Source organism: Aotus nancymaae, unplaced genomic scaffold (assembly GCF_030222135.1).
Source record: "Aotus nancymaae isolate 86718 unplaced genomic scaffold, 86718_ANA_hifiasm-v0.15.2.pri h1tg000064l_1, whole genome shotgun sequence".
Taxonomy (NCBI): Eukaryota; Metazoa; Chordata; class Mammalia; order Primates; family Aotidae; genus Aotus; species Aotus nancymaae.
In genome coordinates this window covers 24376716-24447690 of record NW_026988479.1, presented here as the reverse complement: position 1 = coordinate 24447690, position 70975 = coordinate 24376716, and the positions used below count along the sequence as shown (strand labels likewise).

The 70975-nt window shown below is 50.1% G+C and overlaps 1 long non-coding RNA gene and 1 pseudogene across 2 annotated transcripts; both read right to left on the bottom strand.

Annotated features, from left to right (window-relative positions):
• LOC105715401 (large ribosomal subunit protein eL27-like) overlaps nt 1-6614 on the bottom strand; it is a 13564-nt pseudogene extending 6950 nt beyond the window's left edge.
• Nucleotides 6615-43154: 36540 nt separating this feature from the next.
• LOC105718136 (uncharacterized) lies at nt 43155-61743 on the bottom strand. 2 transcript variants are annotated; one of them, XR_010338788.1, is made up of 4 exons: nt 61556-61743; nt 47238-47563; nt 44410-44626; nt 43155-44006 (listed from the first exon to the last, which is right to left on the bottom strand). It is a non-coding gene; the product is annotated as an uncharacterized LOC105718136 (long non-coding RNA). The 2 variants fall into 2 exon arrangements; XR_010338787.1 differs by lacking the exon at nt 43155-44006 and having other exon boundaries at nt 44056-44626.
• Between the last annotated feature and the right edge of the window lie 9232 nt (nt 61744-70975).

Genomic DNA, 70975 nt, shown 5'->3' with positions numbered 1-70975 from the left:
CCCTAGGAACCCCCTGGACTAAGCTCCTTGAAGCCAAGGCCCCCAGTGTGGAGAGCAGGCATGTAGTGGGCTCTCTGGATGCAGCCGTAGAATGAAAGAAAAGGCAAGGGCCGGGCGTGGTGGCTCATGTATCTCTGTAATTCAGCACTTCGGGAAGCCGAGGTGGGTGGATTACTTGAGGTCAGGAGTTTGAGACCAGCTTGGCCAACATTGCAAAAACCCATCTCTACTAAGTATATAAAAAATTAGCCGGGCGGCATGGTGGGTCACACCTGTAATCCCAGCTATTCAGGAGATTGAGGCAGGAGAATTGCTTGGAGGCAGAGGTTGCACCAATGCGCACTCCAGCCTGGGTGACAAAGTGAGTGAGACCCGGTCTCAAAAATAAATAAATAAATACAAATAAAAAAGAAGCCTCTAGCTCAGCTCCTTGCTTTACGGGATGGAGAACAGCCCTGAGTGGGAGTTTGATGTGTAGGAGCCACACAGCAGGAGCTGAGAGCTGGGCCACACATAAAGGGACTCCCTCCACTTCAGCCTTCCCCCTGTGAGTGGATATCACCCTGCCAGCACCCCAGAGAAAGTGCCATGCTGCAGGGAAAGACTGCTTTGTCCTGCCAGAGCATGGTTCCCAGAACCTGTGGCAGTCCCAGTAGCCCTTCCCCCACAGCCGTTGGCTCCCTCCTGGGTTCCTGGGTGTGGGAAGGAGGTGAGGTCAGCAGTTCCAGCAGCCAGGAGAGGAGGATGCCGCCCTGCCTGAGATGACTTCACTGTCTCCGCCTCATCTTTCCCACTCTGGCTCAGAAGTCAGGAGCTTCTTGTGAACCTTGCAGGGCAACTTTTGCTTCCTTGGAAAACCTCCAGAAGCACTACAAGGACACAGGGTCCATTCCACATGCTGCACTCAGCAAAGGTTTCTTACTCCGTGCCCAGAGAGGCTTGGGCTGCTGTTCGTCTGCTTCCAGCCTCTCCTGGTGCTTCCACAGTGGAGGGCATAAGCCCTCCCTCCCTCTTCTCTCCAGCGCTCTGGCGGGTCGAGGTCCATGCTACTCACAGAATGGGAAAAGCAAGGGTGGAGATCCGGACCCAGTGCAGCAAGCGAGCCTGGGAACTCTCCTGTCCCCTCCACCACAGCCCTCTTGTGATCTTTGCCTAGCATGCAGCGGTGGCTGGTAATTGCTTGCAATGTTTCCCAGCCATGCAGTGGGACTGTGAAAACCCCATCTCAGTCGAGCAAGGCCCCGACTGGGACAAGGCCCTGTCCCCTCTAGCCCTCTATCACTCCCCACACCCCATCTCGGTGGCTTTCCCTCTGTCACCTCTGTCATCTGCGTGCCTTCCTCACTCAGACTGAGGCTGGTCCCAGGGCATTTGCACTTGCAGTCAGCCTAGGCTTTCCTTCCCAGCTTTTCTGAAATGCCTGTTTCTCTGTGAGCCCCTCCTAGACCACTTCAAATGTGAAGATGCAAACTATCCTTCTCGCCTCACTCATTTCCCTGTTCTATCTTTCTCCAACTCACATACTGTATGCTTTTCTTCTTATTTTAAAGTAGCAGTAGTCTCAGTCTCACTAGGATGACAGCAACACGAGAGCAGATGTTTTGTTGGTCTGTTTGCTCAACACAATGCCTGGTACACAGCAGGCTCTCTACAAATGTCTTTGAATATTGAAAGAATAGATGAGTGAATGCATAAATAAGACAGTGACGAAAGCTATTTTGCCTTCCTGAGCAAGGGAAGTTCCCTCCCAGCTGTGGAAATCCTGAAAAGTGTAACAGATGGACTCTTGTAGGAGAGAGTGGACCAAACCATGGGTCAGGATCTTGGATGTTAAAATTACCAGGGATGGCCAGCGGGCGTGGTGGCTCACACCTGTAATCCCAGCACTTTGGGAGGCCGAGGTGGGTGGATTGTTTGAGGCTAGGAGATCGAGACCATCCTGGCCAACATGGTGAAACCCTTTCTCTACGAAAAACACAAAATTAGCCTAGTGTGGTGGCACATGCCTGTAATCCCAGCTACTTGGGAAGCTGAGGCAGGAGAATCGCTTGAACTGGGGAGGTAGAAGTTGCAGTGAGCTGAGGTCATGCCACTGCACTCCAGTATGGGTGACAGAGCGAGACTCTATCAAAATAAAAACAAAAACCTACAAAAACCGACCAACCAACAAACAAAACCTACCAGACATGATCACCACCTCACTCCTTACTCCAAACGTACTTCAGCTTTTTTTTTTTTTGAGAAGTCTCACTTTGTTGCCCAGGCTGGAGTGCAGTGGCAGGATCTTGGCTCACTGCAATCTCCACCCCCAGGCTCAAGCAATTTTCCTGCCTCAGCCTCCCATGTAGCTGGGATATAGGTGCCTGCCACTGTGCCCAGCTAATTTTTGTATTTTTAGTAGAGACGGGATTTTGCCATCTTGGCCAGGCTGGTCTTGAACTCTTGACCTCATGATCTACCCACCTCAGCCTCCCCAAGTGCTGGGATTACAAGCGTGAGCAACTGCGCCTGGCCCCCCCCCTTTTTTTTTTTTGAGACAGAGTCTCGTTCTGCTGCCCAGGCTGGAGTGCAGTGGCGAGATCTCGGTCACTGCAACCTTCGCCTCCTGGGTTCAAGTGATTCTCCTGCCTCAGTCTCCCAAGTAGCTGGGATTACAGGCATGTACCACCACTCTCAACTAATTTTTTGTATTTTTGGTAGAGAAGGGGTTTCACTATGTTGGCCAGGTTGGTCTCAAACTCCTGAGCTCCAAGTGATCCGCCTGCCTTGGCCTCCTCTTCATATCTTGAGTGTGTAGTTGTATGATCTGGACCAGTTCTTTCATTTGGCCTAACAGAGGACACGGTAAGCCCTCTTCCTCTACTTGCTCTTAGGTCTCTTGCTTTATTTACATGGACACACAAGCTAGAGAGACACTTGGTTGCTCTGCTTCACCCTTGGGGCCTCATAACAGCTCACAGCAGAGCAGCATCTTGTGCAAGTGCTGTGGTCCTAGAATCAGGCCTGTGTTCAAATTGCTCATCTGCCACTTCTTGACTAGGTGACCTTCAGCAAGTCACTAAACTTTCATCTCTTTTCTCTGTCTATAAAATTCAGATTTAATTATACTATGGACCACATGGCATTGCTGCAAAGATTTAATAAAATGAGCCACATCCAGCCTGGGTAACATAGTGAGACCCTGTCTCTAAAAATACAAAAATTAGGCCGGGTGCGGTGGCTCACACCTGTAATCCCAGCAATTTGCGAGGCCAAGGTGGGTGGATCACAAGGTCAGGAGATCGAGACCAGCCTGACCAACATGGTAAAATCCCATCTCTACTAAAAATACAAAACTTAGCCAGGCCTGCAGTGAGCCGAGATTGCACCACTGTGCTCCAGCCTGGGTGACAGAGCGGGACTCCATCTTGAAAAAAAAATACAATTAGCCAGACAGGATGGTACACACCTATAGTCCCAGCTGCTTGGGAGACTGAAGTGAGGAGAGCTTGAGCCCCGGAATAATTTGAGACTGCAGCGAGCTATGATCGCGCCATTGCCTTCCAGACTGAGTGACAGAGCAAGACCCTGTCTTAAAAAAAAAAAATGGGGGGGTGGGGAGTTGGGGAGAGATAGCATGGGGAGAAACGCCACATATAGGTGAAGAGGAGGAAGGCAGCAAATTACACTGCCACGTATGCACCTATGCAACAATCTTGCATGTTCTTCACATGTACCCGAAAACCTAAAATGCAATAAAAAAAAATGAGCCGTAAGTCTGGTACTCAGGCATAGAAGATACTTCAAAAAGCTAATTATTATTATGGCTTAGATGACCAGACATTATTCCAAAACTGGAGTTCAGGATCTTTGCCCAACAGGCTGATGGCCATTTCCCCACAAAACTCTACCAGGCTCCCTGCTCAAGCCTCTATTTTTTGCAGCTTTCAAAACACTTTTACAAAAGGGCACAGGGGAACAACTGAAATCCAGAAGAATTGTAGGGAAGCACACATATATCAGGATCATTTTACAAGCTCCATAATTGAAGCTTTGTATCATCATCGGGTCAGATTCATGATCAAGCCTTTCATTCAGGACTTTGAACTTGAGCTTCACAAAGTGCTGAGCGAGGAAGCAGCTTAAGTGCGGAAGGCAAGCAGGAATTTGAGATTCAATCTGGTCTCCCAGATAAGAAGACTGCGCCACCTCACACCCACGCACGGAGGTCTGTTGCCTCCCAGCTAGAGAGCTGCCATCCCCACCAACGCGACCACTCACAAGACACAGCCCCCTGAGGGGAGCATCCCGACATCGCCCCATGACTCAGCCTCCTGGGAGTACCAGCCTAGCATGATGATGTGGTGCATGAAGTGCCTGCGTCAAGGAGAGCCTTGGGAGCACATCAGTCACCCCACTTACCACCAGCAATGACTGTCACTTCCCCTACAAGCTTCACTAAGGATTTACAACAGCAGCAATAGGATCTGACACAGGTGGACAGCTGTGTGCTTTCTTAGTCACGCACCAAGTGGGACTCAGAGCCTCTTCAGGAAGCACTGCTGTCTTTGTTATCTGACGTGAGAGCTTAGATCCATCAGTGAGTGTGCTGAGTCCCTTCCAACCTGATCTCCCTCCCACGCCCCCAAGTTCCTTCTTACTGTGAAATTCTGGAGCCACTGCTCATCACATTTCAGGGATTTGTGGGGCACTTGCACTACCCTGGGGTGGCCACCCCCTAGGACCTCATAGGCAGCCACTGTGCGGGGAAATAATAACAATATGATAATAAAGACCATTCAATGAGTGATGACTCTGTGCCCGGCACAGCATGCGTTAACTCACTTCATCCATTCAGCAATTCTGTGAGGCGGTGTTATGGCTTGAACATCTCCCTGCCTTAAAAGATGCAGAAGTCAGCTAGGCGTGGTTGCTCATGCCTATAATCCCAGCACGTTGGGAGACCGAGGTGGGTGGATCATGAGGTCAGGAGTTCAAGACCAGCCTGACCAAGATGGTGAAACCCGTCTCTACTAAAAATACAAAATATTAGCCAGGCGTAGTGGCGTGCGCCTGTAATCCCAGCTACTCAGGAGGCTGAGGCAGAGAATTGCTTGAACCTGGAAGACAGAGTTTGCAGTTAGCCAAGATCACACCACTGCATTCTAGTCTGGGTGACAGTAAAACTCTATCTCAAAAAAAAAAAAAAAGGTGCAGAAGTCCTAACCCCCAGTACTTGTGAATGTAACCTTATTTTGGAAATAGGGCCTTGCAGATGATTAAGTTAAGTTGAGGTTTTTAGGGCCCTGATGCAATACGACTGTTGTCCTTATAAAAAGAGAAATTTGGACACAGAGGCACACACACAGGGGAGAACCATGTGAATGTGAAAGCAGAGGTCTGGGTAACACATTTATAAGTCAAGGAACATCAAAGACTGAGAGAAAAGCACCAGAAGCTAGGAGAGGTCTCCAGCAGACTTCCCTCACAGCCTTAGAAAGACTCAGCCCTGTGAGGCCTGGTGGCTCACGCCTGTAATCCCATCACTTTGGGAGGCTGAGGCGGGCAGATCACCAGGTCAGGAGTTCAAGACTACCCTGATCAACATGGTAAAACTCTGTATCTACTAAAAATACAAAAATTAGCCGGACACAGTGGCGCACACCTGTAATCCCAGCTACTCAGGAGGCTGAGGCAGGAGAATTGCTTGAACCTGGGAGGCAAAGGTTGCAGTAAGCCAAGATCGCGCCACTGCACTCCAGCCTGGGTGACAGAACAAAACAAAACAAAAAAAAGAAAGACCTAGCCCCACCAATACCTTGATCTGGATCTGCCAGCCTCCAGAAATGAGAGGCAATCTATTTCTGTAGTTGAAGCCACCGAGTTTGTGTGGCTTTGCTATGATAGACCTAGCAAACTATTACAGGTGGCTGTTATTATTACCCACAGTTTACAGGCAAGGAAGCTGAAGCTTGACTCTGTCCTGGCTGTAAAGAGTCCAGTGATGGAGATGCTGAAGCAGACGGGAAGTTCAGGAGGGGCTGTTTGTTGCACCAGCTCCTGTTTGGCTGTGGACTTTTTTTTTCTTTTTATACACACGAGGTCTCACCATGTTGCCCAGGCTGGTCCTAAACTCCTGGGCTCAAGTGATCCTCCTGCCTCTGCCTGGCTGTGGGCTCTTACTCCCACTGCAGCAACAGGCAGTTCTGCAGTCTGAAGCTCAGCCTGGTGGCTTCTCCCTGCCCCCCTTTAGTCCTTGAAGGCCCAAAAAAGGAAGGATTGAGTCAGTGGTTGGGGAAAGAAGCCATAAACAGACACAGGCCAAAGGCTGCTGAGCAGATTGCTGGGATGAAGGGCAGGGACTTACTCCCAGGGGTGAGGGTCTGGCTGGAAGATGGCGGCAGCACCAGATGGGCTTGTGCTGGGAGGGCCTGCAAGTGGTACCCTCCTTCCCTCTTGGGCTCTCTCAACCTCAGAGTCCTGAATGGGCCTCTGTTTGGAGGTGGGGACCCTGCCAGGGGCACAGCCAGGACAGGAAAGCGTAGCCATCGGTGGAGGGTGTGGAGATGGTGGATGGAGAGCAAGGGCTCTGGACTCAGGTGCACCTGGGTTCCAATCCTGTTTTCTTTACTCATCGGCTTGCTGAATTTGGTTTGACCTCCCTTGGCCTCAGTCTCCCCATATGTAAAATGTGTGGTACTGGCATAAAAACAGACACGCAGCCTGGCACCATGGTTCACACCTGTAATCCCAGCACTTTGGGAGGCTGAGGTGGGAGGATCTCTCGAGCCCAGAAGTTTGAGACCAGCCTAGGCAACATAGTAAGAACTTGTCTCTTCCAAAAATAAATTAGCCAGGTATGATGGTGCATACCCATGGCCCCAGCTACTCGGGAGGCTGAGGAGCGTGAATCACTTGAGCTCAGGAGTTTGAGACCAGGCTGGGCAACATGGTGAAACCCCATCTCTACCAAAAATACAAAAAAAAAAATTAAAAAAAGAAAAGAAAAAAAAATAGACAGATGTGGTGGCCTGGGCCTGTGACCCCAGCTACTTGGGAGGCTGAGGTAGGAGGATCACTTGAGCCCAGGAGGTGGAGGTTGCAGTGAGCTGAGATCACACCACTGCATTCCAGCCTGGGTGACAGGAGTTGAGGCCCCATCTCAAAAACAAAAACAGACATGTAAGGTGGGGCACAGTGGCTCACTCCTGTAATCCTAGCACTGTGGGAGGCCGAGGTAGATGGATCACTTGAGCCCAGGAATTTGAGACCAGCCTGAGCAACATGGTGAAACCCTGTCTCTACTGAAAATACGAAAAATTAGCCGGGGGTGGTGGTACATGCCTGTGGTCCCAGCTACTTGGGAGGCTGAGGATGGAGGATTGCTTGAACCCAGTAGGTAAAGGTTGCAGTGAGCAGAGATCATACCACTGTGCTCCAGGCTGGGTGACAGAGTGAGACTCTGTCTCAAAAAAGTTAAAAAAAAAAAAAATCCAAAACAACAACAACAAAAAACCGGGCACATAGACCAGTGGAATAGAATAAAGACCCAGAAATAAATTCACACATTTACAGCCAATTCATTTTCCAGACGGGTGCCAAGATCATATGCTGGGGAAGGAATAGTCTATTCAACAAATGGTGCTGGGAAAACTAGCTATCCACATGCAGAAGAATGAAACTAGACCCTTCTCGCTCACCATACACAAAAAATCAAATCAAAATGGTTTAAAGACTGAAATGTAAGATCTGAAACTATGAAAGTACTAGAAGAAAGCCTTGGAGAAAGGCTTCAGGACATTGGTCTGAGCAAAGATTTTTTGAATCAGACCTCAAACACATGGGCAACAAAAGGGAAAATAGGCACACGGGATTATATCTTTTTTTTTTTTTTTTGAGACGGAGTTTCGCTCTTGTTACCCAGGCTGGAGTGCAATGGCACAATCTCGGCTCACTGCAACCTCGGCCTCTGGGTTCAGGCAATTCTCCTGCCTCAGCCTCCTGAGTAGCTGGGATTACAGGCACGCGCCACCATGCCCAGCTAATTTTTTGTATTTTTAGTAGAGACGGGGTTTCACCATGTTGACCAGGATGGTCTCGATCTCTTGACCTCGTGATCCACCCGCCTCGGCCTCCCAAAGTGCTGGGATTACAGGCGTGAGCCACAGCGCCCGGCCTTGGGATTATATCAAGCTAAACATTTTCTCACAGCAAAGGAAACCATCAAAGTAAAGTGACACCTATGGGATAGGAGAAAATATCTACAAACTGTGCACCTAACAAGGGGTTGATAAGCAGAATAGATAAAGAGCTCAGACAACTTAATAGCACAAAAACATACAATCTGATTAAAAAATGGGCAAAACATCTGGATAGACATTTCTCAAAAGAAGACATGCAAATGACCAACAGGTATAAGAAAAAATGCTCAACAACACTAGGGAAATGCAAATCAAAACCACGAAATATCATCTCACCCCACTTAAAATGGCCTTTATCAAAAAGAAAATAACAAGCCAGTGGCAGAGGCTCACGCTTGTAATCCCAGCACTTTGGGAGACCGAGGCGGGTGGTTCACTTGAGCTCAGGAGTTTGAGACCAGCCTGGCCAACATGGTGAAACCCCGTCTCTATGAGATACAAAAATTAGTCAAGAAGGTGGTGGGTGCCTATAATCCCAGCTACTGGGAGGCTGAGGCACAAGAATTGCTTCAACGTGGGAGGTGGAGGCTACAGTGAGCTGAGATTGTGCCACTGCACTCCAGCCTGGGCGACAGAGATTCTGTCTCAAAAAAAAAAAAAAAGAAAGAAAGAAAGAAAGAAAATAACAGAAGCTAGAGGATGTGGAGAAAGGGGAAGTGCTTGTCCACTGTTGGTGGGAATGTAAATTATTATTATTACTTTGAGACAGAATCTCGATTTGTCACCCAGGCTGGAGTGTGGTGGCACGATCTCGGCTCACTGCAATCTCTGCTTCCCGGGTTCCAGAGATTCTCCTGCCTCAGCCTCCCAAGTAGTTGGGATTACAGGCATGCACCACATCCCTGGCTAATTTTTGTATTTTTAGTAGAGGAAGTTTCACCATGTTGGCCAGGGTGGTCTTGAACTCCTGACCTCAGGTGATCCGCCCACCTTGGCCTCCCAAAGTGCTGGGATTACAGGCATGAGCCACGGTGCCCGGCAGGGAAATCAGTATATTGAGGAGATACCAGCACTCTGTATTTATTGCAGTACTATTCACATTAGTCAAAATGTGGAATCAACTTGAGTGCCAATCAGTGGATAAACAGATAAAGAAAATTTGGTGTATACATATGATGGAATATTATTCAGTCACAAAAAATAAGAAAATCCTGTCATTTGCAGCAACATGGATGGAACTGGAGGACATTATGTTAAGGGAGCACAATGCCAGGCACAGAAAGACAAATAATTGCATGCTGTCACCCATATGTGGGAGCTAAAAAAGCTGATCTCATGAAGGTAGAGAGTGGAATGGTGATTACCAGAGACACTGGGAAGGAAGAGTTGGAGGAAAGGGAGATACATAGAGGCTGGTTAATGGGTACAAAAATACAATTAGAAGGAGTAAGCTCTAGTGTTCGTCGGTACAGTAGAGCCACTATAGTTAACAAGAATTTGGCTGGAAGTGGTGGCTCATGCCTGTAATCCCAGCACTTTGGGAGGCCAATGCGGGCAGACCACTTGAGGTCAGGAGTTTGAGACCAGCCTGGCCAACACGGTGAGACTCATCTCTACTAAAAATATAAAAATTAGCTGGGCATGGTGGCAGATGCCTATAGTCCCAGCTACTTGGGAAGCTGAGGCAGGAGAATCACTTGAACTAGGGAGGCAGAGGTTGCAGTGAGCCAAGATTATGCCACTGAACTCTAGCCTGAGCGACAGAGCAAGATCCTGTCTCAAAAAAAAAATTATTCATGTATAATTAGAGGCAAATATATATTTATTTTTTTATTTTGTCAAGATGGAGTCTCGCTCTGTCACCCAGGCTGGAGTACAGTGGTCTGATCTTGGTTCACTGCAACCTCTGCCTTCCAGGTTCAAGTGATTCTCCTGCCTCAGCCTCCTGAGTAGCTGGGATTACAGGCATGTGCCACCATGCCTGCCTAATTTTTGTATATTTAGTAGAGATGAGGTTTCACCATGTTGGCCAGGCTGGTCTTGAACTTCTGACCTCAGGTGATCCACCGCCTTGGCCTCCCAAAGTGCTGGGATTACAGGTGTGAGCCACCCCACCCCCGCAGACCAATGGCTATCTTTCTTCATTTGGTCTTTTCCTTTCTTGCATAGCAAAAGCCCATCTCTATTAAAAACACACAAAAATTAGGCACACATGATGGCATGTGCCTGTGATCACAGCTACCCAGGAGGTTGAGATGGGAGGATCACCTGAGCCCTGGGAGGTCGAGGCTGTAGTCAGCTGTGATCATACTCCACTCTGGGTGACAGGGTGACTTCAGAGTGAGATTCTGTCTCAAAAAAAAAAAAAAGAAGAAGAAGAAGAAGAAGAAGAAGAAAAATGGAAAAATCTGGTAGTACCAGGCCTGTGTTTGCTCATGGAAAAATTCAGCAAGAGCCAAGGGCCCTTGGCCTGACTTAGCCCTGTGCTCTTTCTCAGCGTGCCTCCTTATCTCTAGTCCCTGTCCCTCATTTCTGTTATCTGCCCCCTTCCAGAGGTGGGTGAATTTTTTTTTACTCCTATGTAGCCTGTATGTCAAAATAAGTCAAATAATTCAAGGAAGCTCTGCTCACTATGTCCTGTTCTTGTTACTTGACAAGACTCTTGAACCCATCAAGGCTCTGAGAAGTGCTACCTGCTCGCCCTCCCTCCCTTCCTTCCTTCCCTCCCTCCTTCCTTCCTTTCCTCCCTCCTTCCTTCCCTCACTCCTTCCTTCTTTCCTTCCCTCCCTCCTTCCTCCCTCCTTCTCTTTCACCTTTCATTCTTTCTTTCCTTCCTTCCTTTCCTCCTTCCCTTCTTTCTTCCTTTTTTCCTCCCTCTCTCCTTTTCTCTCTCTTTCTCTCTCCCTCCCTCCCTCCCTCCCTCCCTTCCTTCCTTCCACCCCTCACCCCCTAACTCTCTCTTTCTTTCTTAAATGGGGTCTTATTCTGTCACCCAGGCTGGAGTACAGCGGTGTGATCACAGCTCACTGGAGCCTTGAACTCCTAGATGATCCTCCTGAGTTGGCCTCTTGCCTCATTCTTCTGAATAGCTGGGACTACTGGTGCATGCCAACATGCCCAGCTCCCTGCTGTTTCTTAAAGCATAGTGGTCACCATTCGCTACAGTGGGTGCCTCCCCAGGGCTGATGCTTTGGTATCCTCTCAAAGCACTGATGGGATCTCAGTTAGGTGAGTGCAGAGTCCTTCTGCGATGTGGGGGAAGCTGCCTGTTTGACTCACAGAAGAGACAGAGATAAAAGGAGATCAAGTGACCAACCTCAAACCCTAAGCCAATGAGTCAGCATTTAACCCCGAGCCTTGTCCCTGGCTCAGGGTCCCATCATCATATCCTGAGGGTTATACAGAGTTAGAACCTCTCCCCCAGGACACTGACCACTGTTGCAGGTCCCTCCCTGGCTGTGTGTTCTACTCAGGTGGGGAATGGTGACTCACACCAAGGCCATGCCAGCGCCCGAAACAACCTAGAGATCATCCCCTCCGTCCATATCCAGAGTAACTATTCCAGTAAGAAAAAAAAACAGAGAGATCATCCCCTCCACCTTCCTTGTCAGCTGGAGTAGCTTGGCAGCAGCTTCTGGAAGGCGCTGTTGAGAGTCATTCTGCATCTCTGCTCAGTGACGGGGATGGCGTACTACTGTCGGCTGGGGATGCTGGCTGTGGGCTGGGAAGCAAGGAGTCGGGGCCTGTGCTTGGAATTGACATCCTGGATCTAGTCTGTGGGTCAGAGGCCCCTCATGGGAGTGAGGGGAGATCACGAGAGAGAACTGGGTTCTACAGTTTTCATAAAGGGAGCTGAAGCATGAAGGAGACAGTCAAGGCATGACCCTCAGGCTGCACACTGGCCAAGCCAGCCTCAGTGTGCCTGCCACTCCCACAGCCCGCTTCTCAGAGGCTGCCAGGCTGGTGCCACAGAACCCACCCCCCACCCCACCTCCAGCTACAGCTGACTGGATGTGGGTGGGAACCCAATCTACAGGCTGATTCACCAGGCTTTGAGGCAACCTGGTGGGAAATGAACTGGACAAGTAGATCCTCTTGTGGGGAATGTCAATTCAAGGCAAAGAGTGGAACCGTTGGCAGCAAGAACTGAAGCTGTAAGACGGAAATGGAGGGAGTGAGGAGAGAAGCTGAGTGGGGTAGACACACCCTGGAGTGACGAGGCCCTCTCCCACCCACCGCCCCGGCTCCTGAAGCCGACATGACCATCTCCCTGGAGTCACCTTGGCTGAGGGTTGTGGGAGGCAAGAAATATAGGCTTGTTTACCAATAATTGGGTCCCCATTACCCATTGAATCTATTTCTTTTTGCAAAAAAAATCTTTATTTACTTTTTAATTATATATATAGTTACTTATATATTTACTTTTAAATTATATATATATATTTTTGTTTTGTTTTGTTTTTTCTTTATATATATATTTTTTTAAGCTGGAGTTTTGATCTTGTTGCCCAAGCTGGAATGCAATGGCACGATCTCAGCCCAACAAAACTTCCACCTCCAGGATTCAAGTGACTCTCCTACCTCAGTCTCTCAAGTAGCTGGGATTACAGGCATGTGCCACCACAACCGGCTAATTTTTTGTGTTGTGTGTTTTTAGTAGAGACAGGGTTTCTCCATGTTGATCAGGCTGGTGTCGAACTCCCGACCTCAGGTGATCCACTCACCTTAGACTCCCAAAGTGCTGGGATTACAGGTGTGAGCCACCGTGCCCTGCCTATTATTATATTTTTTGAGACAGAGTCTTGCTCTGTTGCCCAGGCTGGAGTACAATGTCATGATCTTGGCTCACTGCAACCTCTGCCTCCCAGGTTCAAGCAATTCTCCTGCTTCAGCCTCTCAAGTAGTTAGAATTACAGGTGCCTGCCACCACCCCTAGCTAATTTTTGTGTTTTTAGTAGAGATGGGGTTTCACCATGTTGGCCAGGCTCGTCTCGAACTCCTGGCCTCAAGTAATCCACCCACCTCGGCCTCCCAAAGTGCTGGGATTACAGGCATAAGCCACCATGCCCGGCCTTATTTGCTCTTTTTTTTTTTTTTTTTTTTTTGAGATGGAGTCTTGCTATTGCCCAGGCTGGAGTGCAGTGGTGCAGTCTCGGCTCAGTGCAACCTTTGCCTCTCAGGTTCAAGTGATTCTCCTGCCTCAGCCTCCTGAGTAGCTGGGACTACAGGTGTATGCCACCACTGTTGGCTAATTTTTTGTATTGTTAGTAGAAACGGAGTTTCACCGTGTTAACCAGGATGGTCTCGATCTTCAGATCTTGTGATCCGCCAGCATCAGTTTCCCAGAGTGCTCTGATTACAGGCGTGAGTCACCATGCCTGGCCTTATTCACTTTTTTAAAGACAGGGTCTCACTATGTTGCTCAGGCTGGAGTACAGCGATGAAATCACAGCTGATTACAGCCTTGAACTCCTGGGCTTAAGTGATCCTCCTGCCTCAGCCTCCTGAGTAACCAGGACTACTGTCTTGTGCCACCACACCCAGCTAAATTTACTTGTTGTAGAGACAGGGGTTTTGCTATTTTTCCCAGCCTATTCTCAAACTCCTGAGCTCAAGGGATCCTCCTGACTCAGCCTCCCAAATAGCTGGTAATACAGGTTCAAGTCACAGCACCCGGCCACTTGAATCTATTTCTGGCCAAAGCAGTTTTCCTTTGCCAAGTGCTGGGGCCTGCTCTCTAAAGCTTCTGGGCCTCAGCTTCCAGGTGCGGACAGAAAGTCCACACGAGTTCCCTGTGAGATCATGGAGTGGGGTCCTCCTGTGACAGCTGACTTCAGTGAGAACTCATGCTGGGTACATTTCCTGGGCCATGGAGGGCTGGGGACCAGCCACTGTGGGTAGAGCATGGCATCCTCCCCATGACACCTATCTTCATATACTAGGTCTAGGAACAGGTCTTGGCCTTGGGGTGGTCATTTTACCTTAAGAAAACACGTGGCTGGGTGCGGTGGCTCATGCCTGTAATCCCAGCACTTTGGGAGACTGAGGAGGATGGATCATGAAGTCAGGAGTTCAAGACCAGCTTGGCCAAGATGGTGAAACCCTGTCTCTAACTAAAAATACAAAAATTAGCTGGGTGTAGTGGTCGGTGCTTGCAATCCCAGCTAGTCAGGAGGCTGAAGCAGAGAATTGCTTGAACCCGGGAGGAGGAGTTTGCAGTGAGCTGAGATCGTACCACTGGACTCCAGCCTGTGTAACATGCTGTGTCTAAAAATAAAAAAAGAAGAAAAGAGAAAAAGAAAGGAAAACACATACATTCCTTACAGCGGCAATCTGGTTTGCCTTTTCATTACTTCAGTAAATACTGACAGTGAACAGATAAAAGCCAGACTTGGGAGCCAGGCCACCCGGATTTGAATCCTAGCTCTGTCACTTACTGGTGATGTGACTTTGAATAAATCATATGAGCTCTCTGTGCCTCAGTTTCCTCAGCTGTAAAATAGGGGTAATAATGGCCCTTCACGAGGACATTGGGAGGGATAAATGTGAATGCTTACAACAGTGCAGGGCACTTAGTTTGTTCTGCTAAATGTCTGGCCTTGTGCCCTGTACCAGCTACTGAGGGTGTAAAGTGGATCTGGCCCCTGCCCTCTCGGAGCTTATAGCCTAGCATTCAGCAGTGGCTATGGGTCCTGCTGCACCTTGTCCTTCATACTGTGGGGAAACTGCTCTTTTCTGGGCTTCGTCTCAGCCAACCTTTGTGAGACCCCCATCTGCCCCACAGGTCTAGTCCTGCTGTCTGATTCCACAGCTGGCATGTGCCCACCAGTGGCTGAGAGGAGGAAGGCATTGGGGCTGTGAGTCAGGAAGACCACTGAGTCTCGGGGGAGGCAGGGATGGAGGACAGAGGGAAACTACCGCAGCCCAGGGGCAGTGGCGGCGGCTCCCTCTGTTGAGGTCCTCCTGTGCCTGGGGCCAAGTCTTGTGCTTTAGGGACACCCCTGTTCTCGTGTGCTAGCATTGCTGTAGCAAATCACCTCCAACTGGGTGGCTCAATACAGAAACTTATATCTCTCACAACTCCAGAGGCAAGATGTCCCAAATTGAGGTGTCAGCTGGGACATGCTCCCTGGCCTCTTCCGGCTGCTGGTGGCTTTTGGCATTCTTTGGTTCGTGGCAGTGAACTCCAATCTCTGCCTCTCTCTTTACAGGAAATTCTTTTTGTGCATATTTGTGTTTTGTCTCTGTGTCCAAATTTCCCTCTGCTTTTATGTTTTTATTTCATTATTATTTGTTATTGAAATGGAGTCTCACTATGTTGTTCAGGCTGGTTTTGAACTCCTGGGCTCAAGCCATCCACCCGCCTCGGCTTCCCAAAGTGTTGGGATTACAGGCGTGAGCCACCACGCCCCACCAAATTTCCCTCTTTTTATAAGGACACCAGTCACATTGGACTTAGGACCCACCCTAATTCAGTATGAACTAATCTTAATTGAATTACATCTGCAAAACCCCATTTCCAAATGAGGTCATATTCACAGGTTCTGATGGACGTGAAGTTTTTAGGGGACACTATTCCACGCAAATCCCTTAGTCATCACCTGATCAGAATGAATTCAGTGCTGTTAAGTTATCCCACTTTACAGATGAGAAAGCTGAGGCACAGGCCAGCCAATGTCACACAGCCAGCTGGCGCAAACCCAGCTCTCCAACCTACGAAGGGCTGCCTTGTCCGTAATCAGACGCTGTGGCGCTGGAGGAGGACGTGAGCCGCACTTAGGAGGAAGAAGGAGGCAGCAGCAGGAAATTCCTTCTCAGGGCAGCACCCAGGGCTGCTTATCAGTGCAGGGACTGAACTTCAGCCTCTCGCCCTTTCTCCCTTCTTTCTCCAGCCCCACAGACCCCAGCGCTTTCCCGAGGCAGGCAGGAAGCGGCTTAGCCTAGAGCTCTGCTGTGGCCTGTTTTGTGCTGACCTGGCCTGAAATAGCCAGCAGAGGCAGCAGCAACTCAGGAGGAAAAGCTCTGGCTGGAACAAGCTGGAAAGAATGTGTATCTGGGGTCAGGCAGAGGGGAGAGGGCGAGAGCAGCAGCCAGAGGCCCATGGCCAGGGAAGGGCCTTTATCTCCTCTGAGAGGCTGGGCTTTTTCACGTATGGGGGACACGGAAGCTTAGAGTGGTGAGGCGCAGCCCTGTGGCCTGGCCAGAGGCCCTGCCTTAGCTCAGAGCTGCTGATTGGAATCGGGTGGGGTTGTATATTCTTCAGAACAGGAAGGGCCCTTGGAGACATTGTACAAATAATCGAACACCAAACTCCCTACCTCAGAATCCTCAGGGCCAGGTGCAGGGGTGCACGCCTGTCATCCAGCACTTTACAAGGTCAAGGCAGGAGGATCACTTGAGGCCAGGAGTTCAAGATCACAGTGAGCTATGATCACACCATCGCACTCCAGCCTGGATGACAGACTGAGACCTTGTCTCCAAATCAATCAGTAAAAGAATCCTCCTCAACACAGCTCTCCAGACAGCTACTAGCAGTCAGTTGGAGCTGGCACAAGAGTTAAAAATGACCCTGTGGTTCTAATTCCAGACCTGGAAGTCTGAGCCTTGATGACATTTCTCGGTATACGGAGGCCCGGAGAGGCTCCTCGGCTGAAGAGAGATAGGTTGGGACAGGTCTCCCCATCCAGAGCCCAGGCACTGTGTCAGGACACTGGGACTTTTTACGCAGGGGTGACACCCAAACCTTTCTGCCTTTGCCCTCACTGTGAATCACTCCTGGCTGCTGTCAACAGCCAGGTTTTGCAGCTGCTGCGATTGCAGCCCTGGTGCTGGTGACCAAGGTTCCCCTGCTGCAGGACCCGCCCTGCCCCCGGGCTGTGTGGCCTTTTAGTGGGGAAGCTCAGAATGGTTTTGAAGTACAATTAGGAGTTTGCTTGGGTGAGGAAGTTCAAGGAGGGAATTCTGGGCAGAAGAATCAGCATCAGCGAGGACCAGACCCAGCAGAAGGAAGAGGGGATGGGATGGGGCTGAACGGGCCGGGAGGCAGCAAGGACACACGAAACCATTGCTCACAAAACCCAGATTCCAGTCTTGGCTTAGCTACACGCTTGCTGTGGTGCTTGGAACAAGTCCCTGCCCTTCTGGGCCTCAGTTTCCCTGTTGGTACAGTAGGGAGGCAGGGCTGGATACTTTGTCAGAGTTCCCCAGTACCCTCCTCCTCACTTTCCTGGTCAGTTGGGGGGATCCAGATACTACTCTTTGGAGAGGCTCAGCCTGGCCTGGAACTCAGCATTTCCTGGGCCTCTGACTGGCCCAATCCAGATTGCAGGGAAGAGAGACACTGGTGTCCTTCTCTCCTCTCTGTGCCCTGGCAAACGGTATAAGCCACACAGTGCTCTGTGACCCTGGGAGAATCACACTCTTTCTGGGTCCTCTCCTCCATGGTACAGCTAGCCACTGGCCGGGACCCAAGGCTCTGACAGCTGGGAGGGTGGCTGGAGGCGGGGATGCCTGCATAGCCAAGGAATGTGTTTACTTCCCTCATGTGCTGGGAGGAAACTGAGCAAGGCCCTGCTGGATTCCTTGCCAGCCAGGCCCGCAGGCCTCTCCACCTCCTCCCCAAGCTGGCCCCATTGTTCTAGGCAACCCCTCTTGCCAGCTACACTTCTGGGACCCTCTTGCCTCATTTTATCCCTCCATGGATATAAACTCTGACACAGCTGGGGTAACCCACTAGTGTCAGGCTTTTGGTCTGGAGGGCCTGGGGCCCTCCCCCCACAGCTCTGTATCTAATCACAGTGACGCTCTACCAAGTCCCTTGCCTGCTCCAGCCTCAGATCCCCCCCTTTTTTTTCTCGAGACAGAGTCTTGCTCTGTCGCCCAGGCTGGAGTGCAGTGGCACGATCTTGGCTCACTGCAGTCTCTGCCTCCTGGGTTCAAGCGATTCTCCCATCTCAACCCCCTGAGTAGCTGGGATTACAGTTGTGTGCTATCAAGTCTGGCTAATTTTTGTATTTTTAGTAGAGATGGGGTTTCACCATGTTGGCCAGGCTGGTCTCGAACTCCTGACCTCGTAATCTGCCTGCTTTGGCCTCCCAAAGTGCTGGGATTACAATGAGCCACCACACCTGCCTCAGTTTCCCCTTTCTATTTTGAGAGGATAGGAGGAAGTGGGCTCCTAAGACTCCTTCAGTCCCAAGAGTCAGTGCTTCAGCGATGCCTCTAGGAAGGGAGGATCATCCGACAGTTGTGAGCGCAGGCTGCCATTCAGTCAGGAGTTTCCAGCACATGGAGGTGCCAGGCTCCATTCTAGGTGCTGCAGACACAGCCAGAAACAAGACAGATGCAGTCCCGTCCTCAGCAAGGGAGGCCGCATTGAACAAATACTTCATTGTAAACTGGAGGCATGTTCCAGAGAAGACTCCTGATGAACCAGTTATAAGAGAGGGAAGAACCTGCTCTAGATGGGGGTCAGGGAAGGGATAGACCGGGAGGTGACATCTAGGTGGAGATGTGGAGGAGAGATGGTACCAGTGTCAAGAAAGGGGTGAGGAAGAGTGCTCCAGGCTGCGGGCCAGTTCGTTCAGTGGAATGAGGTGCAAAGACTGGGTGGAGAGCATGAGGGTCAAGGAAATGGTTCCTGAATTTACAGCCTGGGGACCTGAGAAAGGGCCCTTAACCTCCCCAGTGTCAGTTCCACCATCTGTAAATCAATGATTTAATCATGCAGCGCCCCCTGCTTGCTCCAGGGCCTTAGGAAGAAGCAGCACTAAAATGGCAGCTAAGTATCTACTGTGTGGGTGTGATTTCTGTTAGTCTGCTTGGATTTTATAATCTGCTTCCCTTTGCTAGTTCATTTTGTTCTGGTCTCTGGAGCTTGATTTAATATTTTTGTTGTTTTTTTTTTTTAAATTCTGATGGAGTCTTGCTTTGATGCCAGGCTAGAGTGCAGTGGTGTGATCTCGGCTCATTGAAACCTCCGCCTCCCAGGTTCAAGTGATTCTTCTGCCTCAGTCTCTCAAGTAGCTGAGACTACAGGTGAATGCCACCACACCCACCTAATTTTTGCATTTTTAGTAGAGACAGGGTTTCACCCTGTTGGCCAGGATGGTCTCCATCTCTTGACCTCAATCTGCCCACCTTGGCTTCCCAAAGTGCTGGGATTACAGATGTGAGCCACCGCACCTGGCTGCTCCTATTTTTTAATTTGTACTTTCATATTACGTTTTATGCATTCCTTTACATTTCTGTTAAGGTGACATTATTAATATTATTTTTATTACTGCCATTATTTTCTGTGAGTCTATCTTACAAGTGGAAAATGAAATTGTGGGAGAATGGTTCCAAGTGTGTAAGCTGCTGTGCACATGTAGGAATTCTTACCACATATCCAAACTATCTTGGAGCTGCATTGATATAGAACATATTGCTAGGCTGGGCGCTGTGGCTCAAGCCTGTAATCCCAGCCCTTTGGGAGGCCGAGGCGGGTGGATCACGAGGTCAAGAGATCGAGACCATCCTGGTCAACATGGTGAAACCCCATCTCTACTAAAAATGCAAAAAATTAGCTGGGCATAGTGGCACGTGCCTGTAATCCCAGCTACTCAGGAGGCTGAGGCAGGAGAATTGCCTGAACCCGGGAGGCGGAGGTTGCAGTGAGCCGAGATCGCGCCATTGCACTCCAGCCTGGGTAACAAGAGCGAAACTCTGTCTCAAAAAAAAAAAAAGAACATATTGCTTCACAGAATCAAAAACTCCTTGCAAACCTGCAACCTCACCCCTGTGCCAGGGGGAAGCAAGCATGAGCATTTTTCCCCACGTGACTTTACGGAGTGGACTGAAGGATGTCCCGAAAGGAGACAAGTCCAATGGGAAAGGCTGAGGAAACCGGGAAGAGCAGCTCTGGGAGCCCAGAGCACTGTTTACAAGACTGGGTGGCCCTCCTGAGGAAGAGAAATTGGTTTGTATGCAGAGTGAATGAATGAATATGAGGCAGAATTTTCTAACACGTTTCTAGCAAAGCTGTTCCAAAGACAAAGTGACCTAAAAGATAGTAAGCTCCCTGTCACTCCAGCTGTGTGAACTGTACAATTACTGTTTATATTAATACAATGGTTTGGAGAGGATTCAAGTCTTGGGTGGAAGATGTGTGTATTTGGGGGATGGGAGGGTGAAGACTATGGGAAAGTGAGAAGAGATAATGTGTCATCAATTAGGATGAGATTTGACTGCAGGAAACAGAAGCCCAAAACAGTAATGGCTTATACAACACGGATACTTTTCTTTCTTTCTTACTTCTTTCTCCCATGAAAGTCTAAGGATGGGTGATCCAGGGCTGGTGTGGCAGCTCTTCTCGGCCTGATTGCAGGGACAGGGAGGTGGGTAGGGGGATCATGCCTCCTCTCTTTCAAATCACATTCCCTGTCATGTAACCTTTATCTTCATGGTCCAAAATGGTGGCCAGAATATCCACATTCCAGGGAGCAAGACGAAAGAAGGGACAGACTTAGAAGGATGAAGGGGCAAAGGTGGAAATGGCAAAGGAAGATTCTCAGATGCTGCCAGGGGTGTTGATGCTCTCATCTCATTGGCTAGACTTGGTCACATGACCATTACCAGTGGCAAAGGAGGATGGGAAATGTTGTCTATATTCTGGGTGGCCATGGTTGCAGCTACCAAGTCCATCTTTGTGGAAGGGGAGAATGGATGTTGAGGGACAATCAGCAGTCTCTTCCATAGATGATCTTCCTCCCTTCCTGCCTTCCTCCCTTCCTCCTTTTCTTTCTTTCTTTCTCTTTCTTTCTTTCTTTCTTTTTCTTTCTTCCTCTCTTCCTCTCTTTCTCTCTTTCTGTTTCACTCTTGTTGCCCAGGCTGGAGTGCAGTGGTGCGATTTCAGCTCACCACAACCTCCGCCTCCCGGGTTCAAGCGATTCTCCTGCCTCAGACTCCTGAGTTGTTGGGATTACAGGCATGTACCACTATGTCTGGCTATTTTTGTATTTTTAGTAGAGATGAGGTTTCTCCATGTTGGTCAGGGTGGTCTCAAACTCCCAACCTCAGGTGATCCACCTGCCTCGGCATCCCAAAGTGCTGGTATTACAGGCATGATATTTCTGATCTCTTTCCATTCTAAAAGCGGAGTACATGAGTTTGTTGTTCTCAATTCTCTATCACTATAGCTAAGGTCTGAACACATGCCCTTAGCTCATAGCAGGGATCTGAGTGCCATGGAATGGTGAGACGGCGGAGGGAAGACAGCAGAGCTCAGAGAGATGCCGGCTGTTAGAGGACAGCCTCTCCATTCTCCTTGCTGACTGAGCACCTTCCCAGTGTTTGGAAGCCTCTCACTGGGAACATGTAAGCTGAGCAACCTGAAAAATTGCCTTCCCTTGGGGCAATAAAGTGTTCTGCCCTTGGCTTTCAAAGGTGGGCAATTTGTGAAATGGGTACTTGAAAAATGTTTCCATATTTATACAAAAATTGGATTGAAGCTATTGTCCACTGTGTCAGGAAGTGCGCTGGATTTAACTGCTTGTGTGAAGGGATTCATTCTGGAATTCAGAATCAGGAAAACGCTTATCTCCAGCTGAGCTCATATGACTTTCTTAGTCTGCCAACACATCAGATAGTGCAGTGGTCCTCTGTTGTGTTTGTTCCCTAGAACTATGCCTTTCTCCTCCTTTTGGTGACATCACGTGCTTTTCTTCTGTGCAGCCCACCCCCTCCCCACGGCAACTTTCAGTCCATGTGGTTCTGATGGGGCTGACTCTACCCTTTCTTCTCCTCCAGTGGGTAAGGACAATACTCAGGCCTGGCTAATTGGAGCTATGGTGATGAATCTGGATCGGTTCATGGTCCAGTTTGGGCCATTAAGAGATAGCCGTGGGACTTCTGCTAACATAATTGGTGGGGCTGGGGAGAGGTGTGAGGGGAAGCACATCTTTTCCAGTGTGGGTGCTAAGCTGATAAGACGTAAATCTGCAGTTGCTGGTGGCTATCTTTGTGCCTTATAGAAAGAGTCTTCTTGGGAATGAGGGAATAAAGCCAATACAGAAGACAGCAGAGCAGAGCAGAATGGAGAGTGTGACACATTATCAATGACATTACTGGGCCTCTGGAACCAGCCATGCCTGGAGCTATTATACCCATGAATTTCATAGTATATGAGTCAATGTTCTTTTTTTGCGTAAGCTGGTTTGAGCTGAGTTTCCATCACATGCAAATAAAATTATCCCCAATAATACATTAACTAAAATATAATTCTGCCTGGAAATGGAGATAAGAATTTTGTGATTAAGAATGCTAAGTCTGGCCAGGCACAGTGACTCACTCCTGTAATCCTAGCACTTTGGGAGGCCAAGGCCAGTGAATTGTTTGAGGCCAGGAGTTCAAGACCAGTCTGGCCAACATGGCAAAACTCCATCTCCAACTAAAAATACAAAAATTAGCTGGGCATGGTGGCACTTGCCTGTAATCCCAGCTACTCAGGAGGCCGAGGCATGAGAATTGTTTGAACCTGGGAGACAGAGGCTGCAGTGAGCTGAGATCCCGCCACTGCACTCCAGCCTGGGTGACAGAGCAAGACTCTGTCTCCAAAGAAAAAAAAAGGGGGCTGAGTCATTTCAGCCTGATGATATATCTGCTGTTCTGCTTCTTCTATAGATAACATGTTGGGAGCCTAATGAGCTTGCACACTGTGGCAGTGTCTGTAAAATGGTTGCCAGTGATTCAGCCCTGAGCATGTGTACTGCCTCCCAGTGGAGGCGAAATCCATTCTCCCTCCCCTTAAATCATGACTCAGCTTGTTTTATGACTTGCTTTGACCAATAGAGTGTGGCTCACGTGATGGTGTGCTAGATTCAGGCTGAGGCCTTATGAGACTTGGAGGCTTCTGCTTTTACTCCCTTAGAGCTCTGAGCTACCCTGTGGGAAAGATTTTGAGGTCATGGGAGAGATGAGGCCTGGGCAGGCACCAATGTCCCAGCCACCACAATGGAGGCATAAGACACGTAAGGGAAGTTCTCTTGAACATTATAGCCCCAGCCAACACCATGCATAGCAGAAGAACCACCCAGATGAGCTCAGTCAACACAAGGAAATCATGAGAAATAATAAATTGATATTTCAGGCCAAGTAACTCCAGCACTTTAGGAGGCTGAGGTGGGAGGACAGCTTGAGCCCCGGAGTTGGAAGCCAGCCTAGGCAACATAGCGAGACATTATCTCTACAAAAAATAAATTAGTCAGGTATGGTGGTGCATGCCTGTGGTCCCAGCTACTTGGGAGGCTGAGGCAGGAGGATTGCTTGAGCCCGGGAGGTTGAGGCTGAAGTGTGATTGTGCCAGGGCACTCCAGTGTGGGTGACAGAGCAAGACCCTGTCTCAAAAAACAAAACAAAACAAAACAAACACTGGGTGCAGTGGCTCATGCCTGTAATCCCAGCACTTTGAGAGGCCAAGGCAGCTGGATCACAAGGTCAGGAGTTCAAGACCAGTTTGACCAATATGGTGAAACTCTATCTGTACTAAAAATACAAAAATAAGCTGGGTGTGGTGGTGCACACCTGTAGTCCCAGCTACTCAGGAGGTTGAAGCAGAAGAATAGCTTGAACCCGGGGGGCAGAGGTTGCAGTGAGCCTAGATGGCACCACTGCACTCTAGCCTGGGCGACAGAGTGAGACTCTGTCTCAAATTAAAAGCTATTTTAAGCCATTAGTTTTTGGGTTGGTTTGTGTTCCAGCAAACCAAATGTTACTGTTTTAGCTGACTGAAACACCCACTTAAGCAGTTTTAGATATCAGGATGTGTCACTGTATTAGTGGGTTCTTGCATTGCTGTAAAAAAATACCAGAGACTGGGTAATTTATAAAGAAAAGAGGTTTAATTGGTTCACGGTTCAGCAGGCTGTACTGGAAGCATGGTGCTGGCATCTCTTCAGCTTCTGGGGAGGCCTCAGGAAACTTACAATCGTGGTAGAAGGGGAAGAGGGAGCCAGCACGTCTTACATGGCAGGAACAGGGGCGAGAGAGAGCAGGGAGGTGCTGCACACTCTTTTTTTTTTTCAAAGATGGGGTTTCACCATGATGGCCAGGCTGGTCTTGAACTCCTGACCTCAGGTGATCCACCCATCTCGGCCCCCCAAAGTGCTAGGATTACAGGTGTGAGCCACCGTGCTTGGCCGCTGCACACTCTTAAACAACCAGATCTCATGAGAACTCACTACCATGAGAACAGCAGCAAGGGGAATGATGCTAAATCATGCATGAGAAATCCCCCATCATGATCCAATCACCTCCCACCAGGCCCCACCTCCGACATAGGCGGTTAGATTTGGGGGAGCGCAGATCCAAACCACAGCATCATCACTCACTGTCTTACCTGAATGAGGCCTTCAGTGAGACACTGTGGTGGACTGCGATAGGGCTGAGGGTCAGATGGGCAAAGCATCAAGACTAGGACTCTGGAATGATGAGGGAAGGAGCGCTCCTTCAGCACTGGAGGGTCCTGGGTTGCTGGGAGTTCACCTCCGGGGAGGAGAGAGGTAGAGCCAAGATGTTTCCTCGGCAGCCTGACTGAGGTCGGGGAGCACCATTTGTGAGGTGGTCATTTGAACTGCCTTCAGCCCAGCCCTCTTTGGGGGAGCTGAGGGGAGAGCATTCACTGGCTGCACCAACCTCCCAGGCAGTGGTGGGCATGGTGGCAGGGGACAAGCCCCCTCACAGCCCGCCTTGGGACAAGTAGAGAGGCCCTCGAGGGCCGAAGGGGTGGGTGGAAGGCCAGGAAAAGGCAGCCTGGGGGAGGGGCTCTGAAATCTCAGACCACCCAGCTTATGAGCTTAGAAGGCCCTGGGCCAGGAGAAACCAGGGTTAAGATTTTAATGTCTCTACCCTCCCTGTTTTTCTTTTTCGTTATCCTGCTTCGTTTGGGATTTGCCCTTCTAAACCATCTGAAATCCTTTTCAGAAGTGGGTGGGAGGCAAATCACAAATGCCCGCGAGCTGGGATTATCCCTGGAACCCCAGCAGGAGGGAGCATGGCTGACAGTGCCCTTCCACTGCACCCGACCCACCCCGGAGGGCCTCGAGTGTGAGTGCATGAGTGTGTGTGTGTGTGTGTGTGTGTGAGCATATGGAGGGGGGTGTGTGTGTGTGACTGTGTGAACATATGTAAGCATATGCATGTGAGCACTTGTGAGAGCTGCGTGAAAAATGAATGTGTGTTAGTGTATGAGTATGAGTGTGTGAACGTGTGTGTGTACGTGTGTGTGAGTGTGTGCAAGCTGTGTGGAAATGGGTGAGCTTTGGTGAGTATGAGTGTGTTGGTGTGAAAGGGTACGCTTGTGAGTATGAATGTGTATATGCCTGTGTGAGCGTGTGAGTTAGTGTTTGTGAGTGCATCTGACGGTGTGAGTTTGGGGTGATTTGTGTGAACCGTGTTAGCGTGAGTGTGTGTGAGAGTGTGTGTGTGAGAAGGAGAACATGAGCGTGCTAGTCTGTCCCCCTCACGGCACCACGGTGATCTTTAGGCAACACACTGGTATCTTTTGCGACCTAGTGGAAGTCTCTGCAGGGTGCTCACTGCTCCAAGGACTAGCGCATGCCCCGGGGGTGGCAGGGACTTGCCCTGGCTGATGGCTCCTCCTCCCCAGCCTTTCTCGGTCCTCAGTCCCCTTCTCCCATTCCCTGGAGCTGGCCACAGCTGGTTGAAGGCAGCCCTGGGACAGCTCTTCCTGGAGGGCAGTGCACAGGCCAGGGTGCCAGGGCCGGGTGCTCTGGGACTGGAGAGTGTGGGGGTGTCGGCCGCCCAGGGGCCCAGGACGAACAATGCTAATGTGCCAGAGGTACTCCTGAAACTTTGTTCTAACAACAGTGAGGCTGAAAATCCCCAGGCCTTGGCCTTCCGGGACTGCCAAGGTCACAGTCTCCCTTTCATTGGAATTCAGCCTGGGAGGCTGGGGATGCGCTCTCTGCTGCCCTCTTCTGGGCATCTGCAACCTTGCAGATGCAGAGGGAAGCCAAGCCCACCGGCCCTGCAAAGTAGCTGCTTCTAGTTTTGTGCCCACACAGGGCCGCAGGCAGGCCAGGCTGGGTGCTTCCCAAGGCCCAGGACAGGGGTTTACTGATGCTTGATGCTTATTGCAGGTCTGACACTTGGTAGATGCCCCACAAAGGGAAAATGAATGCATGGATTGGTTGGGGTCATAACCAGAGGGGAAACTGAGTCCCGGAGAAGGGAACTTTGAGTTTGTTCCACAGGCAGGACTGAAACCAGGCCCTCTGGGTCCCCAGGGCTTGCTCTGCTGTGGCATCATTGGGGCGTGAGTCCTGGCCTTTTCCTGCTCGCCACGAGTAGATTTTCCCAGGTGACTGGGCTGCCCCAGGAGAAATTGGAGGCCCTCCTGTCGGGGCAACTGGGTCAGGCTGGGCAGCGAGTGTCAGAACCCAGACTCCCTCGGCTGGTGCCCAGGCTCGCCCTGCTAGATTGTGCTGAGTTGGCCCACGCCTGGGCGGAAGATGACACGGACGCAGACACGCCCGAACCAGAAGGTGTGGGGGTGCCCCAGATCCTCCTCTGGGCCTACTCCCTCTACCACTGCATTACTATTCCCCCACAGAGGAGGATGCCAGGGTTCAGAGAGGCTGGCGTTGCCCAAAGCCACAGCCCTGCATGATCAAGCCTCTCTCCCTGGATCCCGGAACACGCCAGTGAGTCCTGCCTGCTTCCTCCAGCTGCACGGGAGCTCTTCTGTGCCCTGCGCTGAGACAGGACCCCTTGGGTCTCATCCCAGGGCTCCCAAACATCAGCTGGCTTATCTCTTCCAGTCACTCCATGTAGAAAAAAGGAAGACACGGACACGCAGAAAGAAAACAAAATCACCTGAGATGCCACCCCAGTGATCAGCCACACTCCCAGATAAGCTCGTCAGCCCTGCCCTTGGTTGAGTTTAAATGGATTCCTCCCCTGCTACTGCCTCCAAGACCGAATCCCCTCCCTAACCTCTCTGTGTGGCCTCCCCTAGACCACCTTCAACCCTGCTGGAGCCAAGACGCCCCCACCCCGGCCTCACAGGCCCCATGCCTGACCTGACCCTTTTAGACTTCCCCTTCTCCCACTACACCTGGCTCACCGATGGCTCAGAAGCCCAGTGGGCCGCAGGGACTGAGATCCTACTTCTAAGTGAGATGACTTGGTCAGCAACCCCTGCTCTAAGACCTTCTGTGGCTCCCAGGCCAACAGGAGAAGGTTCAGATAGCTTAGTCTGGCATTCAAGGCCTGGCCTCACATGGTACCCTTCATCCTAGCTGCTATTCCTATACCCTGGTGGCCTCCAGGAATGGTCAGTTTCTCTCTGGGTTCGCCTTCCTTGATCACTTGGGAGCTGTGTGAGAGCAGAGCTCCACCTACTTTATCACGATATACTCAGGGCTTACCCCAGACCTGCACATAGTAGGCTCTCAGTAAATATTCACTGAAACCAAATGGAGCTGGTTTGATCAGATCAATTCAGTTTTGTTAATAACAAGAAGCAACACTTACTCAGCAGGCATTATGTCCAGGTATTGTGCTAAATGCACTCTAAGGATTCCTCACTGAGTCTTTGGAACTGCTCTATAAGGTGGTGGTACTGTAACACCCATTTTCCAGATGAAGGAACTGAGGCCCACAGACACTAAGTGCTGTGGGCCACAGATCAAAGCCATATCCAGGATTCTGATCCAGCCCATACCTACCCACCCCAGTGTTTTTTTTAGATAGAGTCTCTTGTTGCCCAGGCTGGAGTGCAGTGGTGCGGTCTCGGCTCACTGCAGCCTCTGCCTCCCATTCTCTTGCCTCGGTAGCTGGGAATACAGGTGGCTGCCACCATGCCCAGCTAATTTTTGTATTTTAGGTAGAGACAGGGTTTCACCATGTTGGCCAGGCTAGTCTCAAACTCCTGACCTCAGGTGATCCTCTCACTTCAGCTCCCCAAAGTGCTGGGATTACAGGCACCTGGCCCCTACCCACTCTCCTAGACTGCAGGGTTTGCCTGCCTGCACCTGCCTGTGTGCATACTAGGGGTCTACCCCCTTTTTGTCTCTCTTTTACCCACCCTCTTCTGCCCAAAGGGCACTTCCATTCCTTTCTCAGGCTCAGCCCCAGGGCCAAGGCAGTGCAGGGAGGGTCTGAGTGCCTGAGGCTGCAGGGATGGGCTCTTCAGAGAACAGCAGCACATCTGCTCTTTCATGTAGCTAAACAAGATCCAACAGGCCCAATTTAGGCAGCCAACCCCAGGTGCCTGAATTGAGCTTGAACTGATGCAGCATCCAAGAAGCCTGGCCTGGAAATTTGGGCCCAGGCACAATCGCAGACATGCTTTGTGACCTTTAGCAGAGAGCTTAGCTTAGCTGAGCCTCAGTTTTCATATCTGTACAATGGGCTTGAGAAGAGCCACCTCATAGCGTCATTGAAAGGATTAAACATGAGCTGGCACTGGAGGCATCCCATAAACCACAAGCTACTAATAAAGGTGAGGGAGGGGATATTATTGCCCTGGGATCAGCAGTGGCCCAGTTCAGCCACTAGGAGGAGAGAGGGGAAGGACAGGCGCAGCTAGCAGGGGCCCAGGTTTTTCCAGTTAGGGTGTGTGCAAAGGGGTGGGGAGAGGTGGAAAGGAGCACAGGAGGGAAGGTGGGGCTTCTGTTGCTAGCTGCTGAGTCACCCTCGTCTTTATTCTTCCGTTTACACTAAAAAAAAAAAGGTCTTAATTACTTTTTTCTGCTTACAAAAGCAGCACATGGTCATTGTATGAAGTTCAAACAACAAAATATACAGTGTGGAAGGTAGCTCACTTCCCACGCTTGTGCTCCCCAGATGTAACCGCAGTTGACATTTTGGTGTATGTTCTTCCAGATTTTTCTCTGGATGAACAGATGTCTGTTTACTAATTAGAGAAGCAGGTTCCTTGAACAATTTTTATTTTTTATTTTTCAAATATAAAGACAGGTTTCACCACGTTGGTCAGGCTGGTCTTGAACTCCTGACCTCAGGTGATCCACCCACCTTAGCCTCCAAAGTGCTTGGATTACAGGCGTGAGCCACCATGCCCAGTCACAATTTTTTTTTTTTTGAGATGGAGTCTCGCTCTGTCGCCCAGACTAAAGTGCAGTGGTGAGATCTCAGCTCACAGCAACCTTCGCCTCCTGAGTTCAAACGATTCTTCTGCCTCAGCCTCCTGAGTAGCTGGGACTACAGGCGTTCGTTGCCACACCCAGCTAATTTTTGTATTTTTAGTAGAGAAGGGGCTTTTCGGCCAGGCTGGTCTCGAATTCCTGACCTCAGGTGATCTGCCCACCTCAGACTCTCAAAATGCTAGGATTATAGGTGTGAGCCACTGAGCCCAGTCCTTTGAAGATAATTTAAATCGAGGCAGAGGTGTGTAATGGGTAGCCTCCCACCACCATCTCAGAACTAACCATTGTTAACAGCTTTGCAGGTACATACTTGAATGTTTTATATGCATTTGTATCCACAAGTGGGCGTTAAAGGTGGGGGGAGGCAGTAATGATCATAGACACCAAGGCCAAGATGCTGGTATACAACTCCCAGTAGATCACTAGCTGGGGCGAGTGACCGCTCTGAGTCTCATTTCCTTCCTCGGAGGATGAGAATTCCACCTTCGTTAGAGTGTGGCTGAGAAAATGAAATGAGCTAAAGTATGCTGAGCTCAGCATAAGGTCTGGCTCAGCTACGGTTAGAGGCCCACACAAAGAGTCTTTTCCTCCTGCAAAAATGGGATCATACTACGCATATGCTCCTGCTGGGTTTGGAGGCAGAATTACGGGGAAAGATTTGTCACAGGGATCCTGAAATTTACATTGGAGATGAGAAGTCTTGCTGTTAGATTCACAGAATTGGTTGTGTAAATGTAGGCTGGGAGAAACCTGGATTTCACAAGCTGAATCATGGCCACCTCTGCCAAGCGGCTGCATCACCAGGTACTGAGCTCTCCAAGCAGTGAGGTGACGAGCAGGGAGGCTTCTGTAGCCTGGGCTGCTCAGTCACCTGAGGCTTCCATTCCCCTTCCCTGCCGTGAGGACTTCCAACTACCTAATGGTGCTTTGAAACGTTTTGAAATGTCTAAAACTTCCCTCGCTTCCCAATCGCCACCTCCTGCAACTCCAGCCACAGCAAAGACACCAACATTTGCCATTTGCTTAAACCAGACAGGCGTGGGGTGGGGAAGGCCGCTTTCTGACTTTTCCCTCCCTCCTGCAGATCACTTTCTCTTGGCCTTTCCTCTCACACGTACCCAACTCCCTCTTCCCCACCCGCCTCCATCCCACCACCCTGCAGTTCATTCGCCACCCCACAGCTAGAACAAATGTTTCTGTTTACTTTGGTCTTTTTGAGTAGGTAGCATGAGGGGTTGAATGGTGGCATCCCAAAAGCTATGTCCGAAGCTGGATTCCCAGGATCTGTGGGACTGTGACCTTGTTTGGAAAAGCGGGTCTTTGTAGACGTAATGAAGTTAAGGATCTTGAGATGAAGAGGTCATGCTGGATGATTTAGTGGGCCCTACATTCACTGACACGTGTCCTATTCAGAGTCACACAGGAAAGATTTGACAGAGAGAAGGGGCTGGGTGCGGTGGCTCACGCCTGTAATCCTAACACTTTGGAAGACTTTGCTGGAGCCCAGGAGTTTGAGACCAGCCTAGGCAACATGGGAAGACTTCGTCTCTAAACAAATACAAAAATTAGTTGGGTGTGGTGTTGGCCCATAATCCCAGCTACTCAGGTGGCTGTGGCACGAGAATTGCTTGAACCCAGGAGGTGAAAGGTGCAGTGATCTGAGATTGCACCACTGCACTCCAGCCTAGGCGATAGAGCCAGACCCTGTCTCAAAAAAAAAAAAAAAAAAAAAAAAAAAAAAACGCTGGGCGTGGTGGCGTGGTGGCTTACATTTATAATCCCAGCACTTTGGGAGTCTGAGGTGGGTGGATCATCTGAAGTCAGGAGTTTGAGATCAGCCTGGCCAACATAGTGAAACCCTGCCTCTACTAAAAATAAAAAGCATTAGCTGGGCACCTGTAGTCCCAGCTACTCAGGTAGCTGAGGCAGGAGAATCATTTGAACCCGGGAGGCGGAGGTTGCAGTGAGCTGAGATTGCACCACTGCACTCCAGCCTGGCAACAGAGTGAGACTCCATCTCAAAAAAAAAAAGAAAAAAAAAACAGAGAGAAGGGGAGGAGGACCTGTGACCATGCAGGTGCGATGCCCCTGATGCACCAAGAAGGAATGCGTGGAGCCCCAGAAGATGGAAGAGGCAGGGAACAGGAGCTCCACACAGCCTTGGGAGGAAGTGTGGCCCTGCTCATGCCTGGATTTGAACTTCTGGCCTCTGGAAATGTGAGAGAATGAATCTCTATTGTCTTAAGCCAGCAGCCTGTGACAGTTTGTTATGGCAGCCACAAGAAAGGAATACAGATGATAGCAACATATGGTTAAGAGGTCAAAATGATGCTAGAGTGGGTATTGAGAAGTTTGCTTTTATAGTAACCACTTTCATTAGGTCCTTTTGTATTTTTCCTGGGTTTCTTTATATAGATATAAACAAGTATACAAGAGGAATACATTTGCTTTCCCTGCCTCATTTAGGAGTGATCTTTTAATTTTACTTTTTTTTTTTCTGAGACAGAGTCTCACTCTGTTGCCCAGGCTGGAGTGCGGTGGCACAATCTTGGCTCACTGAAACCTACCGAGTAACTGGGATTACAGGTGTGCGCTACCATGCCTGGCTAATTTTTGTATTTTCAGTAGAGACGGGGTTTTGCTGTGTTGGTCTTAAACTCCTGACTTCAAGTGATCCACCCGCCTCGGCCTCTCAAAGTGTTGGGATTACAGGCATGAGCCACTGCTCCTGGCCAGGAGTGATCTATTAAAATGTATATCTGATGCTGTCAGGCACTCACTTAGATGAGATCCAAACTCCTCAAGTGGGCTTCAGGGCTCCACTCAGCCTGGCCTCTGTGCCCCTCTGACCCCATCCCATGGTCTCCTTCTAGGCCCCAGCCCCACTGTCTTCCTGCATGAAGATCCCACCCTCCTTCTTTTATTTATTTATTTTTAAATTTTTATATTTTTATAAAAAAAAGACGGGTTTTCACCATGTTGGTCAGGTTGGTCTTGAACTCCCAACCTCAGGTGATCCGCCTGCCTTGGCCTCCAAAGTGCTTGGATTACAGGCGTGAACCCCCACGCCCGGCCTATTTATTTATTTATTTTAAAACAGAGTCTCACTCTGTCTCCCAGGCTGGAGTGCACTGGCGAGATCTTGGCTTACTGCAACCTCTGCCTCCTGAGTTCAACCGATTCTCCTGCCTCAGCCTCCCAAGCAGCTAGGATTACAGGTGCCCACCACCACACCCAACTAGTTTTGTATTTTTAGTATCGATGGGGTTTCACCATGTTGGCCAGGCTGGTCTTGAACTCCTGACCTCAGGTGATCTACCTGCCTTGGCCTCCCAAAGTGCTGGGATTACAGGCGTGAGTCACCATGCCTGGCTGATCCCACCCTCCTTCTGCCAGAAGGAAATCCCAGACCCTTCAGTCCCCACTGTCTTCCCGTCATTCCTACTCCAATATCACCTCCCCGGAGAAGCCCTCCTTGAACTCCCAATTTAAAATAGCTCCTTTATTTTTGCCTCTTCTTATACCACCCTGTTTACAAGGTGTGAATGCTTGCATTTCACTGAATGTGTGGCAATATAAAATTGTCTTGATGATATATTATCATTTTTTTCCTTCTACCTGAAATACTATAAATATATTTATTGTCCTTTGTTTGTGCCTGTTCGCCCTACCCTGCTCTAGACCGTACATTCTTGGAACTGGAATCTGTTTTGCTCACCCCTCCATCCTGGGTGCTGGAAACAGTGCCTGGGACATAGCAGGCCCTCCATAAACATTTGTCAAATACATAAACACACACTGAAGGCCAAGTGCTTTCTAGAAACCGTGACATACACTAAAGAAAGAGTTCTTAGGCTTTCTCTAAAATAGCTGTAAAATAGCAGGCAGCATTTTGTGTGTCCATGCATTATTCAGGACTGGAGCATCCTATTTTACCTCCTTTGGGTGGACCATTGGGCCATACCCTGCAGCCATTTCAGGGTGCCTTTCCTGCTGTCCGCTTCTCAGAAAGGCAGCTCCCAGGGATCCTGGGGAATCTTTCTTTCTGAATCAGAAAAAAAGTCTCTCTCCTGAGCCAATGCTTTCAGGGCACAGAAGGAGGTGGAAGATGATGTCTCCAGAGGGGCCGCTGGTTCCAAGGCCAACGGCATCTTGGGATACTTGTTGGGAATGCTGTGTCAATTCTGATGGGTGAAATCTCCCAGGGCCTTCTTCCTGGCCAAAGGCAGCTGGGCATCTCCCAGAGGCTGGAGGACCAGATTGAACACTGCTCTTTCCAAGCCGGTATGGAAGGTGGTATCCTGGGTTTGCTTCCTGATGTAGCTACTTACCAGTTAGGGGACCCTGGGCATGCTTCTAACACTCTGAACTTGTCCGCCATCTATAAGGACCAGAATATTTACCTCAGAGGTTGTTTGTTCTATAAGGACCAGCATAGATACCTCACAGGTTGATGTCACAAATGAGATAATATATGTAAAATAAATTAACAGAGCTGGGAACAGAGTTAAGGGCCCAACAAATTATAAGTACTATTTTGTTATATTTTTGTTATTATTACTATTTTTTGAGACGGGATCTCATTCTGTTGCCCAGGCTGGAGTGTGGTGGAGTGATCACAGCTCACTGCAGCCTCGATCTCCCAGGCTTAAGCAGTCTTCCTGCCTCAGCTTCCAGAGTAGCTGGGACTACAGGCGCACACCACCACACTCGGCTAATTTTTGTACTTTTTGTATAGACAGAGAGCCTCAAGGGACACTCTTTGTCCCCTGACCCTCCACATCAGGGAAGCATCTCCAGTCTCCAGGGTTTTGCCATGTTACCCAAGCTCATCTTGAATTCCTGGGCTCAAATGATCCACCGCCTTGGTCTCTTAAAGTATTGGGATTACAGGTGTGAGCTGCTGTGCGTGGCCACTATTATCTTAATAACAAGTATTGTCTAAACTCTCTGGCTCTTGTAAAAAGTGTAATGACAATATGCATCTCATAGCAAGGATCAAACGAGGTCGCAGGATAGAAAGTGCATTTTGTGCTGGGTGCGGTGGCTCACACTTGCAATCTCAGCATTTTGGGAGGTCGAGGTGGAAGGATCGCTTGATTGCCCAGGAGTCTGCAACATAGTGAAACCTCATCTCTACAAAATACTTAAAAAATTAGCTGGATGTGGTGGTTCTTGTAGTCCCAGCTACTTGAGAGGCTGAGGTGGAAGGATTGCTTAAGCCCAGGGTGTGGAGGCTGCAATGAGCCATGATTGTGTCACTGAACTCCAGCCTGGGTGACAGAGTAAGACCCTGTCTCAAAAAAATTAATTGAAAGTTCATTTTGAAATGCAAAATCCTACACGAATGTGTTAGATAATAGTTTCTGATAACATTAATAATGGAAAGTCCTTGTAAGCAAGGAAACGTGTCCTCTCAGGGGGGGCCACAAGAGGGCACCCTCTCCCCCTGCCAATGCCATGCCCCCTCGTCCACACCTCCCTGTAAGTAAAAGGAAGTTAAGGCCCCTCCATCTGGGAAGAGCCTGGGCCTGGGGCTCTGTCCTGGGGACTTTGAGCCAGACTTGTCACATAAGGTGCCCATTCTGTCTCTGTAGAATAGAGGCCCATCGAGGGATATGTTTAAAAGTGTTACTACTTGTAGAGCTGTGCTCAGAAATGATCTTAACCCTGTATTTCTGCAAGCAGGGTGCAGGATCTCGTATTTACACGCAGTGATGGAGTTTCTCCTCCCACTCAGGAGTTCTCTGGCTGTCTTTTTCACAGCTGTCTCTCCAGCCTCAAGCACCGGTAGGCATGCAGTAAGTGCTTTAGCGGCACTGGATGAATAAAGAGGCTGCTTCTTTACTTGGATATTTGCCATTATTCCTGTCTACTCCCAATCCTGAGACCCCCAGGAATCTCAAACCATAGCGTGTCACCTGTCTGTGGGAGCTGAGAAGCCCCATCGGAGCTGGTGATCCATTCCCCAGGCGTGTGGAAAGGGAGTTCCAGAAGGAACCATGGCAAGGACAAGGCCTGTGAGCTTTGAGAAGGCCCCAGTGTCTGGTTGGGTCCTGTTTCAAGGCTGAAAGAGAGGTGCAGCGGCCGGTGGACAGGGCCTGGAGTGCCTGGGTCTGTCCCTGCCCTCCCTCCCTGGGTCCTCAGTGGCCTGTGGCCTTGTGGAATCTCGGGTCCCTCAGTAGTGAAGTGCTGCTACCCAGGCCTCCTCTCAGCTCCTTCTGTGGGGTTGCCCTTTGCATCTGGGAACCAACAAGTCAGAGGCAGGTGACACGGTTTGACTCTGTGTCCCCAGTGTGTCATCCCCAGGTGTCAAGGGAGGGACCTGGTGGGAGGCGACTGGATCGTAGGGGTGGTTCCCCCATGCTGTTCTTGTGATAGTGAGTGAGTTCTCACGAGAGCTGAGAGCTGATGGTTTTAAAGTGTGGCACTTCCTTGCTCTCTCTCCCTCCTCCCGCTGTGTAAGCCGTGCCTGCTTCCCCTTCACCTTCTGCCATGACTGTAGGTTTCCCGAGGCCTCCCCAGCCATGCAGAACTGTGAGTCAATTAAACCTCCTTTCTTTATAAATCACCCAGTTTCAGTTGGTATTCTTTTAGTAGTGTGAAAATGGACTAACACAGTGGTTTTTCAGGTGGTTTTTTTTTTTTTTTTTTTACTTAAAATATGACAGAGTTTGAAGGCTCATGCCAAGGCAGATAACAACGTGAAAAGTATCCTCATGTGCTGACCATGCTGACTATGGTACAGCTAATGTCCAGTGTTACTGCAGGGCCTGGCTAATGTCCAGAGGCCACTGTGAATCCAAACATCTGTGTGAAGCATGAACTGGCCTCACATTTCACACTCTTTCCTATTTGACCTGGTCAGTCACACCATTGTGACTGACAGAGAGGGGTGGCCACGTGGCTAGACCCCAAGTGCCCCTTAACCCTCACGGAGCCTCAAGGGACACTCTCCGTCCCCTAACCCTCCACATTAGGGAAGCATCCCCAGACATGGCTGCTTCCTGGGGCCTCCCACTGCCGGGATGTGGGTGCTGACTGCTATCTAAGTGGCCTCTGAAAGTGTCTGGCAGTGTGGAAGCACTAGAGAATGCTTCAGCTGGGCCTTCTCCTCCTCCCACCTTCCCCAAGTTCCCAGAAAGAAACAGGACAGAAGTCAAGGGCCAGGACTTTATTAGTATCACAGAACACAGGAGAGACCACTTGGGTCTCAATGAAGACTTCCTTTTCCTCTTCTCCAGGAGAAGCTACCGTGAGGCGGCCCACCAGCCAGGCCAGGCCAAATGGGGTTGGGGCCAAGCATGACAGTTAAACCCACTAAACACAGACTTGATTGGATCCCAGCTTCACAACTTTTTAGCTGTGTGACCTTAGGTAAGTCTGTTAACCTCTCTCAGCCTTGGCTTTGTGGAGTGGAGTGAACAGCGGAGCCTGCTTCGCTGGGGTGTTATCAGGATGGAGTGGGACAAGGCCTGTGGAAGTGTTTAGCATAGCGCCTGGCAGATCGTGACCAGTTGCGGAGTGGAAGCTATCATGATTATTAGCAAATCTGATTTCTCCATGGTCAGGCCAGACCCGTCTCTATGGATGAGGAAGAGGGAGTCTCATTTCATAAATGGCTTCAATGTGGCCTGTGAGAAAGACAGCTTGGGACACCTGTGGGAGCCTCCTGGTCCCTGGCAATGTGGGAGTCAGATCCTATAATGAGGGTTCTGGGGCCCCGGTACTTACTGCCGTTTCTACAGCTCCATGAAAAGCCCTAGCAAGGGTTCGGGGAAAGTTCTAATTTTGCACCTGGATCACGTTAGGTCTTTTGTCATTCAGTTAGTTAGCATTCTTTATAGGCATTCAGAGAGGCTGACTTTTAAAATTATTCATGTTTTTTTTAGAGATAGGGTTTGCCTCTATTGCCCCGGCTGGAGTGCAGTGGCTATTTACAGGCACAGTCACAGCTCTCTGAAGCCAGGAACTCCCAAGTGAGGGGGCAAAAGGAACCTCGGTGTGTGTGCGTGCGTGTGTGTGTGTGTGTGTCCAACATCTTGTGGCAAGATTAGAGATCACCGCGTTAGGGGAAGAGCTCTAGTGTTCCTGGGGTGGGTAGAGGCACCACAAGAGGGCGTTCTGAGTTTTTATCTTCTCTACCTTGATGAGAAATTTTCCATTTCTTCTCTGGCTGCATTCCAAATCGAATGAAGACTTACGGTTTTTCGCTTACCTAACTGACTGAATACACTTTAAAAATGAAATCATGTGCGTTTACTAGTTCATCAGTCATGTGGATGCAATACTGCGGCCCCTGTTGCAAGGCACGTTGGGAAGTGGGTTGAGGGTGTGGTGGAGACAAGAGGCATGCCTGATGGTGTCCTGGTTCAACCGCTGCTCAGCTGGGTAGCCTTGGGCAAATTTCCCAAGAGTAAGGCAGTGCTGAAGTTCCCACATCCAGCCTCACAGGGATGTTATGAAATAGACATGATGGAAAGAAAAGCAATGCAAAGGTTGGGAACATGGTTCACAAGCCCTCTTACCTCCAGGGACAGCCTTCTTCTTGAACCCTCCTCTCGTGCTCCAGCTGAGGCCCCATGGTGGGCAACTCTGGGGTGGGAAGGAGGCGAATCCAGCTGTGAAACCATGACCTCAAGAACAGTATTTCCAGGAATCCCCATCTTAGCATCTAAGGGATTCCTGGGAAAACTGGACCGTGAGGACAAGGTGGGAGCGAATGGCCTTCAGCACCAAGGCCGCCGTGTCCCTAAGGATCAGCTGGAGTTCTCTTCTGCATCCAGTCCCATCTGTAGCAGGCAGTGTGTGTGCCACACATCGCAGGACAGGGCTCGTTGCTCTGGGCGGAGTAGTGACTGGAACATCAATTGCCCTGGAAAGTACCAGAAACCCTCCGGTGCCCCTGCCCCCAGGACTGCCCACTGCTGTCTGCCTGGCTCATGTGTATTCCCCAGTCTCCTGCCAGAGGAGTGAATTTAAAGTAACCATTCACTTCCAAGCCTGGGTTTGGCACCTTCTGCTTTGACGATCTCCAGCAAGTCGCTTAACTCTGAGCCTTGGCCTTCTTTAATGCTAAAATGCAAGATCTAGGACCTACTGGAGAGGTGAGATAAAGAAAATTAGGGGGGAGGGGGCAGGAGGAAGGAAGCCCATAGGATTAATGGCAAGTGTCCAGGTCTGTCTTTGCTAAAAGTGACCTGAGATGTAAAGACAAGATGGGAGCAGGATTTAGAATGTTCTCCGCCTGCTTCCCTGTCCCAAGTTCCATAATCATATGCAATGAATAAAAACATGGATTTGAAGGCAGATTAGGGTACAGTCTCAGTTCAGCACAACCAATATGTGACCTTAGGGGTGAGCTGCTTAAATGAGCCTCAGTTTTTTGCATCTGTAAAATGGGGCTATAACACCACCCACTTCCCAAGCTTTTGGGACGGTTAAATGAAACTGTGCTTGGCTCCATGGCTCTCCTTTTCTGCTCACTGCGTGTCTGAAGCCTCTGGGAGAAGTCAGACATTTGTGAGGCGCCTGGACTGGTTTCGGCAATACCCCAGAGCCAAGGATAGAAGCACAGAGTGAAGACCCTGACTCAAAGGCCAGAACTTTTGTCTACAGGGCTGAGAGGTTTTTAGGAATTGTTTGCAGAAATGATGAATGAGTTTCAGCTGTGAATCATTAATAGTGGCTCTCCAGGGCTCATTGTTGAGGATTCTGAAGCTGCATCTGAGAACATTTCAAGAATGGATGCCTGGCTGGGTGTAGTTACTCATGTCTGTAATCCCAGCACTTTGGGAGGCCAAGGAGGGCGGATCACCTGAGGTCAGGAGTTCAAGGCCAGCCTGGCCAACATGGTGAAACCCCGTCTTTACCAAAAATACACAAATTAACTGGGTGTGGTGGCGTGCACCTGTAATCCCAGCTACTTGGGATGCTGAGGCACGAGAATCACTTAACCCTGGGAGGAGGAGTTTGCAGTGAGCTGAAATCGTGCCACTGCACTCCAGCCTGGGTGATGGAGTAAGATTGTGTCTCAGAAAAAAGAATGTATGCCTTTACTGATTAGCTCTGACTGCCATGGACTCAGAAAGAGGAAGCGGAGGCAGGATGCTAGGGAAATGCTAACACCTCACTGGGGTACACAGAGGAGTCAGGACACGGCGGATTGTGGAACCGGGGGGAACCTGTGTCAAGGAACTTCCCCAGTATCACAAGTGGCTGACAGTATAGAGTCTGGAAACACTCTGTCCTTCCTGGGATAACCCCACCCCCAGTCCCCCAGCACTTACCACCTCCAGGCTGGTGGCTGCAGAAGAACTTCTCTCTTCCTGAGCTACAGTGCTTCATCTCAGACTCCCAACTGACCAGAGATGCAGCACTGCACCTCAGGCTGGGAGACAGGGCTGTGCTGCTCCGCTCTGCTGGCCTGCGGGGGCACTCCAACCTGGCCAGGAGAAGGGGGCCTGGATTAGAGGGGACCTGGGCTCCACCCCTCCAGCTCTGCTCAGGAGGCTGCTGTAACTCCCCACAGCTGCATTTCCTGTCCGTGGCCTGCCATTTGAGCCCCCTCGGACCAAACCTTGACCATCCTTTTCTTTTCTTTTTAAAGACAGCTTAATTTAGAAGGAGAACATTTAATGAGTACAATTAAGTGGATTTTAATACATTCAAACAATGCCACAATAGAGTTCAGGTTATTTCACTACCCCCCAAAAAGAAGCCCCTTATCCTTAGACAACCCCTAGTCCTGGGCAGACCACTTTCCTTCTGTCTCTATAGATCTGTCTATTCTGGATATTTCAACAAAGGGAATTATTTATTTATTTTTTATTTTTATTTTTTTAAGGCTAGTCAAGTGAAGCAGTGGGAGTGGAGAAGGAACAAAGAAATCTGTAACTGGTTGTGATCAATTAGTTGTAAACACCACTGCACGCGGACCAGCCACATGGAATTATTTAATATGTTGACCCACCTTTCGATGCCGTGTCCCACCTTCATTCCGCATGCTTCATCCCAGCCAAACAGCATCATTCATGGTACTTCACATTTTATATCACTGAGCAATTGTCTCCAACCTAGCTTTCTTCTGCCACTCCTCCTCTCTTCCCAACCATCTTCCCATAATGATTTTTCAAAATGCAAATATGGTCATATCTTTCTCAAGCTTAATATCCCCAAAGGGCTCCCCACTGCCCTCGGGCTAAATTCTGAAGCCTTCACCAAAGCCTGTGGCCCTGCCGCCTCTGGCTCCAGTGGCCTCTTTCTCTTGGGCTACAGCTCACAGATGTCCTTCCATTCTCCCAGGGAGCCCTGGCCCACCCACCTTGGGTTTCCCAGGGCCTGTGCTGCTCCCTCTCACTCCCCCTGCACAGCTCCTCCTCCTGCGCTAGCCCTCTAATCAAGTGGCCACTCTGGGAAACACTCCTTGACTTTTTTTTTCTTTGTGACAGAGTCTCCCTCTGTTGCCCAGGTTGGAGTGCAGTGGTGCAATCTTGGCTCACTGCAACCTCTGCCTCCCCGGTCCAAGCGATTCTCATGCCTCAGCCTCCCAAGTAGCTGGGGCTACAGGCACACGCCACCATGCCCGGCTAAGTTTTGTATTTTTAATGGAGACAGGGTTTTACCATGTTGGCCAGGCTGGTCTAGAACGCCTGACGTCAGGGGAATCTGCCTGCCTTGGTCTTCCAAAGTGCTGGGATTACAGGCATGAGCCACCGTGCCCGGTTCCTCCTTGACTTCTTTATCCATCTGCACCCTCTGCTCCATGTTCTCATCCATGCTGTGCCCTCTTTCTAACCCTTTACCATGCTGGTGACATGGATTTCACTTACAACCACCTCCACTTGTGGACCGCATGGCTCACCTATGAGGGGAAGGGACCCTGTCAACTATGCTCAGTACCGAAATCAGGGCCAGGTGGTGTGGACACCACATGAGCCCAGGTTGAATGACTGAATCATATTTCCCAATTTCATTATCTCTAGTATCAGTGTTATCTGTGTGTGGGTCTGACCTGGCTAGATCTCCATTTCCTGAGGACAGTGCCCATGGCTTGTTAATTTAGGGGGCCCTGGGTCTTGCCCATGGCTTTGTACATGCCGATGGACCCAGGTAATGCCATTTGGTAGCTAATTGGATGACCATGTAGATAATTCATTTTATTTTCTGGGCCTGGCTTGGGTGGGAACTTTCAGGTGAGCAGGCAAAGTCCTGTCTCACTCCTCCTGCCTTGCCAAGATCTCAGGACACCCCAGAGGACCTTCTTGCATTGCTTAGTGGTCACCGTGGTGGCCTTGATGTTGGATGACATATATTTTCAGGAATGTCTGAAGGCGGTGGGTAGCCTTTCCTCAGGGGTGAGAGAGAACAGAAAAAATATACCTCCTGAAAAAAACAAAAACAGAGCTGGGTGCAGTGGTTCACGCCTGTAATCCTAACATTTTGAGAGGCTCAGGCAGGAGGATCGCTTGAGCCTAGAGTTCAAGACCAGCTTGGGCAGCACAGAGAGCCCTTGTCTCTTAAGAAAAAAAAAAGACTGTCTCTTAACACCTCTATCAGAAATCTGAAGTCAGGCCCCGCTCTGAGAAGAGTGGAAAGAGTGTTTTCCTCTGGTCTATCATGGTTGCCGGTCAGTTCTGACAGCCTATGGAGGGGACAGCCTCTGTCTAAGGTATTCCCAGCCAGAAAACTGCTTTCCTCTTCTGAGGAATTCTCTTGCAGGAACTCTTTTCAACTGCATTTGGCGGCTGGGCACAGTGGCTCACGCCTGTAATCCCAGCACTTTGGGAGGCCAAGATGGGTGGATCACTTGAGCCCAGGAATTCAAGACCAGCCTGGGCAATGGAATGAAATCCTGTCTCTATCAAAAAATTAGCCAGGCTCATAGGCTTGTCTCTAAACAAATACATAAATAGATATTTTTTAAAAAACCCTGCATTTGGCTGGGGAGTGTTCCAACATTGGACTTCCTTGAGGGGGGTCACAGACAGCTGGTCTACTCCACTCTCCACGGCTCCCACTGGCCCTGGGAGAGAAGAGCTTAGCATGATCAGCAAGGAGATTTCAGTAGGAATCGGGCAGGTTTATCTTGAAAAAGACGATTTGCTGCCAACAACTAAACTGACAAAGTGCGTCCTCTGCCTTCACTTGGTGCCTGATTGTTTCCAAAGCCCTTTCACATAAACTGCCTTTGGATTCCCAAGTGCAGCAGGTGGGTGAGTGATTTTGGGGAGTTTGTGACCTCTGCTGGGAGACAGGACACAACAGAATGGAAAGCAAATTGACACCGAGCAACTGATCCATTCTGTTGCTCCCTGTCAATTTGCTTTCAGTCCTATTTACTGTGGGGTAGAAAGCCTCAGCTTGGTGCTATCATGTCTTTGACACCTTTCTAACTCTCACTTACCACCCAGGCTTCAGGTCCAGGGCCTTGCAAGCCACACTGTCAGGTTAAAGGGTAATAACATTGTTTCATTTTTATTGTATTTGTGGTTACCTTTATTTCCTAGTTATGTACAATGTTACAATTTTCTTTTTACAGTAGCTATTTGTATTTGTATTAAAAAGGACTCATCCACCTGTCATGGTGGCTCACGCCTGTAATCCTAGGACTCTGGGAGGCTGTGGTGGGCGGATCACGAGGTCAGGACATCGAGACCATCCTGGACAACATAGTGAAACCCCGTCTCTACTAAAATACAAAAAATTAGCTGAGCGTGGTGGCAGGTGCCTGTAATCCCTTTACTCAGGAGGCTGAGGCAGGAGAATTGTTTGAACCTAGGAGGTGGAGGTTGCAGTGTGCTGAGATTGCACCATTGCACTCCAGCCTTGTGACAGAGCGAGACTCCATCTCAAAAAAAAAAAAAAAAAAGCACTCATCTTACATTTTAAAATATTATAATTGTTTGCAGACAGGAAAAAATAAAATAGGGGGCATCTGAATGAATGATTTTAGGAAGCAGTGTCTGATCCCATTTATCATCAGAACAGCTGGTGCCCCTGGCAAGGAATGTTATTGCTTCTACATGGAGGACCAGGAAGGGAAGGGGATTGTTCCTGGGTCACAGGGCCTGAGCTTGGACCAGGGGAATTGAAGGCCATTTCCACCAAGGCCATTTCCATTTCAAGATGTGGGCTAAGATTACTGCAGCAAAGATAGCATCTCCCCTGGGTTTAGAAACAGGAACTAGATGGGAGGCAGCCCCATGCCTCTGTGGGAGAAACTAATGCAGGGAGGAGGGCTGAAGCACAGCCTCTGACCAGTGAAGGGTGTTTGCCTCCCTCTCCTCTGAGGCCCTTGAATCTGCTCACCCCTGGCTATCAGTGCCTTATTCTGTTCCTTTGTGTCTGGAATAATCATAATGATAATGAATGTAATAAGCATGGTCATTTGTGGAATTGTTTAGTCCTGGATATTAAATGTTTTCATTGTGTAAATCCCTGTGCAACCCTAAGACTCCATGGGAAGGGAATTTTCCAAGGGTACAGAGCTGGGAACTGAGCTGGGGTTCCTAACCCGGGGCCCTCATGTTAACCTCTATGCTGGATGGCTCATGCCCTGACCAGTTTGCTAGACCTTTGGTTTGGGAGCAAGGTCTAATCATTTCACCTGTCTATTCAGCGCAGGGCCTCTTCTATGTCCCGAGGGGAAGTAGGTCTGAGAGCCACACCGTCCTTGACCTGGAGGACCTCAGTCAGGTGGAGTAGAAGGAAAATGCTCCTGGCAAGGTGAATAGGGGCAGTCCCAAGTCGAGGGGTTGGGGGAGAGAGAGAGAGAGGGCACTCAAGAAAGGACAGCCAAGCACACTTAGAGGACAAAAAGTTTCCCCGCCAACCAGGGAAGCTGAGAAGGCTTCTCGGAGGAGGAGTCAGTGCAGCTGGGCTGAGGGGAGGGACAGAGGGGCTGGGAGGGAGGTGCTTCTCCTGGCTCCAGGAGCTCTTCCCTTGAGTCTTGCATACTTAGCACTTGTCCCAACCCCTGCCTCCATCACATGAGGGCCTTACTGAGAAGAGGGGTCTATGGCCGCCCCCCTCCATTCCACTTACCCCACCAAAGGCTCCCTCCAACTCTGGATCCCAAGGTTGAGAGACACCGCTTGGGAGTCCTGGGTTCCATTTCTCACCAGGCCTTTCTCTCTGTGGCTCTGTTTCCCCTTCTGTGAAAGGCGACGTTGAACCAGGTGGCCTCAGTTTTACCTGGTGGCTCTGGGTACCGGCTGCTGACAGCTTGTGGGTGGATGGACTGTTTCTGCCTCTGTGCTCCCCATGTCTTCAGGAAATGTTGCTGGTCTGGGGGGAACCTCTGTCTTCTGTCAGGAGGCTTAGGGAGGCGTGGGCGAGCTGGGCAGGAGAAAATAAACAGTGACTGTCTGGGTTTTCTCTCGGGGCCTGAGCCAGGAGGCCTCCCTGGGCTCCTTCCCTTATATGGCCAGGGTGATCTGGGCTGGGAGCCGGCCGCGGTGCTCCCCCACCCTCCACTGCCACTCAGAGGGCCGGGGGGCCACTGCTGGTCACCCAGGACTCTGCTGTTGAAGAGGCCGGAGCAGGGCTGAAGGTGGAGGGCAGGCCCCAGCATATGTGCCAGGAATTGCCTGGACAACCTGGGCAACTAGGGAGGATTTATGTTGAGATAAGAGATGGGGGAGAGGAACACCCGCAGAAGAGGGGACCTACCCCATTCTGACGTAACCCCCAGCTCATGGTGTGATCCTAACCAAGCCCTTTCCCTCTCTGGGCTTCTGTGTTTCCCTCTGTCCACTGAGGATGTGAAAAATAAGAATTAATTCTCATAGTCATTCTGTGAGTTGGCAGCTTGTGTATCCTCATTTTGCAGAAGGGAAAACTGGCTTGGAGAGGCTAAGTTAATTGACAGCAGCTTTCCAGCTGAAAGGGTGCAAGGCAGGATTTGAACTCGGGGCTGTCTGACATCAAGGTCTGTGTTCTGGATTGGCTGGTTGTCAAGGCTCCCGTTGCAGATGATGGTCACTTCCATGTGCCTTATGGAAAAGGGATTCTGTGAAGCTGCAACCCTGAAAGACCAGAGAGGCCCCAGTGCCCAATGACCCAGCCTGAAGGAGGCTGTTCTATGAAGGAAGGGGAACAGGGCCTGTAAGTATTCACCCTGGTGTTCCTGGCACATCACACAGGGCGCGGCACAGGCTCAGGGTCTCAGAAAGGGGTACTGTGGAATCACCAAGTAAAGAAATGTTGGCAGTCACACCCATCCCCTCACCCCCAGCCACATTCTGAGGATGAAACGAAACAAGGGATGAGAACGCACCGAGATGCCACCTTTAACACAGCATTGTCTGTCCACAAGCTCCTTCTTCCTACGGAAGCATCCCCTGTATCTCATCTCCAGGTCAGTGTCTTCTGAGCTGACCACTCCCCACTCAGCCCAGCCGCAGGACTGAGAGATGAAGAGGATCTGCTCAAGGACAGGGCTCTGAGCTCTGGTTGGAGCCTCAGGCTGGGCCCAAGTCCCAGACAGCAGCAATGGCCATGGGAGAGGCTGTGGGGTGGCGGGGAGCGGGGAGGCGGGGGCGGGCCTGGGAACAGCTCGGAAATGTGCCTCACAAAAGCACTAACATCCTGTGCGCTAGCTCTGGAACCTCCCTCACCCCATCCATCACTGTGGCATCCTCTCGGACCCAGACCCCCTTCCTGAGGCCCACGGTGGGGTGAGGGAGCCAAGGACCGACTGTCAGTGTGTCTGAGAGATCCCAGCTGGCAGTTCTGCAGGCCTGGTTAGTGTCGGAGCCGGACAGTCGGGGGGGAGGAGGCGCCTGCAGCCCTCCTAATCCAATTTGTTTAGACCCAGTCTCTGTGGCTCATTTGCTAGAGAGGGAGGACCGGGTGTGCGCTGTGCCGGGGCGCACGTTTGCACACATGTGTGGGGCATGCAGGGGTGAACAGGTGGACCTTGTTACGTAAGACAGGCCTGGGCCTTGTCCCACATCCCAGTGTCAGCTCCTTTCCTGGAACCCTGCCTCCTCCTCCCTTCTCCTCTGCTCACCTTCAAATCTTCCTGCACTTTTTCCATCCACATGAGAGCTGGTGCCAGAATTCCCCTTTGCAACTGACTATACGTGCAATTGTGAGTGAATGCTTTCACCTCCCCAGGCCTCAGTTTCTCCACTTGTCTTATGGGACTGGCATCTCACCCTATCTGTTCCACCGTGAGCATGAAAGTATCTTTAAACATTGACAAGTATGGGAATAATGTGATGAATGGTAAAAACTGCTCTATTGGCTGGGCGCGGTGGCTCACGCCTGTAATCCCAGCACTTTGGGAGGCCGAGGCGGGTGGATCACGAGGTCAAGAGATCGAGACCATCCTGGTCAACATGGTGAAAGCCCGTCTCTACTAAAAATACAAAAAATTAGCTGGGCACGGTGGCGTGTGCCTGTAATCCCAACTACTCAGGAGGCTGAGGCAGGAGAATTGCCTGAACCCAGGAGGTGGAGGTTGCGGTGAGCCGAGATCGCGCCATTGCACTCCAGCCTGGGTAACAAGAGCGAAACTCTGTCTCAAAAAAAAAAAAACAAACAAAAAACTGCTCTATTTTCTTGAGTTTCACCATGTGCCAAGGGCCGCACCTGGGGATACCAGCCCAACCTCACAAACCCTCTCAAAGCCCTGGGAGCTGGCTCTTTATCACTAGGCTCAGAGAGGCTGATTGACTCCTCCAAGATCACACAGCCCCAGGTCTTCCTGCTTCTGAAGCTTAACCCCGTTTACTCCTTTCTAGGGAAGATGACATTTCTCTCAACTCTGTTATTCGCCAAATCAAGTTGAATAACAGAGGCTTTATGTCCAAATCACATGGGCTTTGCATTGCTATTTTGTAAGGAGATGGGGTAGACTGGATTCTTGGCTCCTGGTTGGATTTCCCTGCTTTGGTTCAATTTCTTTTTACCTACAACCCAGACCCTAACAGCCCCAAATTACCTGCACTGCCACCATTCAGTGGGGGCCTTCCTTTACCAAGGCCCATGCTGCTTCTCATCATCCCGAGGCCTGCTTTCTTGATCATTCTGAGGTTAGCGTGGGGAGTTTATCCTGAGGGACCCAGGTTACTCCAGGAGCCGCCTGCAGATGGGCTGGGGTGGGGAGCGGATGTGGGTACCAGAGGGGTGGAGGTGGGGTGGGCTCAGTTCTGTCTCCAAGCTGCCTGCTGCTGGCCCTCCTCTGGTCCTAGGAGGCTGCTTTTCCTGAGTTCTTGCTTTTCCAACATCGGCATGGCAGGGGTGGCTTTCACCAGCTAGTGCCCTTGCCTGAAAGAAACAAAGATCCCACCTGTCAGAAGGACACCGGCGTGCCCTACAGGTATGGTTGTGGCCTTTGAGGGTCCTGACCAGGCTGCCAGGCTCTGAGGGATGGAGGATGGGCCTGGGCCACTTCTAGGTACTCAGAAGTCTTGGGCTGAACCTACTGAGATCTTCCCTTGGTCCCTGAGCAGTCGTTATTCCTTCTTGGCCTGCCTGGCTTTTTTTTTTTTTTTTTTTTTGGTGAGATGGAGTCTTGCTCTGTCACCCAGGCTGAGTGCAGTGGCCTCGGCTCACTGCAACGTCTGCCTCCTGAGTTCAAGCAATTCTCCTGCCTCAGCCTCCTGAATAGATGGGATTACATGCCCGGCTAATGTTTGTATTTTTAGTAGAGATGGGGTTCGCCATGTTGGTCAGACTGGTCTTGATCTTCTGACTTAGTGATCTGCCTGCCTCAGCCTCCCAAAGTGCTGGGATTACAGGCGTGAGCCACCACGCCCGGCCCTGCCTGGCTTTTAAGGGAGAGCTTCTGAGAAACTCCAAGCTCCAAGAGTAGGAGAAGCCACCTTCCCTTCTCAGCACACCTAGGCCCCTTAACAAAAGAACTGTCCTGAAAGGAATTTCCCAGAGGCCCCTCTGACCAATGCCCCCACTTCAGCCTCACACACGAGAAAGGAGCCATGTAGGGCTAAATAAAAACCTGAGGTTAACATGATGACCAAGACCAAAGGGACAGGCTCGTGGCTGTCTTTGACCCCTTCCATGTACACAAAGCTTCCAGCCTGCAAAACGCTCCCTCCCATAACTCAAGGCACGCTCACTGATAGCACCAGAGGTAGGAAAAATTCTTCCCCTTTCTGAAGTTCCAGGAGCCTGTGGGATTTGCCCAGGGTCACCTGGGGAACAGCGTGAGAGGCAGACTTGAACCCAGGCTCTTCATGCTCAATCCAGCTTTCTCCTGGGCGTGGGCAGTGGCTGTCTGGATGACCACAAGTCAAAGCTATCATTGCCACGGCCATTGCAAAAGCCCCTGTGCCTTTTCCTGGCCTTGCTCATTTCCAAGAAACATGAGGGTCTGGGAATGGGCCACATCTAGGAGCCAGATGGCACCTCAGTGGGGAAAGGGCTGAGGCAGGGGGCTCCAGGCAAACCCGTGCTCACACTCGGCTCTTTCTGCAGGGACCTCTTCGCCCACAGTTCCCCTTCCTCAGCTTGTTCACGCCTGTGTACTTGTTATAGCCCTGGCTCTCCTTGGGCTCCAGGGCCTTAGGGTTTCCACCATATTCTGGAAAGAAAAGACACAGGCCTTGCGGTCATGCAGACCCACGTTTGAATCTTGCCTCTAGCACTTCCTAGCCGTGTGATCTAAAGCAGGTGTCTTCACCTCTCTGAGCCTGTTTCCAACCTCACAGGCTTGTTTGTGAAGGTCAAATGAGGCAGATGTCAAGTGCGAGCATATTTCCAGGCACATCATAAGCCCACGATAAATGGCTGCCATTTCTATTATTAGCATGGGGCTGGGCCGCAGTGAAGCCCAGCCTTGAGAGGAAGAGCAGAAGCCGGGAGAGAGCAAAGGTCGGAAGAGGCATCTGGGGAAGCTGTGGGAGCCCCTGCGTGGCCCTTTCCATGTCCCCTTTGTCACACAGCTTCCCCGGGCCTCTGTTCCCAGAGTGCCCTCCAGCCCCCTTGACACCCCAGCTGAGTTCACCAGCCTCACACGCTCCCCACTTCCTCCCCAGGGAGGGTTGCTCCGGGGAGTTTTGAGCAAGCCCTGGGAACGAAGTTTGAAGCTGAAACAAGAGCATTGCAGGGAAAAGGGAAGAGAGGGAGCAAAAAAAAGACCTGCCCAGCCTAGAATCCCAAGCCTTGCCTTGAGCGCTCACGCTGTGGGGCACGTGGGGAATAGACACCAAGATCCCTGTAAATCTGTCACTCGACCCTTTAGTGAGGGCAGAAACTGAGAAAAGAGTGACGAAGGTAAGAACCATCACCTGTCCGGCTGACTGTGCACCAGGCATGTTGGGACACACTGTAATCATAATGATAGCTAACATGTCATTGGGTGCTTCTGATGCACCCCACACTTGCCAAGTGCTTTATTTTACACTTGCCAAGGCTTTTCTCATCTGATCCTCAAAGTAACTAATGAGTTAGGTACCATTAAATTTCTTTTTTCTCACTCTCCAGGATCTTGCTTTCCAAGTCAACAACTGTTGCCTAGACTCGAGTGCAGTGGCACAATCAGCTCACTGTAATCTTGAGCTCCTGGCTCAAGTGATCCTCCCACCTCAGCCTCCTGAGTAGCTGGGACCACAAGCACATGCCACCATGCCTGACTAATTTTTTATTTTTTAATTTTTTGTAGAGATGGAGTCTTGCTATGTTGCCCAGGCTAGTATTGAACTCCTGGCTTCAGGTGATCCTCCTGCCTTGTCCTCCCAAAGCACTGGTATTACAAGTGTGAGCCACTGTGCCTGGCTGAATTAGGTGCCATTCTTTCCATTTTTCTTTTCTTTACTCAGAGATCCTTGTTTTGAATAATTAGGTACATTCTTACTTCTGCTTTACTGAGGCTCCAGAGGTCACAGCACTCCCTCTTGATTACACAGCTAGTAAGGATTGGCTCCAGGCAGCCCCACATGCATTCTCACAGCTCCCTTGTAAGACCAGCTACTCATCATATCATTTTTACAGAGTGATGACCGGAGTCAATATCTCTTGGCAATATTTAGGTGTGTGTTAGTCTTTGTGGAGAGGGGTTTGTGAACAGAGAAAGCATTGCCAGTATAAGTGAATACCATCTGAGCCCTGAAAAGCCATTTGTTGCAGGAAGCAAGGGGGCTTCTCCTTTTGGTGGTGTTCTGCCTCTTGCCTGTGGTATTTCTTCCCTCTGTGCTGTTTGTTAAAAGAAATTCACATCATGTTAAAGGTCTTGGTTCTTGGCTGGTTGCAGTGGCTCCCACCTGTAATCCCAACACTTTGGGAGGCTGAGGCAAGTGGATCACCTGAGGTCAGGAGTTCAAGACCAGCCTGGGCAATATGGTGAAACCCCATCTCTACTAAAAGTACAAAAATTAGCTGGGCGTGGTAGCGCGTGCCTGTAATACCAGCTACTTGAGAGGCTGAGGCAGGAGAATTGCTTGAACCTGGGAGACAGAAGTTGCGGCAAGCCAAGATCGCCCTACTGCACAACAGCCTGTGTGACAAAATGAGATTGTCTTAAAAAAATAAAAAAAGGCATTATTCCCTCTTTGTCCTGTAAACTTTGCAAAACCCGGGGATCTCCAGGGTTCCAGGGGCTTTGTTGGGACTGGGCAATGCTTTCTAGATAATACAAATGTTGGTTTCTTCTGGAATGTGTTGGGTGGGAGGAGGAGCAGGCTAGGTACTAGGTTTTCTGTAGATATGCTGTGTAATTGCAGACAAGGGTCTTCCCCTCTCTGGGCCTCAAGGGCCCGCATCTACATGGTGTGGTGGGGACAGGACTGGACTCTGGAGTGTCCAGAGTCCTTCTAGATCAGACATGGAGGGGTAGTCTGACCCCACCCATTCCCCAGTGTGAGTGTGGGTGTGAATGCAGGTGAATGGTCTGCATAGATCTCCATGGAGTGAGAGAGAAATTGGTGCATGAAGGGATGAGGATGGAGCTCCCTCACTGCCTGCCACTCCCTTGCCCTCATCCTACCCTTCATTGCTCAGCCCTAAGTAGGCCCCAGTGACCTGGACCAAGTGGATTTTCTGGACTCGAAGTCTTGGAACATTAGTGCTGGAGGCACCCTAGTCTTTCACCCATTGTTCAGATGAGGAAACAGAGGCATGCAGAGGGGAAGCAAGGAACTCAAAGTGATGCAGCCAGTCACAGGTCCAGCTGGGACTCCGGCAAATGTCCTGACTTCTGCTCACTGGGGATCTTGATCGGCCAGATACTAAACAAAGGGGCCACCGGAGGAAGGTGGGAGAGAGTCTTTAAGTTCCTTTTGCTTTGAAGATGGAATAATCATGACTTCCTTCTCCAAATAGCTTTTGGGCCTTCCTAGAACCAGATGGCGGATGTTTGGAATTTATGTTGTAAATAGTGTTTAAGAAGGGGTGGGGGTGCAGCTGTGTTACTTTCTTTCACCACCAGAAATGAGATCTGAGGAAGAGACGTGGGGGAGGGAAGCTGACTGTGAAAAGATTTTAGGAGAAGGAAGAAGTGAGGGGGAAGGAAGAGAGCAGCAATTTGAGGTGGGAGCACAGGGGGAGAAAAGGGAAGAGAGATGGATGGATGAGACTGAGAACAAGACAGAGAGGAAGAGAAAGGGAAGGGAGACAGTGATGGGAGGAGAAGGAGGAGGAGAAAAGATGGGAAGGGGCTCCCAGGGTGCAGGCGCAGAGATGCCCCATCTTGAATTCAGGAGCAAACCCTTGAGTTTTCTAAAAATAGCTCAGTCTTTCCCCCAGCGGGGCTGGCAGCAGGGACCAAGAGAGGCACGCTTGCCCTTTTATGGTAAGAAAAAGTCCAGATCCTCAGAGGGGGAGCTGGGCTGGAGCCTGTAGTTCTGGATGAAGTCCAGCCCCAGGGTCTGGGGTGGGACAGGGCAGAATTGGGGGAAGACTTGGTGTGATTTCCTGGCCTGGGTGGCCCTACCCTTGGGGAAGATAGGGCTGAGGTAGGTGTCAGCAGAGGCCTCCCAGGAAAGCACTAAGGTCCTGGTAGATCCTTAGTATTATGGCAGAAGGGCTCCTAGAGACATCTGGTCCACGCTGTGTGGCTTTTTTTTTCAAGACAGACTCTCACTCTGTCCTACAGGCTGGAGTGCTGTGGCGGGGTCTTGGCTCACTGCAACCTCTGCCTCCCAGGTTCAAGCGATTCTCCTGTCTCAGCCTCCTGAGTAGCTGGGACTACAGGTGCCCACCACCATGCCCGGCTAAGTTTTGTATTTTTAGTAGAGACAGAGTTTCATCATATCTGTCAGGCTGGTCTTGAACTTCTGATGTCAGATGATCCACCCACCTTGACCTCCCAAAGTGCTAGGGTTACAGGCATGAGCCATCGTGCCCAGCTATCTGTTTTATAGAAGAAGAAACTGAGTCCCAGCCAGGGGAAGAGATTGTAGCTCCCTGTGTGGGGGTTTAATCTACCAAGCCAAATCGATGCCGGGGTCCACACGAGGACAGCTTATATGCCTGTTATTCTGGAAAGCAGTGTGGTGAGTGGCAAGAGCACTGGCCTGGGAGTCAGGAAATCCAAGGCCTATTCCTAGTTTGCTGTGTGACCTTGAGCCAACCGTGGACCCTCTCTGGTCTCAGCTTCCTTCACTGGGGTGATCTTAAGGGTTTTCTTAGCTTTTTCTCTCTCTGGGAATTTCACAGCTATAAAGCAAAGCTTGGGCATAGAAAATGCTGCTATGAGGCGAAGGGGAATTCGTGAGCTGCTATTTTCTTTCTGTGTCTGGCTTACTTCCTGCACTGAGCCGGGTGGGTAAAATCTAGGATGGACTGAGACCGATGGAGAGGAGTCCCTGCAGGAGACAGGAGGCAGATCATGGCTGGAATCCACTGCCCAGCTGGTTGGGTCTAGCCTCTCACTGGACACACCGAGGCCTGGGGAGGCTGCATGTGCAAGGTCATGTTGAAGGTTATATGAAGAGTTGAGGCAGAGCCAGGAATAGAACCAAAGGTTTCCCTTCCCACCTTGGGCTCTTTCCTCTGCAGGAGGCCAACAGCATTGGGGACCATCTCCGGCCACTGAAAGGGACCTCCTGGACAGAGCAGTCAGAACTCAAAATAGGCTGCCATCCTCTAACTACCTCTTGGAGACAGTTGCATCCTGCCAGGGCACCTGCCTCTCCTCTGTCCCCTGCCCTTGGCTGTGAAAAGCGTACCGTATTCTCTCTCTTTGGCTAGAAGGCAGAGAGGAAGCAAAGGATGTGGTCACTGGCAGCACGATTTTGGGAGCGTCGCTCCCTGACATTGAGCCTCAGTTTCTGCATCTATAACATGAGGAGATAGGCCCTGATGCTATTTAAGGTCCCTCAGCTCTGAAAGGACTATGATGCAATGGGTATGGGATTCAACACCAGGAATATTTATGAAGCATCTACCAGGGGCGCCAGAGGGAATGAGATGGATATTGTAAGACTGAGCTCTGCAGTCCATGTGAGGTGGGGGCACATTGCCTGAGATTCTTGGAAGCCTCATTCCCAAGATCCTTCTGTCTTTATTCTAGACACCCCTGGGCTAACTCTCTGACCCTAGCTTGAACCCAGGTCCTGGCAGCTCTGGTCTTGAGTGTCTAGGGAGGCATGCTGGCCCAGGCAATGTAGTTGCCCACTGCTCCAGGACCCTCACAGGCCTGGCCATGCCCTTGACTTCTCCATCCTCTCCCACACTGCTGTCCACCGCCCCAAGCCCTGTCTGGCGGGCCTCCTAATCTACCCTACACCCTCCATCTCTCCATGCTCTTTCTGTGACTCAGCCCAAGAGGATGCTTGCTTTCCTTTCCCAGCCTCCTATGACCACCCGCCCCCACCCCCCACAACTAACTACTGAGGGAAGGGATGGAACAGAAGAGAAATGGGAAAAAAAATAAAGCATTGTGATTCTAAATTTGAAGCTTTCCTGTGACCCTCCTGGAATTTCCATGCAGACTCTGTAGAGCGTGTGAACAGGGCTCCCAGGGACCCTGGCCCCCTTTGTCTCATTCCTGCTGGGCGGAAGGCCATCAGCTGGATGTTCCCTGGGGACCTCCATCTCACAACCAGGATCCAAGTCTCTTTGGTCAGGCCTAGTGTCCCCTGGGAAGGCAGGAGGCAGCGGCAGAAAGGAAGGGGGAGGTAGGAGGTGGGAGGTCCAAGAGGCCCCTGTGCAATGTGAAGGCAGAACTGATGTCATGTCTGGCTGGGACTCTGACATCCAGGCTGCAGGAAGGCTCCACTCATGATTGTCTCAAAGCAGCTAGAACTGGCAAGTGAGATCCAAGGCTGGTGGTAGGAAAGGCCATTATGCCCAACCTCTTCTGATGTTTGGCTTCTCTCTATGGTGTCCCTACTAAGCTTACATACCTCTGGTGATGAGGAGCTCACTACAGATGTTCCTTAACTTATGATGGCACTAAATCCTGATAAATTCATTGTAAATGGAAAATATTGTAAGTTGAATGTGGTTTTTTTCTTCTGTTTATTTTTTGAGACAGAGGCTGGGGTGCAGTGGTGCCATCTCAGTTCACTGCAACCTCTGCCTCCCAGGTTCAAGTGATTTTCATGTCTCAGCCTCCTGAACAGCTGGGATTATAGGCACCCACCACCACACCCGGCCAATTTTTGTATTTTTTTAGTAGAGATGGATTTTTGCCATGTTGGTCAGGCTAGTCTCGAACTGCTGACCTCAAACTCCTGAACTCCTCAATTCCTGTTCTGCTTGCCTTGGCCTCCCAAAGTGCTGGGATTACAGGTGTGAGCCACCGCGAGTTGGTCTGAAGCTCTGGAGAGGTCTGAAGATGATGACTGCAGCCCGCGGGCTTCCTACCCCTCCTAGTCCCACCTGAGCTCTCCTCTCTCCATTGCCTGACATCTGAGAGTTGCCCATTATCCAAATTCCTAGGTCTCTGCCCTGAACTGGGGTTCTTGGTTGATGGTGTTTTAGGGAGGGGGAATAATAGGCTAAAGAAAGGGACTCCCTCCCAGGGACAGAGAGATACCAAGGAGGACTTTTCCCAAGCTCTGAGGCTTTGGTTTCTGTTGTCAAAGCCACCACACAATCTAGACCTTCCCTGTTTTGCCGACTTCCAGCCTCGCTGAACTTCAGACCAGCTCTTGGTTCCAGCCAACTGGGCTTCTCTGCTGTTGTCCAAAAATGCCTCTGCAGTCCTGCCTCCATAGCTTTGTACATAGAGCTGTCCACCTGGAATGCCGTCTTCTCTGTCTATCCAGGGTGCGCCCCCAGCTCCACAGAGGTCCTGGTGTCTACTGTCACACATGGAATGACCTCAACTGTCCCCTTTGTCCCAAACCATGGAACCTCACAGCCTGACGCCCCAGAGGAGCGAGGCATTTACCCAGGTGTGCTGGCGGCAGAGCCAGGGCCTGGTTCTAGCCGGCCTCTTTCTCCTTCTCCCTGTCTTGCTCAGCTCATCTGGGCAGATGCTCTTAGACTCGTCGGGGTTGTTGGATCACATGCCTGGTGGCTGGCATGCTCTGGGCAGGCTGACTGGGCACCTCTGAGCCTGGCAGCCCAGCCAGGGGTTGTGTCATAGCCTCTGTGGATGACATCCCTAGGCCAGCAGGCAGCCTCCCTTTAGACACTTCACCCCTATCGCTGCTTCCCTGGAGGGGGAGGAGAAGGACAGTATGTGGCAGCAGTTTGGAACTTTCGTGTTTTTTTTTGAGATGGAGTTGCACTCTGTCACCCAGGCTGGAGTGCAGTGGCACGATCTTGGCTCACCGCAACCTCCACCTCCTGGGTTCAAGCAATTCTCCTGCCTCAGGCTCCCGAGTAGCTGAGACTACAGGCGTGTGCCACCATGCCTGGCTAATTTTTTGCATTTTTAGAAGAGACAGGGTTTCACCATGCTGACCAGGCTGGTCTCGAACTCCTGAGCTCAGGCAATTTGCCCACCTTGGCCTCCCAAAGTGCTAGGATTACAGGATTACAGGTGTGAGCCACTGTGCCTGGCCCAGAGGAAGAGTCTTTAAGGAGGGGGCTTAGGCTTGTGGCTGGCTGGGGGTTCTTGGGGAGGAGCCATGGTGGGTTGGCTTTCTCCAGTCTGGGCCTAACTGACTGCCCTTTTCTCAAACCTCAGGTGGGCTGTGCAGGGCATGGGGCAGCCCAAGACTGACGAGACCCCCAAGGTTACTCAGCCCACCCTACAGAGTGCTTCTGGGTGAGAAGGACTGTTTTGCCAGGGTCTGCATTTTTGAGCCTGAGCAGGGGTAGGGGAGTTGAAGAGTCTGTCTCTTCCCTTATTGAAATCATGCCTAATCTGGAAGGGGGCTTCGGACTTCCAATGGCCTCCTCCCCCAAATGCCAAAGGCCCTACTAGGCAGGTCAGAACCAGAGCTAGTTCTGCTTCACAGATCCACTGTGGGTGGTCCTAGAGTACAGCAGTTAAACACATGATTTTAGAACTAGTCAGAACTGGGTTTGAGTCCCAGCTTGGCCTCATACAGGCTGTGTGACTTTGGGCAAATGACTAAACCTCTCTGCGCCTTTGTGTGCCCAGCGGGATAATGGTATTTGCCTCAGAGTGCTGGGTAAAGGGCCAGGTACTTGAAAGGGCTTGATATATGGCAAGTGTTATTTTGAAGGAATAAGGGCAGTTTATCCCCCAAAGTCCAAAGAGTTGCTACCCCGAAGAGCATCTCTTTGCACTGTGAAGACGCTGCCTTTAGTAATCATATTTTGGCAGTTATTATTATTATTAAAATTTAATTTAAAAACTTATAGTAGTGACAGAGTCTCCTTATGGTGACCTTCAGGCTGGTCTTGAAATACTGGGCTCAAGAGATCCTTCTGCCTTGGCCTCCCAAAGTGCTCAGATTACAAATATGAGCCACTGTGCCTGGCCTTAGCAGCTAATTTTTATTGAGTACTTAATATGTGTCAGTCACTGTTCCAAGGACTTCATGAGTTTTAACTCATTTAATGAGTTAATCCAGACAACTCAATAGATCAATGAGACAGGTGCTTTTATCACCTCTATATTACAGATGAGGTCACTGAGGCATACAGCATCTATGTAAGTCACCCAAAGTCCTATTGCTGCTATAATGCAGATCTAGGACTCAAACCCGGCTGCCTGGCTCACATCTGGCACCTTTAGCTGCCAGCCTACTACATCTGAGCCCCGCTCCAGCCCTGCTCCAGACCCGCCTGGTCCCCTCATCACTTGGGCACAGGGATCCACTCCATATCTGAAAGCACCCTGGCTTCGGAGTCAGCCTCAGTTTCCTCATCTGAACAAAAGGGGGCCTGAAGGAGTCAACCTCTGTGGGCCATGAGAGTGGGTAATTCACACTGTGCATTAAGGCATATTTCAAACTGGAGTAAAGGTTTCTGGTGGTGAAGTGTTGCTGCCAACAGCCTCTTTTGCAAGTGGGCAGGGGGCTGGCCGGGGCTCTCGCAATGTGTGGTGAAGCCCCGTGGGGCCTGTCTAGACAAGCTGTTAGCAGGCGGCAGCCACCTTGGGCTCTTTCCCCCAAATTCCTGCAACTCACCCTCCCAGGCGACCTCCGATTGGATCCTGGCCACTGCATACTGCTGAGCTGGGGGAGGACCACATAGGCAGTGCCCATTCCCATCCCAGGGCCTTTGGACGTGTCCTGATTACGGTATTCTGCAACTTGTGCATGGAGGGCAAAGTTCTAGACACCCTAGTGGACAGGAGTATAGCAGCCTATAGAAGACAAACCTATGTTTTTATTTCCATGTATTCCTTACATTTTTTACTATACAAACTTGATACATGCAAAATAAAGTGTGCAACCCACATGCTTCAAGAAATCTGATGACTTCAAGTGTGGTCAAGGGGAGGGGGACGCTCACATACCGCTGATGGGAGCATAACCTGGTTCAGCCACTTTGGAAAGCAATCTTGTGCTCTCCTGTCAAGCTGACAGGCCTGCATCCCAGGACCCAGAACCCCTTCTTGGTATAAGCTCCAGAGAGGCTCTGGCTTATTGGTAGCAGGAGATGTGGAGAAAAACGGTCATCACAACAATTGCAAACAACCTTTGTCACGGTTCTTTGAACCACCCCATGGCACTGAACCCCCCGGGACAGTTTAGTTGGAAAACTGCGGAAGAGGCCATGCCCAGGCACAGCTCAGCAACGAGGACCTCAGAGATCACCTCCCTGAACCCCTCAGGCTCACCCAGGAATCAGACACAGCCACTTGAGTCAGTGATGATGTGTGGTATGGGGCCTGGATCTTTCTATTCCTCGAGGATAAGTGTTGGCTGGGAATGGTAACTCATGCCTGTAATCCTAGCACTTTCAGAGGCTGAGGCTGGAGGATTGCTTGAGCCCAGGAGTTTGAGACCAGCCTAGACAACAGGACGAAACCCCATCTCTATAAAAAATACAAAAAATTAGCCAGGCATGGTGGCACACACCTGTAATCCCAGCTGCTTGGGAGGCTGAGGTGGAAGGATCACTTGAGCCTGGGAGGTGGAGTTTGCAGTGAGCTGAGAAGCGTCACTGCACTCTAGCCTGGGCAACAGAGTGAAACCTCATCTCAAAACAAAACAAAAAAAAGGATAGGTGTCAGTATCACTTTCCCCCAGAACTGGCCAGGCTGGGAAGGGGCTGATTTTGCCCAAAGGGCTGTGGTGTGGCTCCGAGTGACCGATGCGGGGCACCAACAGGGTTGAAGGGAGAGGAGTGGCCTCAGAGCTCGAAGACGGGCTCAGGCTCCGGCAGGGCCTCCTTCCTGGCCTCCGTCTCCTCTGCGAGGTGGGATTCTTCATCACCGCCCTCAGAGGTGTCAGGGTGGGCAGCCCAAGGGTGTGCGCTCTGCAGATGCGTAGACTGGGTTGAAATCCCCTTTGCCACTTTTTAGTTGTGTGACGTCGTGTGAGCTGCAGTGGTTTCCTTCTCTAGAAAGTGAGAGTGATGGAATGACGCTGATTCCTGCCTCACAGGAATTCCCAGGACGGTGAAATGATAATGCAAGCTGTTCAGCACAGAATCTGACTCCTGGGAAGTCTACCACACATATTCTGCCCCGTTCCATGAGGTCCGTTGGAGGGTCCTCAGGAAGTTTTGAGGTAGCTAAAAGGCAGGGCAGGAGGTGGGAGACTTCTAGGGGAGCTAGCAGCCCCAGGGGCAGCTGGCACACACAACTTAACAACTCATGAGCTGTGTGACCTCAGGCAAGCCACCCGACCTTTCTTTGCCTCAGGTACCTCATCTGTGGAATGAGGATAATAATTGCCCCTTCCTCACTGGCTCTTGTGAGGATTAAATGAATGAGTTCATGTGAAGATCTTAGGTAATGCCTGGACCTCATGAGAACTCCACAAATGATGTAACCTAATTCTCCTGATTTGTACCACCTTATGGAATCCCTGGCTGGGCAGAGAGGCAGGTTCTGTTCCAGCTCTGCCGTCAGCTCGCTAAATAACCTAAGGCGGTGCTTTCTCTCTGTGGCTTCCATTGCCTCGGCTGTCTGTGAGAGTCCTAAGCTGCCCTATAGCCTGGCATTCCCCAAACTTCCATGTGCATGGGAATTCATGGGGATCTTGTAATGCAGATTCCTAGGCCCCACCTGGGGTCCCCTTTCAGCAGGTGAGTCCGTAGTGGTTCAGATACATTGCCCCCACAATGCCCTAGAAAGGCAGTAAAGGAGACCTCAGATAGTCCTTCAGGCATCTCAAGCAGGTCACTTTCCTGTGTCCTGCAGCCTCTGACTTCCGATTCCTCCTGCCTCTTTCCAGAGCCTGTTGTCTACAGCAACTCTGGGCATTCCCTGGCTGGGTCTCCTTCCCACTTCACCCCCAACATAGCTCAGGGCATCTTGCCCGCAGGAGGTGTGGTCTCTGACTTCGATGTAACATCGACCCCATTCATCCTACTTTATCTGCCTACATCCCTCATCCTCATGACAGCCCTGCAAGCTCAGAACTGTGCCCATTTTACAGAGGAGGAAGCTGAGGCTCAAACAGCAAGCAGCTTGCCCAGGGTTACTTGTCCAGTAAGTAAACAAGCCCAGAATTGGACCCAGGCAGTTGAATTCAGAGCCTCCTTCTGAACCATGATAGCCTTGGGCCTTGTGTGACAAGAAGCGGGAAGGTGAGGGCACCAGACAGAGGCCAGTGCTAGAGGACTGTGTTCTGTTCTGGGCTCCGGATGTGGCCAGAGCATGTTTAGAGGAACCCGACTCCACGTTGTCTGTACGTCTTCAATTTCCAATCCTAAGTCTCTGCCTCTACCCAGCCCTGTGTCCCATCACAAGCCTCCTGCCTTCCTCTGAGCCCCTGCCCACCGCTTCATCCCCCTGAAGCTCTCTGCTATCTTTTCCATCCCTTTCCTACTTCCATGTCCCGTACTCCTGTGTGGCTGAATCCAGAGATCAGCCTTCTCCCCACCAGAGGCTGGTTGCAGCCAAGCTCATCTGGAGGCCTCGGGGCACCGCCTGGCCAAGCCTGTAGTCACAGAACCTTCAGCTACCCTCCCTCATTCAGGCTCAGCCCCCAAAACCTCCCACAGGGCTTCATCTGCTTGGACTCCAAGCTTGTGGTCAAAGGGCAGACTCGGCTCAGGGACCTCCTGGGAGAACTTCCCAACACTGGCTGTCCCTCAGGCACAAACAACTCAGAAGCCACATCTGCAGAGGGACTATTTTGTCCAATGGCCTTGCTATACAGACAGGGAAACTGTGGCCCAGAGAGGGGAGAGGCCAGCTCCAGGCCACACAGCCAGGCACTGAGAGCAGAGCTGGGGCCGGAGCCTAAGCGCATAGGTCTCCTCTTGCCAGCATCCCTTCCCACTGCTCCGCATGCAGTCAGCACCCCAGCTTCCCAGGATCTCGCCTGCCTGCCAGAGCCGGAGCTTACATTGCTTTGTCCCCAGCTTTGTTTCTTGAAACCGTTATTTGAAAACCGTTTTCCTAGCCAGGAGCCCCAAGCTCTTGGAACTGCAAAATCAAAACCCCATACAATACAGAAGAAGCACTGCCTATGTAGAAGCCAGGGAGACTGCCCCAGACCCAGGCACAGTGGTGAAGCTTGGGCTGATAGGACGTTAACTCTGTCCGCTCCCTCTGCCCCTTCTTCCTCTCATTACCTATAGCAACAAAGAATCCTAGAAGCCACCAGGACCACAGAATTAGAGGCAATCAGCTAGATGGATGCTTAGAGATCAGCCCCTGTACAGATGGGGAAACTGAGACCCAGAGAATCTGTGTCCAGAAAGGCACAGAGCCACTTAGCAAGAGAGCAAGACCCCCAGATGCAGCATCCCCCTGGGGAAATGTCCCAGCAGCCCCCATCCACGGATCCCAGGCCTGCCGCTGGTGCTTACCTTTCCTGGGTTCTGGTCCAGGTGTGGCTCCTTGGGGCCTGGAGATGGGAGCCAGCCTGTGTGGGGAGTGGTTGAGGGTGTCACTGCTTCTCAACTAATTTGACCCAGACTCTGGTGCCCCTCACTGCCACGGGGGCATTTTTAAGCAGCTGGCACTCAGCCCCCCCACCCTTAGTCCCTTGCCCGCGGCTCCCTGGCCACAGAGGCCACTCTGCCTTTTACCTTATATGAGCTAGAGAGGCAAGCCCCGTGTTGGGGCGAGGCGGGTGCTGAGCCCTCCCAGGGCCCCCCATTGGCCCAGGCACCCCCCACGTGACTACCTCGCCTTGACCTGCCCCCGGTGCTGAATGTTGCTTTTACCCCCTAAGGAAGGAGTGGTTGACAATTTTCATATTTCTTCTAAATTTGGAGATTTCAGACAATGCTGGGAGGCTTGGCTCCAGCCGCCAGAGGCCCATGTGGAAGTCATTAAGCCCAAGAAGGGGGGCAGGGGGAGAGAGGGAGGCAGGGAGAGGAGGAGAAGGAGGAGGAGGAGGAGGAGGAGGAGGAGGAAGGGGGTGGGAGGCAGAGTTCTGAGGGTTGCCAGTTGTCAGCCTGGGAACAAGAGCAAACTCCCTGGGAGAAAGCTGTGTGAGAATTTCCTTCCTCCCCCCCAGCCCCTGCATCCCGGGGCTGCAGTGGGAGTTTTGAGGCTTTCTGGGAACCTCCTGTGGGGGAGACACCAGCCATGGCTCCTGGAATCTGGGTGATGGGAATGGGAGGGGACAGGAGAACATGGGGAAGGAGAGCCCGGACCCTGGGAAGACACCCCTATCCTCACGCAGCAAACGAGACCTGGGCCTGCCAGGGAAGATCCTGACCCAGCCACCTGGCAGGTTCACCACAGGGCAGGGGCTTGAATCTGGAACACCCTTAAGGGAGCTCTCTTTTCCCCATCATTGCAGTCCTGAGAAATGCCTGTCTCTTGCCATAGGCCCTCTTTCTCCGTTGGCTCTGCTGTCGTGGCCTCCTACAGATTCTTTCGAGTTTTTCATGCCTCAGGGCTTTTGCACTTGCATTTCTCCTGCCAAAAATGCCTTCTTCCCAGAGCTTCTCATGGCTGCTCCCTCCCCCATTCCTGCCCCCATCTCAGAAGCCCCTCTGGAAGAGCCATTTCCTGGCCCCCTCGGTATTCCGTCGCACCCTCTGCTGGCTTCCCTCTCAGGACTCGCCACGTGTGTGCCTATCTTCCACATCTACGATTCTAGTTTCCTGCTGGCTGGCTCTCTCATGAGAGTGTGGCTTTGCCGGGCAGCCTCTGTGTCCCCAGGCTTCCTACAGTATCTGTGAAAAAGGTCAGAAAAGACAAATGGAGCCATTACGTGAACCAGGCCTTAGCTGCCAGCCTGGGAGTGTCGTGCTGAGGCCCAGGGAGGGCTTCGCCCAGGGGCCAGCGGGGCCGCCACCAGTCCTGCCCTCTGTTGCTCACAGCTTCCCTTCTGCCTCCAGGCCTGCTGGACCCCAGCTGTCTCTGTTCACAACCTCATTCACTGTTCCTCAGACCCCAGTCTGGGTGGGCCTGCCACCCCGTCTGTCCTCCTTCCAGGCCACAGGCTGTGGTCTGCCTATCACCAACCCCGGGCAGCACATGGGCTCATGACATCCTGAGTGGGGCCAGTTAAGGGCCCGAGGGGGTGGAGTGCTGAATCAGACACTACCCCTGACCTTCAGAGGCTCCCAGTTCAACAAGAGGATTAAAAATGCCACATCCTGGGGCCGGGAACGGTGGCTCACGCCTATAATCTCAGCACTTTGGGAGGCCAAGGCGGGTGGATCACAAGGTCAAGAGATCGAGACCATCCTGGTCAACATGGTGAAACCCGTCTGTACTAAAAAGTACAAAAATTAGCTGGGCATGGTGGTGCGTGCCTGTAGTCCCAGCTATTCAGGAGGCTGAGGCAGGAGAATTGCTTGAACCCAGGAGGCGGAGGTTGCAGTGAGCCGAGATCGCGCCATTGCACTCCAGCCTGGATAAAAAGAGCGAACTCCGTCTCAAAAAAAAAAAAAAAAAAGCCACATCCTTACCCCTCCACCCTCCCTCACTCCTTCCGAGCAAAGATTTCTTGGTGTTGAGAAGCCGGTGGGCTTCTTCCTGCCTTGTCAATTCCTGGCTGTGAGGTCTGGGCAGGTTATTTAACTGCCACTCCCAGCCTCCCTTTCCCCTGGTTCCTCCCTTTCCTGCTGGGTAAAATGGCGAGAATCACACGTGCCTTCAGCATCGCCATGAGGGCTGGGCGAGGGGCCCTGTGCAGTCTTGGGGAAGGCATGAGCAGGACTGGAGTCAGGCTTGGGCTCAGCCCTGCCCCTCTGCTCCCCACTGTGGGGCTGGGGAAAGGCTTCTGCGAACTGACTTCCATGAAGATCACTGTCTCCTCTGTAGCATGGAGTGAAGAATGGCGGGGACAGTGGTTGTGAAGGTTTAGCCCCAAGCCTGCTTCGGAGTGAGTGCTTGATCCACGTAGGATATGACTCACAGTTGCGGTGCAAGAGCCTGACATGGAAGTTTTGCTGATAATATCATTCCTTTCTTTTCCAAACCAAGAAGATGGATTCCATTCGCATGCATGCTCTGGGGTGCAGGTCAGAGATGGTGGGACAGGGAAGGCTGTGACCCCACTCCCCACCCCTGCACAATGGCCCAGTCTAACACTCCAAAGCACCTCTGGCAGATTCCAGAGGGAAGATAAAGCCGGCCCAACAGAAACATTGTGTTTATGTAAAGTCCACTCTGAAGGTTGTGAAATGTAAGTTATGCTTCTGTTAGTGCTGCTACTGCATAAACAGTAGAGAGTTCGTCTTCAAGAACAAAGACAAAAACTAGCAGCGAGAGCTGTGGAGAGACCCCCACCATTTCAATGCCCGAGAATTCTGCACCTGGCCGAGTGCTCTGGTTGGCTACACCCGTGAGTCCACAGGCAGAAAGCCCATTGCGAGAGGTTGAGACAAGGAACTGAAGCGGCCTGGAGGCAGGTCCTTGAGCATCAGGAGGGAGGTGTTCTGGCACCAAACTATCTGAAAAGGTGAAGTCAATGGCAGCCGTTTGTGACTCAGTGTCCATAAATCTGTCTCAAATATTTGGAAGCAGTTTTTATTTCCTGCCCATACTATCTCTTGGGAGTTATGAACACTTTACATTATGAACCGCTCACTGTGTGAAGTGGCTTTTCTTTCCAGACTGGGAGAGTCAGCCTTGAAATCGCTCCATTCCCAGAGAAAACAGGTTTACAGACTGCAGCTTGGTATGTGTGAGTAAGGCTTCTTGGGAGGTGAAGGGAGGTTCCCGTTAGGAGCTGGCTATGAGAGTGAGTTGCATTGGGGAGTCCTGTGTTTTCAGAGGGTATGTTTAGTCAGAGGGAGGGGGCCCCCATCCATGAGAGTTAGGGAACTGGAGAATAGAGGACTCATGGGCCCTGGGAGAGCTCGCTCTACTTCTCTACAGAGTGACTCAGGAAGACCTTGAATCGGTACAGTTGGAACCTTTAGGAAGATGGAATCTAGACCCACACAGGAAATACTTTTGCGAGCTAACAGGCTGTCTTGGTAAAGTGCTGAGATCCCTGTTACTAAGGGAATGCAAGCAGAAGATGGACAACTTGGCAAGTCCCTTTCAGCCCTGAAATCCTATGGACTTTACTTCACCCTTTCTGTTCTCACCTCCCAACCTGTCCCTTAATCGCCAACCCTGACTTCACACTAATTCTACCTAGAAGGCTCAGCTCAATTTCATGTTGAAAAGGCCCCTGCATTAAAAATCAACCTCCATATATTCTCTTCAATAAACATAAAACGTTTTTTGTTGTTGGTAGAGGTGGTAGGTGGGAGGTCGGAACGTAGTCAATTAGTGATGAAATGCCCATAATTATTTGCCTTGCAATCCAACCATTTTCTCAAAAACATCACACCGTAGAAAGCTGTCCACATGGCTAGGTGTGGTGGCTCACACCTGTAACCCCAGCACTTTGGGAGGCTGAGGTGGGAGCATCTCTTGAACCCAGGAATTTGAGACCATCCTGGGCAACATGGTGAAACTCTTCTCTACAAAAAATACAAAAAATTAGCTGAGCCTGGTGGAGTGTGCCTGTAATCCCAGCTACTTGGGAGGCTAAAGTGGTAGGACCACTGGAGGCAGAGGCTACAGTAAGCCGAGACTGCATCACTGCAGTCCAGTCTGGGCTTGCAGACTCCTTGTCACAAAACAAAACAAAACAGACAAATGAAAACTGTCCATAACTTGCTATTGAGGTGTTTTTTTTTTAGCGTGGTATTGAAGAAGATAAATTGTATAATCCCATTTAAGTCAAATGATGTGTACATCTGTCGTCTGTGTGTGTCAGGAGAGGGTAGGTGTGAGAGTAGCAAGGCGCCCTGCTGGAGGTTCATCGGTGCTTTCTCTCTTCCCTAGTCTACTGCACAGACAAGCTGGGGCAGAAAGTCACTGTAGAATGCCCAAAGGTAGTATCTCTGGGAATGGCAGGGGAGGGTGAATTGACTCATTGTCCTGGGAGAAGGATGTAACACACTTTTTGTGTTGATCGCTGTGGGGGTGTTTCTGGGAAGAATGGTTATGGGAAGGGGAACAATAATGTAGCCCAGTCCTCCCAAATCTTTGTGACCTGCCTGGCACGAAGTGGGAAAGGCTTGCATTGAAGGGCCCTGGGTGGTTGGCTTGGAGCCCTTCTCTGGTCTAGGGGGGAACACTGGGCTTCCACCACTGTGGCTGCTTTGGGAGTAGTGAACCTGACCGACAAGTCGGAGTATTACTCACTAAGATTAGCTTCTGGTCGCTTATTCAAGTCCTTCTACCATGGTCAGTGCATTGAAACAGGACCACATGGAACTGGACACCACCTCCGTCCAAGACGCCTGGAAGGGAACCCTCTGTGTGCAAGAGGGAGGTAGTGAGAGCCGTGTAGAGAGCAGCAGCGCTGCTTGTTGGACTTCTTGCTATCACCAGCACATGGAGCTTGAACATTTGAAGTCTCGAGGAAAACTGGGCCACACTAATTGCACCCTGAACGGTGCAGGGGAACACATGTGACCATGCATGTGACTGCACATGTGTGTCAAAATGCCCTGTTCAATGTGTGAAACAATGTTCAACAAAATAAGAACGGAGGTTGTCTCTGGGTGGTGGAAATTTGGAGTGTTTGGGCTTACTTCAGTATGGTTTTCTGTATTTGATTTTTGTCTTGATTTCTATTGAGCATTTCTTGTTTTTAGCAATTAGAAGAAAAGACAATTATCACATTACTTATTTATTTGAGAGGGTTTCTCGCTCTGTCACCCAGGCTGGAGTACAGTGGTGCAATGTCAGCTCACTGCAACCTCCGCCTCCTGGGTTCAAGAGATTCTCCTACTTCAGCCTCCCTCAGCCCCCACAAGTGGCTGGGATTACAGGCATGTGCCACCACACCCGGCTAAGTTTATATTGTTAGTAGAGATGAGGTTTCACTATGTTGGCCAAGCTGGTCTCAAATTCCTGACCTCAGGTTATCCACCCGCCTCAGCCTCCCAAAGTGCTGGGATTATAGGCGTGAGCCACTGTGCCTGGTGCAATTATCACTTTTAAAAAGGCATACACTAGACCTTAACAGCTTACTTTGTTTTAGAATTTATGAATAGCAACTGTGCAAAATTGAAAATTTAATTCAGTGTCCATTGCCTAATCAAGTCTTACCTGTCAGGGTCCATATGTAGGAAAGAAACTTCCTGCTCCTTTGAGCAGAAAGGGATTTACTACAGGGGATTGGATGCTTACACAATTGGGAAAATATCAAAGAAGTGAAAACGCAGGCGAAAAATACAAGAATTCTCTCCTGCCAAATTATTCAATTGTGTACAACTTCTGCTCCTTCCCACACAGCACCATCCTTGCCTTAAAAAAAACGCCCTTCATCAGAGAATGAGAAGAGTTCAACCAGTTCGGTAACCTTCTGACCCAAAGGCACTTACTGATATTGAGCTGTCTTTTCCTCCAGTGTTACAAAACACATTACATGGTGAACTATTCTTTCTTTTATTTTTATTTTGTTTGAGTCAGGGATTTGCTCTGTCACCTAGGCTGGACTGCAATGGCGCGATCATGGCACACTGCAGCCTCAACTTCCCAGGCTCAGGTGATCCTCCCACCTCTGCCTCCCAGGACTACAGGCTGGAATTACAAGTGTACACCCCCATACCTGGCTAAGTTTTTTGTATTTTTTGTAGGGATGGGGTTTCTCCATGTTGCCCAGGCTGGTCTCAAATTCTTGGACTCAAGCGTTCCACATGCCTTGGCCTCCTAAAGTGCTGAAACGACAGGCATGAACAACTGCACCCAGCCAAATTATTTTCGGTAAGGGATTTGACTGTCAAAGACAGACTTCAGGCCGGGCGTGGTGGCTGATGCTTGTAATCGCAGCACTTTGGGAGGTCGAGGCAGGCAGATCTCCTGAGGTCAGGAGTTCGAGACCAGCTGACCAATGTGGAGAAACCCCATCTCTAAAAAAAAAAAAAAGAAGACAGACTTCTTCTATTAGCCCTAAATCTAACAGAAAAACTATTGCATGCTTCGCTTTGGCCAATGAATGGCACTTTCAAAATGTCCTGACTTTTTTTTTAAAAGATCAACTATATGAAATTCATGTCTCTGTTAGATCTGAAATTTCTAGAATGTATCTGCTTATGTGTATATTAATGACTGGAAAAAGTGAAGCACTTTATCAATGCTGATTTGAAGAGTCAGTGGACTTTGCGAAAGAAAATGGGTTTCAACTGAATCCTCAAACCATAATGACAGATTTGGAGTTAGGTGTGATCAAGCTTCTAAAAGTGTGTTTCAAGGTATTAGCAGTACAGTTTTTTCTTTTCTTAATTTGGTCCACTGCATTTGGTGGAAAATTTAGTTGAGTAGATTGGCCACAAGATATGGCAACTTCAGTTTAAAAATGTGGGCTGGGTGTGGTGGCTTATACTTGTAATCCCAGTACCTTGGGAAGCCGAGGCAGTGGATCACTTGAGGCCAGGAGTTCAAGACCACCCTGGCCAACAAGGTGAAACCCCATCTGTACTAAAAATACAAAAATTAGCAGGGCATGGTGGTGTGCAGTTGTAGTCCCAGCTACTCAGGAGGCTGAGGTACGAGAATTGCTTGAACCCAGGAGGCAGAGGTTGCAGTGAGCCAAGATTGTGCCATTGCACTCCAGCCTGGGTGACACAGAGAGGCTCCATCTCAAAAGAATAAAAATGAAAAAATAAAAATAAAAAAATGTGTCATTTGCCTGAAGCAGCCAGTGAAATCACTGACTGGTTCAAAAGTAATTATGTGCACAGTAGGATAAGAAGACCCTACACAATGGTGTTGCTGTTCAATCACTAACATTGTTTCCACCAAATCTGTGGTCTGTATACTAGTGGGTGTGGAATGAATTTCTGTGAGCCCAAAACACCATAAAAACATGGCACAGAAGATGGAAAAATTTGGAATATAAATAGTTCTACCATAAAGACACATGCATGTGTCATTGCAGTGTCATTGCAGCACTAGCAAAGACATGTTGTCAACCTAAATGCCCATCAATGGAAGACTGGATAAAGGAAATGCAGCATATATACACCACAGAATACTATGTAGCCATAAAAAGGAAAAAGATAATGTCCTTTGCAGCAACATGGATGGAGCTGGAGGTGATTATCATAAGTGAAGTAAGGCAGGACTAGAAAATCAAATACCACATGTTCTCACTGATAAGTGGGAGCTAAACACTGAGAACACACAGACACAAAGAAGGGAATAATAGACAGTGGGACTACTTGAAGGTGGAGGGCAGGAGAAAGGAGAGGATATAAAAAGTATCTGGGCTGGACGTGGTGGCTCATGCCTGTAATCCCAGCACTTTGGGAGGCCGAGGTAGGTGAATCATGAGATGAGGAATTCGAGACCAGTCTGCTTAAGATGGTGAAACCCCATCTGTACTAAAAACACAAAAATTAGCTGGGCACGGTGGCACATGCCTGTAATCCCAGCTACTCGGGGAGGCTGAGGCAGGAGATTCGCTTGACCTGGGAGGTGGAGGTTGCAGTGAGCCAATCACGTCATGGCACTCTAGCCCCGACAACAGAGCAAGACTCTGTCTCAAGTATCTATCTGGTACTATGCTTGTTATCTGGGTGATCAAATAATCTGCACACCAAACCCCTGTGACACGAAACTTAACCATATAACAAACCTGCACATGTACTCCTAAACCTAAAATAAAAGTTAAAAAAATGGGAAAGTTTAATAGGGAAGGCTCATGGCTATGTATATAGAATCGCAGAAGAATTTCCAAAAGAGCAGTGCCACATAGAAAATGGGTGTGGTGTTGAGCAGAGCCATATGCTAAAGGAAAGAAAAAAAAACAGCTATTCATCTTGATGTGAGACTTCAAAATATAATGAATGGTCGTTAAAGTTGGCCAGCTCTTATGGACTATCTCTGTGTAATTGCCTGTAATCTATTCCTGTAATACAATTTTCATATGTTGAATTTTCTTTTTAGTTTTTATATCTTTTTTCAGCTTTTGTTCACTCTTTTACATTGCAGCATTATGTTTTACTATTTGCAATATTATCTATTTCGTCTTCACATCATTTCCAGTACTGGAATTGTGTAAAGACTTTTAGAGAGTCCTAATTAGTTTCATGCGTTTTTGCAAATCTCACTCCACAAAGGTGCATTATCACAATGTGGACTTTGTGAGGATAATTCATGTATGTAAAAGCATTGAAACTTCCTCAATAAATGAAGAGAAGTCCTTTTTGTACCTATGTGTTTGTGAATGATAAAATTTCTCAAGATCTCAGTTCTTCGGGTGACTGTATGTAGAGGGGTGACCCATTGCAGTTTTTGACTGAGCTCATCAAAAGACTTAGATTGTTTGTCATGGTATTTCAGATGGCCGCAGTTAGAAAGCTGGATGCACACAATTAACAACCATAGTGATGATACGCATTTGTACATTTCCTTTTGACCTATTTCATCACAAATACAGTTCATCTGCGCATAACTGTTATACTTATGCGACTGTCGTTAGTATACCTGAGTGTTTATGCTTGCAAAAATATGTATGTTATTATTGCCTATCTTACCGTGTAAAGTGACCTGTGAAGTATTCTGACATGTTTTGATATGTTTTCCAATTAAATCTCCCTTTAAATATATAAATAAATATCTTTCAATGAATTTTAACATGATTTTTTCCAGAATTATATTTTCAGGATTTTGATTTTTCACGATTTCAACTTTCAGAGTTACGGCATTTGGCATTGTGTCTTTCAGGATTATGATCAGTTTCCAGTTCACTACATTCTTCAACACTCTTTGTCAGAGAAAAATGGAAACTCAACTCTTAGTGGCTTGAA